The 71,142-nt window shown below is 47.0% G+C and overlaps 1 protein-coding gene and 1 long non-coding RNA gene across 21 annotated transcripts; one reads left to right on the plus strand and one right to left on the minus strand.

Annotated features, from left to right (window-relative positions):
* Positions 1 to 2,456: 2,456 nt before the first annotated feature.
* On the minus strand, positions 2,457 to 28,293 carry TPM1 (tropomyosin 1). Of its 20 annotated transcripts, none has more exons than XM_004578007.4 (10): positions 28,041 to 28,264; positions 27,136 to 27,261; positions 26,814 to 26,939; positions 16,588 to 16,721; positions 14,072 to 14,189; positions 13,023 to 13,093; positions 12,165 to 12,240; positions 11,375 to 11,437; positions 11,047 to 11,116; positions 2,457 to 3,279 (listed from the first exon to the last, which is right to left on the minus strand). In XM_004578007.4, exons 1-10 carry the CDS (start codon positions 28,152 to 28,154, stop codon positions 3,197 to 3,199), a joined length of 981 nt encoding a protein of 326 aa, XP_004578064.1. In that variant the 5' UTR covers positions 28,155 to 28,264; the 3' UTR covers positions 2,457 to 3,196. The 20 variants fall into 20 exon arrangements, with proteins under 20 accessions (XP_004578064.1, XP_004578073.1, XP_004578068.1 ...); XM_004578015.3 differs by lacking the exons at positions 2,457 to 3,279; positions 12,165 to 12,240; positions 27,136 to 27,261 and adding exons at positions 7,318 to 7,515; positions 9,515 to 9,593; positions 12,689 to 12,764 and having other exon boundaries at positions 28,041 to 28,293; XM_058665736.1 differs by lacking the exons at positions 2,457 to 3,279; positions 12,165 to 12,240; positions 26,814 to 26,939 and adding exons at positions 7,318 to 7,515; positions 9,515 to 9,593; positions 12,689 to 12,764 and having other exon boundaries at positions 28,041 to 28,267.
* LOC131480528 (uncharacterized) lies at positions 20,589 to 21,454 on the plus strand. Its single transcript, XR_009245591.1, has 2 exons — positions 20,589 to 20,942; positions 21,173 to 21,454. It is a non-coding gene; the product is annotated as an uncharacterized LOC131480528 (long non-coding RNA).
* Positions 28,294 to 71,142: the final 42,849 nt, after the last annotated feature.

Genomic DNA, 71,142 nt, shown 5'->3' on the forward strand with positions numbered 1-71,142 from the left:
CTAGGCCAGTCCAACGTTTGGAGCTGGAAACTCAATCCAGGTTTCCCAGATGGGTGTCAGGGATTCATTACTCGAGCCATCATTGTTGCCTCCCAAGAGTGTACATCGGCAGGAAGCTGCAGTCAGAAGTGGAGGTGGGGTTCAGGCAATTCTGACATGTGGGCATCTCAAGTGGTACACAGAGATATGTATTGAAGACTTCCAGGCTTGGAAGCACACGGGAACGGACTGGAGATGGCAGCAGGTAGTGATGAAGATGTCCTACATGCTGGGTGGGCACCGTGCTACAGACTTCACATGGGTTCCACTTTGATGACCGTAACCACCTATGAGCCAGGTGTGGACCTCAGCTCCAGTCTATAGATAGAGCAACTCAGACTGAGGGATTTGATAGATTAGGCAGCTAGTAGTGGAGTTGTGGCATGAAGACCAGAACAGGCTGCCAGAGTGAAACTCCCCTGGATCACAGGAGTGCCGAGAGCTTTCCTCCCAGCTGCTGGCCAGCAGGGGTGGTACATTTGTGGGGAAGGTCAGACCAAGCACACAGATGACCTGAGCAAAAAGACAGCTTTCAGATAACCTAGAAGCCAGGCCTGCAATTTTCTTTGTGTAGATTACAGTGTTGTGGCACAGCGAGTTAAGCCACTAATTGAGACACCAGCATCACATATTGGAGTACAGCTTTGGATCTCAGCTGCTCTGCATCTGATCCAGCTTCCCATTAACGTGTCGGAGAAAGAAGATGGTGTAAGTACCTGGGCCCCTGCCATCCCTGCAGGAGACACTGGTGGCATTCCAGTCTTCAGGCTTTGTATTGATCCAAAGAACAAAGATCTCAGTTTTTCTCTCTCCCTACCACTCAGCCTTTGAAATTAATAAATCTTTTTTAAAAAGGAGATGCTGGGACAGTAACATTAAATTATTTTAAATTTGAAAGAGAGAGGGAGGTAAAGAGAGAATAGTGCATCCAACAGTTCACTCCCCAAGAGACTGTGATGGCCAGGTGGCAGCAGCTCAAGCACCTGGATCATCTTCGGTTGCTTTCCCACAAACATTAGCAGGGAGTTGGATCAGAAGTGCAGTGGCTGGGACACCAACTGGCACTCGTTTGGGATGCTGGTATTACAGGTGGCAGCTTAACCTTTTCTATGCCACAATGCCATTTAATACTTTTGAGTGAAATTACTATCTCTGAATCCAAAGGAATTTTCCTTGATTTCCATTTTACTTTTCACTATTTACTTTTTTTAAAAAAAGATTTATTTTTATTGGAAAGGGAGATATATAGAGAGGAAGATATTCCGTCCGATGGTTCACTCCCCAAGTGGCCGCAATGGCTGGAGCTGAGCCAGTCCAAAGCCAGGAGCCTCTCCCAGGTCTCCCACGTGGGTGCAGGGTCCCAAGGCTTTGGGCCGTCCTTGACTGCTTTCCCAGGCCACAAGCAGGAAGCGGGCTGGGAAGCGGAGTGGCTGGGATTAGAACCAGCACCCATATGGGATGCCGGCGTATTCAAGGCGAGGACTTTAGCCACTACGCTATCACGCTGGGCCCGATTTAATTATTTTTATTGGAAAGTCAGATATACAAAGAGGATGAGAAGCAGAGAGGAAGATCTTCTGTCCACTGATTCACTCCCCAAGTGATTCCAACTACAGGAGCTGAGTCAATCCAAAGCCAAGAGCTCGGAGCTTCTTCCGAGTCTCCCACGCGGGTGCAGGGTCCCAAAGCTTTGGGCAGTGTTCAACTGCTTTTCCAGGCCACAAGCAGGGAGCTGGATGGGAAGTGGGGCTGCTGGGATTAGAACCAGTGCCCATGTGGGATCCTGGCGTGTACAAGGCGAGGAGTTTAGCCACTAGGCCACGCTGCCGGGCCCCTCACTATTTACTTTCAATGAGAACATATCCTTCCCGCCCCCATCTACTTACTTGGCTAAGTTATTCTGTCTAGGAACAGTTGTGATCTCTTTGTGCCTGCTTAAAATCCTCAAACTCTAGAATGCTTTTTTTTTTTCAGTTCCAAAGTCTGAGAAAACAAAAGATGTATTAGAACTTTGAACTCATACGAGTTAGAAAACAGAAAATCAATGAAGATTCCTTTACACAGAATTCCCTGTTGGGAGCAACAGATTTGGTACATTAATTCCCCATCTAGTGGTGTGTGGATGTGACTCTGCTACAGACCTGGCTAATGTTTGAGGGGAAAAATATGTCCCCAAGCTAATAAAACCACTGCAAAAGGTATACAAGGATGTTCAGAATATACTAGTAATATGAACAATGGATTTTGGAAAGGGCTGTATTCAGTGTTTCTGAGGAGGTTACAAATGGAAGAGTCTTCCCCTGAACTCTGGGATACGGTTTTAAGAAAGTTTTGTGAGGGAAGGGAGGTCAAGTTCCATGATTTCAAGTTCACAAAGTTTAAAACATACAAATGACAGGACAACCAGCTTTAGAAAATGTCCTTCAATGTGCATTTTATTTCATATCATTATACAATGTTTACATACAGTTACAGCTCTTAAGAAAATGCTTTTTCTTTACCCATTGTATGTAGTGCCTAAATCTTTCACGTTAACATGGAGAACGGCAGGGTGGGAATCCATGTGGAATGCTACCTACAGAGCAGTAGTGGGATCATGCAAGTGTGCCGATCAGAAGGGAATGAGGTGCTGAAGAGCAGTGAGGCTCACAGAACCTTGGCTTTGGTGAGTTGAGGCATACGGGTCCATATCTCACTTGGTAGTAAAACTCAAGGGAAAATAAATTAGTGTTGGACAGAATCATAAATTGTACAATAGTGAACAAAAGACGGCAGGGGTGTCTTTTGTCTCAAGTAGCACCGGTACACACCTAACTGTGATCTCCTGTGGATTCTGTCCTTGGCACTTGGAGCCGAACTGCTCTGCTTGGTGAGGAGTCCTATGCTGACTAGACCTACTGTGTCGCTAAACTCTACCGAGTGTGGCAACGTCAGCTGGGACATGGCACGTTTAAACACTTACTGCCCTGCCAGGGGCTTTGCCCGTCTGTGTGTGTTGTCCCCACCCCTGGACCTGGCTGGTAGTCTGCAGATGTCTTTGTGACAGTGGTGAAAGTAAATAAAAATGCATGTAAGGGGTTTTAGGGTAAAGCAGGTGTTTAAAAACAGAACAAAATGAAAACAAATGGAAAAGAATGTGGCCGCGGTAAGGGAGGTTTCACATGTTGTTTAACTCCAGTAAAGTCTGATCCAGCATCTGATGCATACTAAGGTTTTCTTCTTTGGCATGAGCCACTTTCTCTGTGGTGGGATTAGAAAATTCAGTCATGAATAGCTGCACTTTGGGCACCATGGTGCTTCGTACATTCAGGCAGGCAAACATCAATCACAAACACAGGCTGAGATGATTAGGACTAGGCATGCTTGGAAGACATCACTCATTTCCAGACAGGGACCTAGGAGGGGAGGGCGTCTCCAGCCCAAAGGCGCCTTGGGCACAGCAGAAGGTCTTAGAGGGGCAGGTGCACCTTTACCAGCGATCCACACCCAGCACAAAATGCAGGTGGGGTTTGGTGAAGGTTCACCAGCTAGGGGCTGTGGGAACAGGGAGAGGTTAAAAAAATCACGGTTACACAGACGGCAGAAATTAATGATAGCAGAGCTACAGGCAGTTAAAGGTCTGGAGTTGCGCTAGGGCACAAGCTCACAGAAACTGATGATGACATCCATAGGTTTTTTGATAACTTCTTAAGGAATGCATTTCTTGTAGGAAAACGACCAACATGTCTCATGCACACTTCATCAGGACAGTCTCGGGATTTTCTATGGTGTCCTATTTATTAGCAATGACATTCCCATCAGACTCCAACACCATTAGACTGGATATAGCATACCTTTCATGTAACCAGCTTCTGACATTGAGCTCCTGTTTTCAAAAGCGATTTTGCCCAAGCATAGGTATGTTTAATTGTATTTCAAATATGATACCAGACGGAGTTATGAATATGAATATGTAATGTCTATAATCACATATTTGTAATAGAAGCATATACTTTAAGCAGGACTCATACTTGTCTGTGGAAAACAATTTTTTTTTTCATCCTCATTATATATCAGTTCAGACAAAAGGACCTGCTATTGTATGGAGAGAGCTGTACTGTTAGACATGTTTACTCATAAACATCGTACATGTATTGTATCATAAAAGCTGCTTGGGGATTTAAGAGAACTTAATTATTCCAGACACATACAGGAAATTGCAGGCCAGGTTGGCCTTCAGCTGATTCTTTTCATTTGCATTTCTGCAGAAAGCAACTGTTTAAGCCAATTCGTGGAAAGCAGCACTTAAGAGTTCTGCACATGGGTTGCATTCCTAGAATTCAACCCATGTGTTTTCACCCTGAGGGTTCTAATCCTCATTCAGAGCCAGCTTTAGTTCGTTAGTTAGACGGCGGTTTTGTTCAAGTTGCTGGTAGAGTTGATCTGTACAGGTCAGCAAGCAGTTAGCAGGAAGAGAGGAGGCAGAAGAAGAGAGATTAGCCAGATGTGGGAGAGGTAGTTAACAGAGAACATAGAGATACTTCCGGCAGGCAGCCACTGGTTGTGTTCTGAGCCGCTGACCCTAACCCTGCGGTCCTCCGTCCAGGGCCTGGAAGGGGGTGGGGAGAAGCAAAGGCTTGGCCCACTTAAGAAAGCCAGATTTGCTTTCTGGAGGAGTGTGAATGTTCCTCTTGGATCTCATTGAACCCACCTGTGAGTGGAGCCACAGAGTGAGAACTGGGGCACAGCTAGAGGTGTCCCTGCACAGCATGCTCCCCTTGCAAGGAAATAGTGCAGACCCCAGTTGAAACCTCTCCTTGCCTCTTTCAGACCCGTTTCCTGCCTGCTCACAAGGTGAGCTTCCTCCTGGGCTCCTGCTTCGGTCCCATTCTGAAATACAGAACTGAGCTCCCTGTCATTCCCAGTCACCATGATCCTGGGCAGCTCCTCAACTTTCATCCAACACTGAGTGTGTGCCCTCCTCAAAGCGCAAGACGGTAGAGCCCTACTCAGAAAGTTTACTTCTTAAAGGGGGTGGCATTCATGCTAGGTGCCCACAGATGTGCACGGAAGGGAGCTCAGTTGTCCCCAGGTAGGCTGGCATGACAGCAGTGCTGCACACGGGTATGCAATCTGATTGCCAAGGGCGTGGTGCCCCCTGGGAAAAACTGGGGCATGCCTGACTGTTCTCAACCTCGGACCTAGGAATTCTACCACCTGATCTTAAAAAAGCTGCCAGTCTCACCCCTGCGGGAAGTGTGCCACCTACAGCCCCAGGTCTGTTGGGGGACAGACTTGGCAGTTCTCATGTTAAATTTCTGCCCTAAATAGCAGGCAATGGGGTCAGATACTAGTGCGGGATGCCCAGGGATTCCAAACACTGCTCCATGTCACTTCTTCCAGACAGTACCCCCACTTCTCCGTAATTTTCTCTTCCTTGTTTGCAGAATGAAGGAGTTTAGTTTCATTCATCTCCCTCTCTCCCTACAAGATGGCCAAGCCCCTCATGGTCAACATTTCTGGCTCACCTCTTCACCACACCCCTAGGACCTCCCAGGTGGTCCCAGATGCTTGCGGAAGTTGCAGAAAGTAAACCCCATAACCATATTCATCCTATGTCACAGGCAACTGCTGTCAGGAGCAGGCAGGATGCCTCAGCTGGCTGAATCCCAGGTAACAAGGGAAGAACTTTGAGGAAATGCTAGAGAATTGAGGGTGCCAATGTGGCTTCAGCTTAAATGACAGAGGTCTCTAAGCGTGACAGGTCCCTGAGCCTGCTTAGGTGGCCCAAGGGCAGGGACCTGATAGGTTCCTATGTTTGCATGTGTTCCTCCTCCTGCTCTACCTAGTTTCCTAGGTGACCAAGGTCTCTAGGCCCAGACTGAGGAATGCCGTGGTTTGGTTTAACTGAGGCTCTCGCAGGGGACTGGCACTCTGAGCCAGAGCCCCGTGCTCCAAGAGCTCCAACAGTCATTGTCAGCCCACTGTGCCATCTATCCTGTGCTGCACCCACCTTCTCCGGCTGTTCCAGGCCTGCCTCCCAGCAGAGTGTGAGAGTCTCTGGAAGGGCCTCCCCAAACCGCAAGTGCTTCCAGAATTAACTGAATATCCACTCAGACTTGTTTTTCACTGTCCAGATTCCACAGTTTAAATGATTTGTGACACTAAATTATTTTAATTCATAGCCCTCTTAAAGTTTTTTTTCCTGTGAAGTCTCTACAGTGGTGCACACTATTTTCAGGGTTTATCTCAAATTCTTTGAGTGCAGTGATATTATCAGCCCTCTTGGGCTAACATAAGCTGTACACAAATGAGGGTCACTCACACCCAAAACATGGGATAAACACAGTTGAAGAAGGGGAAATGTGGGGGGTGAAGAAACTGTGGGGGGTGAACAAACATTAAAATTCCACTATTTTAAAGTTATCATTGTTTGTAAAGTAAAATGCTGAAGTGCCAATACAGAACACAACAATATTCTAAGCAATTTCTACCAGCTTCTTTGGTGGTACAGGAAATCAATGTTTAATGGCTCTATTTTAAATATATTCACTAGGGAAAGCACAGCCATTAAACACAAGGATGATGTCTGCCCAACCCCTAAAGAATGCACGTCGTGCTGAAGAGTACATAAATCAATCACGACTTGAGTACCATTTGAGAAAGCTCAAGACGGTCATTTTCCCCATCAAGAGGAAGAGGGTCAAGTAAAAAACTTATTTTGAGAAAGTCTGAACTCTTGTGTTACAGAATGATGGGTAGCCGTGCTCATCCCTTAGCCTGTGTGTATCTGAGATCTTTCTGGCCTTTCCTAAGAGCAGTGTGTGGTATTCCTATCATTGCTTCGCCACTCTCTCTAATGCAGGCCTCATGAGTGGCAACCCAGCCAGGGTGTCACCGGCACTCCCAGGTGAAGGAAGCCCTGGCGGAACACGGCACTACTCAAGCCAGCTCTTCCGACTCACTAGTCACCACCCCCTTTCCAAACCATACTGTGTACCATAGCCACCACTGCGCCCAAGCAACCCACAGGTGTCCAGGCCCCACCCCTCATGTTTGCAATCCAAAACTCTGGAGAGTCAAGCATAGGTTGCTATTTTTTTTTTTAACTCCCACAAGAAACTATTGCTTTAGAAATTCCTGACATTAACATACAACGTCCAGAATGAAGAAGTAAAAAAAAAAAAAAAAAGGCAGGCAAAAATTAACCTTCATATGCGTGAAGCAGATTTGTGGTTTTATTCAGTGTTGAAATGAAAATGTCAATAAATAAGAAGTAAAAGGAAGAGCAAACAGGAACAGGTTCCACAGTGTTTATTTTACACTGAAATGAAGAGCTTCTGTACAATAGAGCGCACAGGGTGTGCCTGGGCCTAGGGCAGGTGCTAGAGAGAAAACCACAGAGGCAGCTGGAGGACAGACAAGCGCAGAGCTCAGAGAGGTGGGACACCCAGTTTGCCACACGAGTCTCGGGAGGAGTGAAGCTAAGAAACTTATCTGCATGAAGACAAAAGGTGGGAAAGAAAAAAAACAACAGTGGCACAATGGAAACATGGGAAATCAAACTGCCAGATGAGAGCAGCACTTGACATACAAGCAAGCAGCAGATATGCACACCCCACTGCCAGCTGCACCCTCGGGAGGATGGCCCACCCCTGTCTACTTACACCCAGACCTACCACAGACCCCCTTAAGGCAAGGGGCCTCATACGCAATTTTAAAGTAAGCTAAGTGCACTTCTGAGAATATTTAATTATATTTGCCATGAAGACTTTGCCCCACAGAATCACCCTGTGTTAGCACTGACATACACCTTAGAGACAGATGCTGGGAAGAGAGGATGGAGCATTCTCATTTCCATGATTATGGTCTCAGGGATTTATTTTTGGGGGAAGTTGGGATGGGGGTGCAGATTCTATAACCTCCAAGGTAGCAGGTACACATTACACTCTTCAAGCTACCCATTTTTGCAAGGGGAAAGGCAAACGGCATTTCTAGCTTCCATAGGGTTCTGTACGGTATTAGCGTGAGGAACCCTCTGTGACACAGGTTCTACTGGACGGCGTAAGAGCATGTTCACACCTGGTTAGTTAGAGTGGTCAGTCATACATGCACAAGGCACTGCTCCTGGGAACAAGACTACTCCAACTCTTGCTGCTGACAGAATGAAAACCTGAGCCAGACTCCCTCATGCAGACTTACCATCTGCTTTATGTACCCTCTGTGTTTTATGGTTCTAATTTAAAAGTTATGATAAATGTTTACGTGGGGGGGTTACATAGGGCAGCTTTAGAATAATGGGGGAAGGCTTTCTAATTTCTTGCAGTAAATATAGAGAAAGTTTCGGTTCCTTAGCAAAGAGTTCATTTTGCCCTAAAATTCGTCAAAGTGAGGAAGAGATGCCCTTTTCCGGCGCCATTCTTTAGGTGGCCTGGATCATGCTAGCATCCCTTTCCTGGCATCATCAGTGTGTGATATTGTAGGCTTTCTCTGTATTAACATTTTTTAAAAAAACAGTCAAATCCTGTTACAACTTAAAAAGGACTTTCCAAAGTCTTTAGTGGCAGTGGGAATCTATACTGAGCATCACTGAAGTAAATGGCCCACTGGGCTGGGCCTTTAGTTATATGGCCTCTGCTATAAGGTGTTTTGCTATAACTGGATTTGATGAAGATCTAAATTTTAAATGTAAAGTGTTTTTTTTGCTACGTTCTTCATGGCCGTTTGCACTGCTCAACTTATTCTCATCCTTCTTGTAGGGAGCCTCAAGCATGGCTTCAATATCAATATCATCTGCCATTTTCTCTAAACAGCTGTGCGGGTTTTCGGGCACCTGTGCTGCTTGTATGCGAGAAGGGGTTATGGATGCTAATGTTGCTTGTGATGCTGCCGCTGCCGCTACAGTTAAGCTCCCAGGCCCAGGCTGAATATCTGGCTCCTGAGGGCGGCTAGGACTGAGCGAATCTAGAAGAAACAATGGGATTAGAGGAGCCAGTGTGGGAGAGCAGGACAGCAGCCTACGCAGCTCAGGATCCACCCCTGTGGCAGTGTCAACAAGCTCTCTGAAATGGCCAGCTGCTACTTATTTCTTTTAAGAAAGAAAATACGGTACTTCACTGAATCTCAGGAGACCAACTTTTGAGATTTCAAGAACTTCCTGCACAACTACATAGCCTTCCGGTTGAGCTGGAGTCGTGTTTCTAGTCTGATTTCCTAAAAGGATAGTATTCAAGGTCATTCACTCCTGGGGGTGGGTGACAGCCTACTTCAGTGTTTACAAAATAAAGGGGTTCTGAACGAAGGGTCTGCATAGATGGATTTGGCGTATTTGGCCTTTGCATTAGAACATGAAAGTCAAACAAGGATTGTCCTAGGTTATGCAAGAGCAAACGGAAGGGTGCAGAGACAGAGGTCACGGGTGAGGAAGCGGCAGCTGTGAGTTGATCACTTAAGCATGAGGGCTTGGGGTGAGCAGGCAGGGTGCATGAACATTTACATGGAAGTCATATCGTTGAGGGCGTGGTCCAGCTCCTCGCTGATGGCTTTGTACTTCAGTTTCTGAGCGTACAGCTCGTCTATGACCAGGAAGTGGAAGGCAGAGGTGCAAGGACATGGAGAGTGACCAAGAGATGGAGGGTGAGCGAGGGTGGCGCAGGAGCCATCCCCACACAGCAGCAAGAAAAGGGCAATGCATGGAGGGGTTGGTGCCGCGGCAGGTGGCCAATGCAGGAGGCGTGCGTTTGATTTTTAAATGAATTGGAACAAAAACAAAGAGAACAAAACCCATTAGAAAATAAAAATGAGAAAGACTACAAATGAAAATCATAACAAATATTGCGGGCACATCAGCAAATTATACTCAATCCTGAACAAAACCACAGAAGAACGGAGCATCTCTGTTTCAGAGTTCTATTTTAATCACATCAGAGTAGTTAGCCACCTGCAGCTATAAACAATGGAAAAAAAAATACCTACAGCAGCGTTTTGGAAGGAGGATTTGTGATCACAGTCTATAACCCTTATCTGGCATCAATGCCAACCTTGAGGCACTGACTTTCTGGTTGAGCTAGACCATGTGGACATTAATTTCTTAGTGGCATTTCTGTGCATCCTGTGCCCTCCTAGCATGAGCTGCCTGACAGAGAAGAGTCTGTAACTGAGGCCGACGGACTGTTGAGCACCTCTCGTCCCCTCTTACCTACTACCTGTTGCTTTTTATCTGTACTAACCCCCAGGTTCTTCCCCAACTCCTTTTGCCAGCAATGTAGGCACATTTTTTCTTTCTCGTGCTTTCTAGCTAATCCTGTACAAACCTCAGAATTCAAAATTCAGGGTTTCTGTAAGCTACAGCGGGCCTTATCAAAATAAAACTTAAGGGTGAGGGGGAACGACCTTGGGGAAGGGTATGGGCAACCCCAGAACCTAAGAAACTACAATAAAACAAAATATGTCAAAAAAAGTTTACATTATCACTTAAATAAAATAGGCTGCAGTCTGAAAAAACTACAAACAAATTCTTAAGTATAACCTTAAAATACAAAGTCCTATTGATTTTCTCAAGATACAAATGATTTTAAGAAAATGAGTAATTAAAAAAAAAAGCTCAATTCTTTACATTGAATTCATACTTGAAAAAATGACGGGCTGTAATAAAAACCAATCAAATCCCGTTATTCTATAATGAGGAGCTATCACTAAAGATACAAAATATACTGCAGTCACTTTCACATGTTCCTCATAGTGAAAAAGAAACCTGTTTCACATCTGATGAGCATGAGGGGAAGCTGGTGGCGGCTGCCATCATAGAAGGGGACGTGCCCTGTCTGGTGGCTGAACAGTCACCTCATGAGCAGCGCACGCAGGTCTGAGAGTGTAAGAACCATAGGTGAAAACCCAGAGGACAGACAGGGAGAATGTGCAAGAGCAAGGAAGTATACCAAGGGGGGCACAATTGGACTGCAAAACCGTTCTGTCGGGTCAGTATTCAACTCTAAGGATCAAGGTAAAAGACACCGCTGCACATCTTACCTTCTAAGTCGTCAATGCTCTTCTCCAACTTGGTTACTGACCTCTCTGCAAATTCAGCCCGAGTCTCAGCCTGCAATGATTTAATGTACTGTGGTCAACGCAGGGACATTTTACATCACCTGTAGCTACAGATATGGGCACGAGGGGATGGTCTTCAGGCATCCTCTGCCATACAAGGGGTCTGAAGGTACTCGTCACTGTGAGACACAGGGGTCAGCACGGCACAGGAACTCCAAGACAGCCTTGGGTCACTAACTTCAGTCCCAACCCTCCCTCTCCTAGCTCCAGGAAAACAAACTCATGGAAATCCCAAACTCTAGAATATTACCTCCTTCAGCTTGTCAGAAAGCACCTTGATCTCTTCTTCATACTTGTCTTCCTTTTGTGAGTACTGTAATTAGAAAGAGCATTCCAGATGTCAAGCTCTGGATCACTACCTGATCCCTTCATGTACAGAGGATGTGCCAGCCCCAGCCAACAGATGTTACAGATCTCTTGGGAGGTAACGGAACCTCCGGAATCAAATGGCACGCGACAATACATCCTCTGCCTTCCTGCCTATTGCTTTACATGGGATAAGACCATGATAACTTATCTGTTTGGCACTTGGTTTAAATTAAATGGAGAGGGGCCAGGATTTTAGCATAGCAGATTATGCTACTGCCTGTTATGGGCATGCTAGTTTGAGACTTGGCTACTCCACTCTCAATCCAGCTCTCTGGGATAGCAATGGAAGACAGATAAATGCTTGGGCCCCTGCACCCACGTGGGAGACCTGGAAGAAGCCTCAGGCTCCTGTCTTTGCCCTTGCCCAGCCTTTGCTATTGTGGCCATTTGGGTAGTAAACCAGCAAATTGAAGATCTAACTCTCTCCCTCCCTCTGTAACTCTGCTTTTCAAATAAATAAGAAAATAAATCTTACGAAAAATTAACCGGATGATTCACATTCCCCCATGAAACATACTCTTAAAAACCAAAAGGACTCTTAGCCAGTAAGCATCAGGGGATCACAAAACACTGCCATTGATAACATGTCCACTTTGCTGTGACGTCCGCCAGCAGGGCCTCAGGGAGGACAACGACAGAGGCCCAGGCCCCACGGCGTGCTCCTGGCCTACCTTCTCAGCCTGAGCCTCCAGTGACTTCAAGTTGTTGGTCACGGTTTTCAATTCTTCTTCAAGCTCGGCACATTTGCTAACGTTTTCGTTCAGAGGCAGAAAAGGTGGGAGCCAAGCCCAAGGGAGAAGGAGAGAAAAAGGAGAGGGATGGGAAAACATGAAAATGGAGTCCCAGAGATGAAGGGCTGCCTTCAAGTAGCCAAACCATCTGGTACCAAAGCGCTTGGTGCGGCCGTGGACACTGCCCTTTGATCTCACAACAGAGTGCTGAGGCAGGGTGACAAAATCCGAGCGGTAAGTGTGATCATTTGGCTGCCCTGTTTTTTTGGCTGCCCCAAGGAGCATTTATGAAGGGAAAAACAAAGGAGCATAAAGGACCAAGAGAAAGCACTTAAAGCAAGATATAAACAGCAGAGGGCTAGGTGGAGGCACAGTCGTTACACCCAACAAACCAGTAGGCATGGGAAGCTGAAAGATGCCTGGGTTGCGGTTAAACCTAAAAACCATACATGAGCCATCAGTACCTTATCCTCTGCAGCCATTAATGCTTTCAAGGTCTGATCCATTATTCTTAATTGTTCTTCCAGCTGTCGAACTTGGCTGTTAGTGGACACAGGAAATGCACAAGGCCATTCACAAAATCAGTGTGCAGGTAAGGCATGCAGTGCCACACGCATTCACACACAGACACCCCACGAGAGTCCTCTGTGTTCCTTTATCATGGCTCATCCCCATCCGGTGAGCACAGGAGGAGCCCGGAGCCGAAACAGGTCAATGTGCAGCTGCCAGACGGTCATGCTGTTTAGTCACTGCTCTGCAGCACCCCACACACGGCCTCCTGGTGCTGGTCCTGCTTACCCTTCGGAGAGCTCGGCCCGCTCCTCTGCACGTTCCAGGTCACTCTCAATGATGACCAGCTTGCGGGCTACCTGCAGCGGGACAAACACAGCGTACATATATACCATGGGGCTGGCACGCTTTGTGGGGCTGGGGATCAGATTGCAGTGGGCTACTTCTCCATCAGGAATGCCGCAGAGGGGCAGCAGAGGTCCCAGAGGGTCAGTTCTCACTGGGTGGTTGTGATGGGATGCCTGACTCAGGTGGAGTCTGAGTAATTATATAGCAGTCAGTGCTGAGCACGGAAGAGGGAGAAATATGAAATTCACCATCTCAAAAACAGCAGTAAGAGGAGATGTGATGCATTTTATACTGGAGGCTGCCAAGAAAGCACTGAAAATAACCCCAAGAGCTCCATCAATTTAGCGCTCTGTGCATCAGCTTTATTTTCTGTGGGAGTGAAGAAGGCGGGAGAAGAGATGAGGTGGTGAGACAACCCACAAAGCCTTATCTTGCTGAGGGCAAGAGAGAAGGGAAGGGATCCTCTGAAGCAGTCCACAATCAACGGGCACAGTACAATCTGGAGATATTAATAGCACCCTGCTTCAGGACAGCTAAGCTGGGACACAGTAAGGAAAAATCAAAACCTTGGTGGGCAGGTTGCTCTGATCCCATGGGAACAGGACCAGGAGCAGGTTCACCAGTGTGGTTCTACTGTCTTAGAGGAACAGAGCCCCTGATCCCTAAGCTGTCTCAACCAAATGGCTTAGGTCAACCAGACCTTCCCTTCCTAACAGGCCCAACTCCTGCTTCTCCTTGCTGAAGATTTTTTGTCCTGCTCTCTGGGTGGGAAAGGTGAGGGGAGTTTTGATTCTTCCTAGTGTTCCTGGTTGGCTTCATGATTGAGCCCAGGATCCCCTAGCAGGATCAAAATAAGAACCATTTACTAGAGGTAACAGAATTTCACTCCTTAAAACTGCGTGATTTCGCCTAAGCTCGGGAGTCAGATCACACACTGGCCCCCTCAGGACATGCTGGGCCCCTGTGCGCCTCAGGACTCAGGATCTGACCTCCTCATACTTGCGATCCGCATCCTCAGCAATGTGCTTGGCTTCTTTCAGTTGGATCTCCTGGATTTCCATCTTCTCCTCATCCTTCTGGGCTCGGCTTTCAATGACTTTCATGCCTCTGAAGAGAAAGGCAAGTGAGAAAACCCAAGATTTGGAGCAGACTTCCCGGTTCACAGCTGTGGTCTGGGAGGCCTGGTACACATGGCAGTCCAAAACAAGAGCACAGATGCACTTTTATTTCCCAAACATGAAGTAAGACTTTCCAGAGCTAAAAGCAGAAAAAAGGACACATCTCTGTCCATTGTTAAGTGAAATGTCAGCATGATACTAATGAAATTGTCCAGGCATCATCTGATAGTACATGAAAGGTACCGTATAAGATCTTGTCCCCATCTGGGAGGCACAGAAACTCCTGAGCCAACATCTTACCTGCTTAAATGTGTAATGGGGTTTCAACCCCTTACTATGGGAAGCCTAGCCTGAAAGCAGACCAAAGCTAGAAGAAAAGTAAATTTAGGCACTTCTCACTATAAGGCAAATTCTGACCCCAGCTACCACAGTTGAAAATATTAGACTAGTACAGGTCTGAGAACACCTCAGACAAAGTTTCTTTGGGGATCTCCCCAATCAAAATGCTGGACACAGAAGCCTAACCAAGAAGAGACAGAAGACAGAACAGGTCAATCAACCATCTCAACCATCTCAGCTATATGTTGGCAGCGAGATACAGGGCAAACAGAGACTCTATGATGGACTATGTTAATCAGTGGATTCTTCAAAGACCTCATCGTGCTTGGAGTGGCAAGATTGCCAGCGATTCATAACTGGTGAACTATCAAAACCACTTATGCAAGAACCTCACAGCATGCCCTACATCCAGGACCTGGGGAGGGTGGGAAATTGGGTGGGTCTTCTCCCTTAAAACCCCCCTTTAAACATGAAGGAAACAATATGGAAATAGTCTTACACACCTTCCTATAGCTCTTGAACCTTTTTACCCTAATTAACTATCTAAAGATTGTAAAAAATATAATAAAAAAATAAATATTAGACTAGTACAATTAAACTACTGCTATTTGAATATCTCATATCTATAAAAGTGGCAATTCACATGGTTTTAATGACAAGACGAAGTCAGCCCTTGTGTTCTCAGGTGTAAAGTCGGCGGGCTGCAGTCCAAGTTCCTTTCACTCTGAAATCTAACATTACCAGACTGCATGTGGGGCTATGGACTTGTCTATTTCAAAATGTTGGAGCTGTGAATGGTGTATCACACTAATCCTCTGCCTGCAGCACCCTCATCCCATATGGGTACCAGTTCATGTCTGAGCTGCTCCATTTTTGATCCAGCTCCTTGTTTATGGCCTGGGAAAGAAGTAGAGGATGCCTCAAGTCCTGGGGCCCCTGCATTCATGTAGCAGACCTAGAAGAAGTTTCTGGTTCTGGTTTGGGTCAGCCCTGATTGTCTGTGGCTATTTGGGGAATGAATCAGTGGACGAAAGATTCCCCTTTTTGCTTGTCCTTTTCTCTATAAATCTGCCTTTCAAGTAAGGCAGACATTAAAAGAGATCATGAAGCAACCTAAAGAACTTTCTTAGTTAGCAAAGAAATATTAAACAATGGTGAGTAAAGAGTTGGAAACCAGGACAAAATTTCTTAGCCCAAGTCTCAATATGCTGTGTTATTCACAGTGGCAGGGAGCACAGGCCCACCTTAAAGATGGAGAAATGAGCAAGATGACCAAGAATGCTGAGCTGCCCAGGTCACAACAGAGATGCACCCGCAGCCTTCTGATCCCCACTCCCACGCTAGCTCCTCAGACAGCAGCATGCAGTCTCACAGGGTCTCTCTGCAACGTGACAGACACATTAATTGGAACTGCAGAATAGATGAGAACCTGCCTTCCAGAAGGCACCAGATGTGCTGATGCACGTGAACCGTGGCTTTCCCTTACTACAAGGCTGAAATCTCAGAGAGATAAGTCAGGGGGAGGAGGCAGGCTCACAAATGGCGAGTTTGGGTGTGTGTATGTGTATGGGTCTTACATGTTTTGAGTCCATGCCCAAAATAACTAGCTTCTGTAGATATTTGTTTTAGCTGTGTTTTCTCTTTGACCTATTTTGCACTGAAAGTCCACAGTTCCTTTATCTAGGCCTCCTTGATGCATGTTAAAATACAGTTATACATACTTTAAAACCACATGGTGCTCGGAGGTTGCTACAAATTAAGAAACCAGCAGCTATCTGTTTTCCTGGATGGGTGGTGAGCTCTCTGAAGCGGCAAATATCTCCCCGTTCTTTGTGACCAGGGCACTGATAACAGCACCCTGTCCACAGTAGAGGTTCCACTAACGTCAAATGAACAAAAACAAAGTCAACCAAATTCATCTGGGCTCATCTGGGCACAGGACCTGCCAAGGGACTGTACCATCTATAAACCTCAGAAGTCAGAGAAGCCCCATGGCTCACTCCACCATGAGAAAGGCTGTGCCACAAGGCTGCCTGTGACGTCCTCACCTCTCACTCTCATCGGCCGCTTTCTCGGCCTCCTCCAGCTTCTGCAAAGCTGTGGCCAGACGCTCCTGGGCCCGATCCAGCTCCTCCTCAACCAGCTGGATGCGTCTGTTCAGAGATGCTACGTCGGCTTCAGCCTAGGCAGAGAAACAAAGGTGGGGAGAAAGTGAGGGCGGTGCCTGCAGGAAGTGGCTGGGACTGAAAAGCTGTTTCACTGTTTCAGACAGGAAGTCTGGCCTGTGGTGAGCTCGCTGCAAGTGCAAGACTGGCCCTGGCCAATGCTGGAATTCTCGGACACCTTCCTATCTTGCTGCTTGCAGTGAGCATTTATATGTATGCATACATAAACCCATCTGCATGGGTCTCTGCTAACCCAGATCTTAAGCAAGATTCCAATACCTTAGTTTTACTTGCCTGTTTATGGAGAGCTTGTTACTCCTACCTCATGCCCCAGATCCTGAACTGGGGCAGAGACAAGGAAATTCTTGGGTCTCAATCATTCAAAGGACGCCCACAGTACAATGGCTGTCACAGTCCGGAGTCCTATCTCCCAGCCACTTTCCTCAAAAGAGCCTTACATGGGGACTAAAAATTTTAAAATGCAGTGGCATACACTATCCAGAGACCTCATACAACCCATTAATTCCACCGCTCCCAGCACCCTTTTCAGTTAACCCTTTTAGAGTAACTGGTCACACTGAGAAACGACCAAGACATATTTTCCAACAGTTTCTGACCCAAGCCTTCTGAACTTTGTTACAAGTCAAGGCTGCTCTGAGAAAGTATCAGCTGCTTCAGAGACAAGCAGACACTAGTGTAACGTAATATTTATCTCTGAAATAAAATGTTTCCTTTTTGAGGATGCAATGGCTATCTGCTGTTCCACAAAACACTTCCGGGACTGACCATCCATTTTATCACTTGCCGGCTCCACATTGCCAAGGAAATCATGGTTCTCTGCATTGGATGGGCTCAATAAATATCTGATGAACGAGCGAAACCAACCTAATTTAAACAGAAGCAACGTTCCTTAGTCCATGGACTCCTGATACACAGAACTTGAAATGCACATGTGATTATGAGAGGCGACACACCCAGTTTTATCTGGTCAAGGGTGGTGAATAGGTCATTATCAGCCACGGTGAAAGGTTCTAAAGACATTTAAATATACTTTTACTGCAACAAAACAGAGCAAATGGCAGAAGAATCCAGGGAGGCGCAGTGACAACCTCACTGGCTTGCAAACTCAGTCATTACTAGCGTGCAACTAGGAACTGGCCCAGCGAGGGTGGACGGTAGCAACAACACATTTCTTAAGTACAGGAAATTGCTTTTTAAGAAACTTTTTTTTTAAAGTTTTTTTTTTTTTTTGAAGGATGGGAACACTTGGGAGCATACTTTTACATTTCCTTACTTTTTTGTAGTTTCAATTTCTAGTTAAAGTCTACACTTTTTTATGAACAGGGGAATAAACAAGCAACATAAAAATGAATAGCAAAAATACATAATAAGAAAAAACCCAACCAGCAAACCTCACAACAGTGACAAAACTTCTGAAGAGCATCTAGGCTGCACACTTCAAATTTGTCTCTTTTGTCCTTTCTTCCCTTGCTCTTTAATACCAAGATAAATACCCTTAGTACAGATCTTGCAGCCTATCAGGAAGGGCAAGAAGCCTTTGGACATGTTTTTGTAGCCAGTATGTTCTCAGTTCTCTGATCTGCCTTAGACCTGGCCCAAACCTTGAAGATTTTGTGCTTGTGACAAGAAAATGCTTATGTTCTGAGGCAAGAGCTGATCCTGCGTCCTCAGTGTCCTACTTAGCTGGGCACCAAAGAGGAGAGACAGCCCCCTGTGCTTATTCCTGCCTCTGAAGGGTCCCCTTATTCAATCTTGTCTCTTCCCTCTTACTGCTACCCTCTCTCTATTCTTTCCCATGCCTCTTGACACTGTGTTCAGCAGGATGCTGCTTTGAAAACATCACTCCTGCTCACCTCAAGAACAGGGGAATAAATTTTGTTTCTGTGACCTGGGGATGAGTCCCATAGGAACACCAGCCTCCAAGGGGCTCATAGAGTACCTGCTGATAGGGAATGGAGACCTGTCTGCAGGAAGCATATAGAAAGGAGCCCTACTGGCTGGCTGGCCCTTCCCTAGGAGCCCCTCTAAGTTAGTAAAATGGAGCCTATACTTCTCAGCCTAGCGGTTCCCTGAACATGGCCAAGGTCAGCAGTTCCCATAACCCATGGGGTGTCAGAATCAATTTAGGAGATGTGTATTAAAAACACAAACTTCCAGACCCTCTCCCTAGAGATCCTGGTTCAGAAGGTCATAGGGGAGGGGAGGGATCTGCACTGGAAATAAGCATTCCCTTCCTCCACCACCCAAAGCAGCTGGCAAGCCCCATGGGAACTGCTCATCTAGTGCTGTACTAACGTGGAGGAGGACGCAGGCATCCTGGACCCCGGATGTTTTGGTATGCTGGGCAGACACAGCATTAGTGTTGTCCAGATCATCAGGTGAGCCTTGGAATCAGCAATTCTCCCCTGGATTCTCTTCAGGCACCTTACTGCTGCTCTCAACAGTGCATACAGAGTCCAGTCAGGATTAGATCAGCTACTGCCACGGGCAGCATCCACTGCATGAAGCATTTCAATTTGCTTTGAAAAATGGCTGGACACAGAATGGAAAACGCCATCCAACACCAAGAATGGGTAACATGTAGCTCTTGCAAATGCCGACAAGCCCACTGCTGCAAGGTGCTGGAGCAGGAGGACAGAGGCACTTGCTGAGGGGAGCAGCTGAGGTGCATCTGTCCTTACACAGCTTACCCTGAGAAAATCTCAACTCCAACCGGCCCCTCAGGATCTGTTGTACTGGTTCAGCTAAAATTCTGTTTGGGTGCTTAGAATTCTAGATACGGCTCACTCTGTAATTTCTTCCCAGCCATTTCCTTCTTTTACATCTTGTCCTCCCATGATGTTCTATTTTTAAAAAGCCCACACCTCTCACTAGCTTTTACTTCTTTGTGGTATGTTTTTCATTTCCTAAGGTTCTTTGCATCACAGCACCTGGGCAGTGTCTGGGACCTGTTACTGCCTTGGTCAAGGCAAGCCCACAAACACATGACCGGCTGCTATTTAAAAGCAGAGAGGAATAACAAGGAGTTTGGGGAGGGTCAAGAGCTCAGATGCAAATAGTCTGTCAGCATGTAAATCACTCTTAGCAAAATGCCTTAGTTTTCTCCCAACAAGGCAGTCAAAAAGTGGTACTTAGAAGTGACACTGTTGTATTATTGCTAAGAACTACCTGCGGGCTGGCATCAGACCACTGTCAGCATTCCACACTGGTGAGGCAACTTAGAGCTCCTTAATTCCAACAGGTGGGGGTTACCTACACAGAAATCCAGGGCATGCCCACCTCAACTTGGCAGATATTACTATAAACCAGATTTTTGGAGGGGAAAAAACCCTTCGTAAGGTCTAGATTCTCATGAATTCCAGATGTTTTTGCTAATATAAGAACTAAAAAGAAAACATTACCTTAAAAAAGTATTTCAGTGAAGGCTAATAAGAAGAGATGATGGCACATGAATAGTATTATGGCCTAAAAATTAATCCTTTGCAATATACTTCCAAAGTTCTAACCTGAACCAGAGGGAAACATCAGATGGTCAAAGGTCAGATTTCTTTAGTTCACACAAACCGTAGTTATACAGAGAAAAAGGTTCACTCAATTTGCTGTGTAAGACCAAGTGGCCACAGCCCAAGCTAAACTTCTGACCTTATATGGCAAGGAGAGGGGGAAAAAAATACTGATGACATTAAGGGGCACTCCCATGCATAACAGATAAACACAACCTCCTCTATCTGGCCAAAGCCTGTAATTTACAGGGCATGCTTATATAACGAGGGAGACCAGACACGAACGAGGCACTTGTCTTGCCTCGGTAACCAAGCGGAAATGGAGAGCACAGCACGCAGTGCAAGCACAGCACGCAGTGCACCCACAGCCACCCTGGGAGTGCCAATGTCAGTGCCAGCCTGTTTCCTGCTCCCAGAAAGACCAGTTCTAAGAGGGAAAAGGGCCGGCAGTCTTTGAAAACTCGTTCTTTCCCATGGTTTATGAAAGCTGCCAATGACAAACCTGCCAACTGCAAAGGAAGGTTCTTGTTTGCTGGGCACTACCAGAACGAAGGAAAAGAAAAAATGACGAAAACCAAACAGAACCCTAGGGGATTGTAAGACCTGGAGTCAACCAGCACACCAGGAAAGTAGCCTCACTGCAGCATTGTAATGGGCCCACACACCCTGAAAACACGGAGGAGGAAGAAATAAGTGAAGGCTACTTTTCCCAAGGTGAGTGCTGGTTTAACAGGGCCAAAGAATAATGCCAGTCTGTCTGAACCTTAGAGTATCTGAATTTAGGCCTTTAGGCCAACACTCCAAATCTTACATGTATGTGTGTTTAACCGCGGCTTTTCACTAAACCTTTATCTTTGTTGCCAAGAGGAACTGTTACTGCTAGTTCAACTCAAACTCAAGCTATGTCTAACAACTACCTAAAGCAGCTATGTTTAAAATGCCAGTTGCAGAACTCAGCAAGGACTCTGAGGCACACTCTTCAGTAGTCTGACCCAGCCTTCAAGTTCTGGTTCTGATCACGGAGATAATTCGTTTTCCAAAAATTACTTTGAAAATACTTGGAACTATGACATAAAGGCTTGAAAAAGAACAAAAGCATTGTGTCTTCAGCAAACTGGCACCTACACAGTCCTGCAATAAACACGATGGACCAGCTGGGCAGTGTAAAAGCAACGTGTTCCCTCTATAAAGTGCTCCTTCCGGGTGCAGCAGCCACAGTGCCAGGGGTCAAGGCAAGGCTGGCCTGGGGGGAGGTCACACTCGCCCTTTCCTTATAGGGTGGGGTGGGAATACCACTCCAACCCACTAAACATTCCTTCCACTCTGCCCACTTCCTCTCCCCACGTTCCACAGAGAAAAACGCCCCAACTGCTGGGGAGAAGCATAAACGCAGTGCTTGACCCTGCAGGGAAGCCAGCTTGCTAGGCTGTGAGCTGAAGGCACTTCCAGCACCAGCCCTGTCACACCAAGCACCACCATTTCTTCACATACCTAATTCCTGGAGTATCCAGAGATGTGCTGTTACTACCCTTATCTTACACTCGGGGAACCCAGGCTCTGAGAAGGTAAGTAGCGGCTGTGGTGGGACCGGGACTCTAATCCTGCCGCCCTGGGTCCAGAGTTCTTCTTCCATTTAGTTCTCACCCTCCATGAGTTCAAGGCCAGCAGCCGGCCAGTCAGAGCCAGAGCTGCAATGAATCAATCATCCAGTGACTTGCCCTCCAGAGCGAATGTGGATGATTATCTTTTGCCTATTGATTTTTCCAGCCCCTGGCTTTGTATTTTCACCTGCAACGTCCCCTGAGCAAGTGCACATCTCTGCTTCTCTGTACTTTGTGTGAAAAGAGGTCTTGAAGTTTTCTGCTTCCAGTCATGAGAAACGGTTAACCAGTTGGGCTGACTCAACCCAAAAGAGCGCTGTGCTTTATTAAACCCAGCTGGACACCATAGCAGCGCTGGTCATAAAATGCCCAGGTGTTTGAGAAGCTTGAGTTAAAACACCTATCACCCTCCTCCTTCCCCAATCAACCAACAACCAACCACCTCCGAAAACCCATTTCTGTTTGTCGGTTCCATTCGCTTCGGGGTAAGAAATAAGTCAGGTACCCCACATCCCAGGCCCGCTGATGCCGGGCCCGCTGCTCCCACACCCCCAAGCCTCGGCAACAAGAGTATATATTTTGGGAGGAGGGGCGGCATCCCACACAAGTCTGCTCCTCCTTCGGAATGAACGAACGGGGCGCGCTGGCAGCGCCCCAGCCACCCCCAACAAAGACGCCTGCAGGCGGGGGACCTCCGACCCGGCCTCGCCCCTTCCCCGCATTCCCAAGGTTCCAGAATGCCAAAGACGCGCTGAGCACATCCCCGGGACCCGGCTGGCTGCCACCGAACGCCATCACCCTAGAAACGGGCCCCTTCCTGAGCTACTAGCGCTGCTTCCAGAACCTTCTCCACACCGCTCCTGCGTCCCGCTCCGCCCGCCAACCCTCGCTCCGGCAGCTTTTCCTTCAGCCCTGGGCCGCACGCCAGCTGGCCCAGGTGCGCCAGGTGCGCCCCGGGGATGGGGAGGATGGACGAGGTGGGTTCCTTACGGTCTCCCTCAGCTTCCTCTCGTAGTCCAGCTCGCGCTGCAGGCTGCCCGCGCGCTCCTCCGCGGCGTCCGCCTGCTCCTGCAGGCTCCGGATCTTCCTCCGCACCGCCTCCAGCGAGCTGCTCCCCGCCATCGCGCGGGGCGGTTGGGGATGGGGTGGGGGGAAGAAGCCGGCTTGCGGTGCACTGGCCGCCGCTGCCGCCGCAAGCCGCTGTGCGCGCCCCGCCCAGGCCGCGGTGTGCGACGCCGGCGCCTCCCTGCGGCCCCAGCGGCAGCCCGGAAGTCTCGGTTCGGCCGGCCGCGGGGCTGAGGAGAACCGCGGGGCGGAGCGCTCGCCGCCGACCCCGGGAAAATATGCAGCCCGCCCGAGGCAGTGCGCATGCTCGGCGCGAGCCGCGGCGGGGGCCACCTGGCGGACTGCGGAGGCGTCGGGCCCCCACGGCCCTGCGCCCCTGCCCGGCGCCGCGGACGCGACCCCTGCCGGCCGCCCGAGGCTGCCGCACCCACCGCTCCGTGTTGGGACACCCGCCTGCAAGAATGCCAAGTCCCGACCAAAACCCCCAAACTTCCTCGCTCACATACGGAGCACAGCGGCTACACCTGTTGGAAGCACAGTCCCTTCTTGGGTTGGCACCTAATTCGTTCCCTAGTTGGCTGTGTGATTTAAGGCAAATAAATGGATAGCTATGGGCTTCAGCTGCAAAACAAACAAACAAACAGAGGGGCCTCGTCTGGTACGTTCCCTATAGGGTTGGCTGTTGTATTATAAATGCGTATCTAGCGCTCAGCACAATACCTCGCAAACCCTTAGGAGACAATCGCTAATGAGTCAAAACGCAGGCACTGTCCTGATGAGCAAGCTGGGGGACCTCCCCTTGCTTTTTCACAAAAACTATCATCTCAAGGGTCCTTGTCTAGGTACAGCATTCTGTGGTTACAGCTTTTGCAATCCCTTGGAATCTGACCAATTCTGAGCAGGGTTGGGGTGAATATTTGGTAGCTAGGACACCTCAAGTCCCACAGGAAAAGGCCTGGATTCCACCCCTGGCTCTCCATTCCGGCATCCGGCTAGGATGGACCCTTGGGGTTGGTTGAAGTAACCGGGTCCCTGCCAACCCCGTGAGAGACTGGACAGAAGACTGGCCGCGGGGCATCTGAGGGGTGAGGGCTCTGTGTGTCTTCTTAAAATCGAATGGGGGGGAGGAGACAATAAAGGGGCTTCCCTTAAAAGGTGCCCCAAGTCACGCACCAGAATCCCTTGAGTTTCCGGCCACAGCTGTGTCACCTTGGTCAGTCAAGTTCCTTCAAGGTGATGTGCTGAAATGTGGGATAACCTCCAAAAACAAATAAAACGGCTATATGCTAGAGTGCGGCCCCAAAGCCTGGGGGGGTGAACCTGCTTGCCTTGCTGTCCTGTCTCATTCTCTCAGACACGTCAGCCACCAGCTGTAGGTGGAGCCACCGGCCTGTAGGTGGAGCCACCGGCCTGTAGGTGGAACCGCACTCCCCTTGGTCCGGACCAGGCAGACAGGTGACACAGCCCTTGTGGAAAGGGAGCATCTGGGAACCTTCAGGAGCCAACACGGAAACTTCTGGACACTGGCAAACGTCCCAGGCAGCCAACTAGTGACTTAATGTCCAGCTTCTCAAACACCTGGAGGGTGCTGGGGTTGGGGTGGGGGGTGAGTTTCAGGTGACTTCATTTTCAAGCTGATGTCATTCTTCAAGAGTCTAGGATAAAGGTTGTTCTCAGCCTGGGCTTACAGGTTGGAATGGCTTTGGGTAGATATGGATGCCGTGGGAATTAAGACCCTAGGCAAAAATACGGTATGGGCTAGGACCAGAGAAAATGGGTCCCTCCCTCTCCCCCAGCCCCTCTCAGGTGGTAAAACTGTAAAACATCCACAAGGGCACTTCCCAGGGATGATCGTTTTTTTTCCCCCTTGGGAAGAACCCACTTCTGAAAAAAATCTTAAGCGTTACTCATAGAACATTGTAGAAATGGCTTATACTGACGAATAATGACCCTCAGTGAACAGAACTTCTCTTCCACCTTCCTTCTCTAATGATATCTGTCTTTCCCTCCTAAAGCCTGGATTTTTTTATGGGGGGGGCTAGTTCAGCCATCGCTCTAAATAGAGACCTCTTCAATATCTCTCTAAGACTCCCCATAACCTAAAGGGTCTTATAGGGGAGAGTGCTTCATACCGTCTCCAAAACCAGAAGAGCATATTTACAGACTGTTTTTTTTTTTTTCCAGTAGCAAAAAGGGGAAAACAGGTCCTCGGCCTCCCAGGCACCCCGCTGCCCCGCCCCCACAGCCGACTTTAAATAGCCTCTTTTCCATGTTGTCCCACCCCATTCCAAGGCTCCTTTAAACCAGACTTTTCAATAAAGACATGATAGCACTAGATAGTTAGACTAATTATGATCTTCCCCCCTTAAGAATTGCAGTAGTATTTTTTTTCCCTCCTTCTCTTCAGCCTTAGTGGGCTATTTTCAAATTCTTTGCATTCTTTTCCTTATAAGGAATATCTCCCCTGGATCTATCAGAGGCTCTTTTGGGAAAAAAAAAAAAAAAAAAAAAAGAAAGAAAGAAAGAAAGAAAGAAATACCCTCCTGGAAAATTTGGGGGAGACAGGCCTTTTTCATGAAACCATACATGGAGCAGACATCTGATGTGCATTAAGCAAAGCAGGCTCAGTTATTTGTGTTTTTTGGCTCTTTTTCTAAAGCCAGGTAGTCTGAAACTGAAACATTTGAGCTCAATCAATGCTTCCCCAAACACCCTTTCCGTTAGCCTTGATTTTCACTGAAAACATCTGTCAGATTCTAACTGTCCTGTGTCTAGATTTCTTACATATAACCACAACTGGGAGATACAGGTCAAACTCTTTTTTGCTACAAAACAACAACAACAACAACAAAAACAACAAAATACCTTGACTTACTTCAGAACTGACACTCTCCAATAATTTGCATTCTAATTTTCTAAATTAAAAAAAAAAATCTGCTGTGGCCTTTGGTGTTTCCACTTCTGGGTATGGCTTTCCCTGATGTTCTTACATTCTCGGAATTGTTACCAACTTCCCAAGGAATTTTTCTCTAATTGGGTCCCTGGGCTTAATTAGCTGCTAGAAGGGAATCCAATGGGTGTGAAAAACAAGTTGCTCTGCTAGCAGTCTAATGCTCTGCTTGACTTTGCTGAGGCCGGAAGAGGCATGCTCTTCAGATCCAAAGATTTCCAAGGGCAGTGGACAAAATCTAGCAGAGCTATGAGCCCTGGGTGCTGTTGTCCCTGAAACTATGCAGTGCCTGTCATCCCTCTGACAGGTGGGGGTAGGGCGGGGGGCAGTTAACTCACTATACCATATAAAGCACTGAGCTATATATAACTCCTGGGTCTGGTGCCCTGGGACTGCAGTATCACCTTCCCAGGCAGATCTTCAGGGCTGGATTACGATTTTCTTGGTAGCACGGAGGGCTCGTAGTACCTCTGTGCCCACGGGAACCTCGCTATCCCTGTGGCCAGGTGCTTTGTACCTTAGCTATGCTCACCACCATGACCCCAACGATGGCAAAAGAAAGACAATGCAGGGAACTGGGCGTTCTCTGCTTGCACAGACCTTGTTGGTGATACCTCAGAGATTTTTCTGCCACAGCAGATGCCAAGTTCACCTCCAGACTCAATAGTTCAGGAGTTCCATTCTCCCAGTTTCTCATCCCACCCACCTCCACTTGCAGGAGGAAAAAGGAGAGGAGAAACAGAAAGAGAGCAGTAGGTGAAATATGTTGCGTGTGCAGCAACAGCCGAAAGGCATCCAGTGCTCTGGGCCATGGCAGGAGCCGAGTGCAGGTGTCTGGCACCAGCAGGTACCCCTCCTCCACTGGCTCTCAGGCCTCTGTGGGGTCTTTCCTCTCCACCCCCTTCCCCTGACCAGAGTGGCCGCTGCGGGCAAGAGGTGAGAGCGCAGTCAGTGTGAGCGTGCACTTACGTCGGTGGCCTTTTTCTCCGCCAGCTCCAGCTTCTCCTGGGCATCTTTGAGAGCCTCAGAGTATTTATCCAGTTCATCTTCGGTGCCCTTGAGTTTCTTTTGGAGCGACACCAGCTCATCCTCCAGCTGGGAGTTGGCCGTGGGGTATGGGGAGGCGTGGGGGGTGGTGCAGCAGGCAGCGTGATCCCGCAGGGGCGGGGTGTGGGTGCACAGAATCAGAAGGACAGGGACAGCGGGAGCGCGAGAGGGAAGGACAGGGAGGGAGAGAGAAAGAGACAGAGTTAGCCAGTGGTGCTCGGCGCCGCGCCGCCCGCCCGGGTACCTTGGCGGCGGCTTCGTCGGCGGCCAGGAGGCTGTCCTCCGCCTTGTGCAGCTCCTCCAGCACCCGGTCCCGCTCGTCCTCCGACGCCCGCAGCAGCTTCTCCTTGGCCGCGATGTCCTCCTCCAGCTGGGGCGGCGGCGGGCGTAAGCGGGCGGCCGGGACGGAGCGAGTGTTAGACACACACACACACACACACACACACGCATGCGTTGAAAGAGCACCCTTGGCTGGGGTGCCCCAGTTGAAAGTGCGCCCTCCGGCTAGAGGTGCCCCAGAGTTGGGGTTCCAGGGACCCAAGCTTCAGCCCACAACCCTCACCCCAACCCAACCTTCTCCGGGGACGAGGTTCGGGCCGGGGGCTAGCCTTGCCAAGTCTACAACCTTGGCGGCCAGGGGCGGGTGACACACCAGCTCCCCTTTGTGTGCCTGGCTTTCGGGCTCCGGGATTCCATTCTTCTGAAACTCCAGGACTCCCTTCTGTGGCCCCAGAGTCCCTTAACCTGGGATGGTTTTTCTCCGGTAATAAGTTTAAAGACCCCGACTCCCTCTCCTGTCCCGCACAGCCCTCCTTATACAGACCCCCCCACCACCACCTCCAAGTGACTCCCCGTCCTGAGAACCAAACGTCTCCAGGATCTCAACAATCTTCGCGGGCTGTGGGAACCCCAGCCGGGACATCAGTGTTACCAGACGGGATGGAAAAGTTAGAATGAGACCCAGGCTCGTGCGTCCCCTCTCACTTCCCCTCGCAGATACCCGCCCCGGCTGGGGTGGTCGGGGTGGGCGCCCCGTGGTCTCAGGCTAGGGGATCAGGACGGGAGCCCCAGCTCCCGGCGGCCCGGGGCTGAGGTCATGGGGGGAGGGGGCTGGCGGAGCGCGGTCGCCAGGGTCGGGGTGGCGCAGACCTGCTTGCTCCTGTCTTCGGCTGCCTTCTTATCGGCCTCCGCCTGCTCGGCTCGATCCAAGGCGTTCTCCTTGTCGAGCTTCAGCATTTGCATCTTCTTCTTGATGGCGTCCATGGTGGCGGCGGCGAGGGGCCCTGGGGCAGTGACTGGAGCGGCGGAGAGAGGCGAGCACGCTGGGGCTGCCGAGCGGGAGTGCGAGCGCCGAGCCGCCTGCTGCTCCCAGATATGTACTTTCCCAAGGGGGCGACCGCATTCCTCAAGACAGCCAATACTTTTTTGGAAAAGCTTTTTCCTCCTGCCCCCCTCCCCTCCTCCCTCCGCCCGGGTCCCCTCCTCGCTCCTCCCGCGGGGGCCGCTCGCCCATTCGCTGCCGCCCGTCGGCCTCCGGCTTGACGGTGGATATGACTATATATGGGGCCCCCGAGTCGGCGAGGCGGCGGCCGAGCGAGGCCGCCCAGTTTCCAAACCTGAGAGCCAGGGTGCGGGCGCCGGGGCCTCGTCCAGCCAGAAGCACTAATTGCTGCCCTCTGTGTCCCCTCCGCCCAGAGCTGGAGGAGGATTTAGGGTCCCCAAGCCCAGCGTACCCGGAACCGGGAGAGGTGGTAGATGTGCCCGCCGGACTCCAGCCCGCTCAGTCCCAGACTCGATGTGCGGGGTGGGGGTCCCCAATAGCCAGCGCCACCCCTCCTCCCAGCCTCGCGAATTTGGTGCTCTTGGAGGCTGCGCTGGGTCCGTCAGGTGTCATTCAGTGCGCCCTAGAGTTGAGATATCCCGCGGAGCAGATAATGGGAGGACTGAGTGTGGGGGGGGGGCCGAGGGGGGCTTCGCTGTCATGGATTGGAAAGGCAGGGTGCAGCGCAGGCCCTGTGCCTTGTGCGTGCCCTTCCACACCTCCCTCCCCCCAGTGACAATCAATCACTTAGGGAACACAGGAACTTGTTGATTTAGATCTGCGTGGGTGCGTATGTGTACACGCAGCAAGCATGTGTGTGTGCGCAGGGGTGCACGCTTGCCCACACAAGAACAGTGAATGTCTGGGGGCCTTATGGGGAGATAGCACCAAGTTCAGATTCAGGCAGTTGGGCCTTATGGGGAGATAGCACCCGAGTTTCAAAATGTCTTTGCACCAAAATAAGCTTCTCATTTAATTTCGATTTTTCCAAAACTTTTTGAAGTGCCTTTGCTTTAACTTTTCTCATTGTGTCCTAAAAATGCAGCTGGGCAGCTCACTGAAGTTTCCTTAAATGGCCGAGGATTACAAGACATATTATTTATTATTCAATAATTTAATGAGAACCTTCTGTGGATCAGGCAGGTACTAGAATCAGCAGGTATGACTAGTGTAGTAAATCCAACACTGATTCACACATCTTCCGGGTGTAGACATGTCCTCCAGGTGTTCAGCATGAGCAGGGCTTTGAGAATTCGTTGGGTGGGAGGCAGGAAGGGAGAGGAAAGAAAACAGCCAGGTCAGAATAGATAAGAAAAAACAAAAACAAAAAACCTTTTCTAAAAAGGTTTTGGCTTTTAAGCTGATTTTGTGGAAAAGCAGGTAGAGAGGATGGCACTGGCCAAGGATGGCCAAGGAAAGAAACATGAATGTTTGGGCCAGGCAAATTCTGGCTAATTCTCTCCGTGCAAGTGTCAGGATCCCATATGGGCACCAGTTCTTGTTCTAGCTGTTGCAGTTGGTAACTTCATTGGCTATGCCACAACACTGACTCTCAGAGTTAACTTTTCAAAATTCTTGTTTCTATCTCATTGATTCCCTAGATTGATCTCAAGGTTAACATGTCAGGGCCTTGAATCCAATCATTTCCATTTCTCCTCTATTGGGATTCTGTGGTAGTCATCAAGGCCCAACACAGCATCCTGCACTTGTCCTGTCATCAAGGACAAGGAAAGTGATCTACCATGGCTCAACACACACAACTCCTTCTTCTGCCGTGGACAGGTTCCCCAATCCCTGTAGAGGACAGCCATGTGCCTCTTCCCTGCTGGCTGGCCAGGACTCAAGGATGGATCCAGAGGCCAACTGGGACTTGCACTGGGACATTTATTATCTCCTGAATGCAGTCCAAACTAAGGAACATGGAAAATATTAATTTACTGTTGTCATTGCTGAACTGAAGAGGGGTTTCAGTGATGGGCTGAAAATGCCATGTGTGAGGGTGATTAAGTTTATTGAGAAATATTTGGGCTTTCTCTGCAGTCAGGGTCTCGGTAGGCTTGCACATCCCTATCCTATTAACTGAGGTATGGCCATCTGACCTGCTTTAAATGAGGAAATGTAAGGGTTGACCTGTGGTAAACAATTTAAGAGTGAGTGCATGCCTTACCATGTTCATATTTTAAGATTGTGCCTATTCTGCTGTTTTGGTTGACCAAGTGGCTTCCAGCTAACCCTTGCTGGGTACACAGCAAGAGCAGGATATATACCTTTGTTATTTAGGCTGCTGAAATCTGGGGGTTGTTTGTTACTGAAGCATAACTAACTCCTCCTTACTCACAATAATAGGCCAAGCATCAGCTCTGGTATGAAAAAGCAGACCAATCAGGCTAGAGATAAAGGAGAAAGGGGCAGACATCTGGAGATAAACAAAAGCAGCACTCAGAGAAACAAAAAAGGAGTATGTGACCAAATTGCAACTCCACGGATCCCCAGGATAACACCCTTCATTTCCTCAAGTTATGTGAGTGAGTCTGCATGCCTTGAAAAGAAGGAGACTGACAGCTGATATAGTGGCATAGGGGGGTTAAGCTGCTGATTGCAATATTGGCATCCCATGAGCACTGGTTCAAGTCTCAGTGGCTCCCTTCCAACCGAACTGCCTGCTAATATACCTGGGGAAGCAGCAGAAGGCTCAAACACTTAGGCCCTTGCCACCTACGTGGGACACCTGTATGGAGTTCCAGGTTGCTGGCTTCAGTCTGGTCCAGACTCCATCATTATGGCCACTTGGGGAGTGAACCAGCACATGGATCTCTTTCTAGTCTCTCCATCTCTCTGTAACTCCGACTTTCAAACAAATAAGTACAATTTTTTTTTTTTTTGGCAAGAAATTGACCCAGTTATGATGGTGTAGGAACCTGCACAATATTTTCACCTCAGAGCTTTTGTGTAAACCCAAGACACAGGTCGGGAATTTCCAGATTCATCTGGTGCTTGGAGTTATTTACTCCTCATAAGTGCTTATTGAATGGTTTTTTTAAAATTGACTGTTAGTTACACTAGAGTAGGTAGAAGTAGTGTAGTGTAGGGCAGGCAGGGTGACAAAACTAGGTAAAAAGATCTTGTTTACCTTCAAAATATGGACACTTTTGTTTTCTGAAGGATGAGTACAAATTGTGATATGGCAGGGCCAAAGCCTCACAAATATTTACTGAACATCTTTTGTGTACGTGGCATTTAACATGATGTAATTAACGTCTATGCATGATGCATGTAAAACTCTCTTTGGAAAACAGAAAAAGAGTGACAGAGAGAGAGAGAGAGCGAGAGGAGAGAGGGGGAGAGAGAGAGACAGAGAGAGACAGACAGACAGAGAGAGAACACTTCATCTATTTTCCATCAACTGGTTTACTTTCCAAATGGTTGGAAATAGTCAGGCCTGGGTCAGGCCAAAACCAGGAGCCAGGAAGTGCATCTTTTTCATCTCCCTCTGTGACAGGGGTAGAGGCCCAGGCACATCAGCAGGAAGTTGGATCCAAAGCCAGGACTTGAATCAGTGCTCATGGGTGGGATGCTTGTGCTATAAACTGAGGCTTAGCAGGCTGTGCCATAATGCTAGCCCTTTGGGGTGTCTTAATGCATATTTCTGAATGTATTACTATTGTCCCAAATAGCTGCCTTGGGGTTCCCAGAGCTGTGAGGTTTGCATAGCTGAGTTTCTTTTTCTTTTTAAAGGTTTATTTTATTTTTATCACAAAGTCACATATACAGAGAGGAGGAGAGAAAGATCTTCCATCTGATGATTCACTCCCCAAGTGACCACAATGACTGGAGCTGCGCCGATCTGGAGCCAGGATCCAGGAACTTCTTCCAGGTCTCCCACACGGGTGCAGGGTCCCAAGGCCCCGGGCCACCCTTGACTGCTTTCACGTGCCACAAGCAGGGAACTGGTTGGGAAGCAGGGTTGCCGGGATTAGAACTGGTGCCCACACGGGATCCTGGCACTTTCAAGGTGAGGATTTTAGCCACTAGGCCAACACGCCGGGCCCTAGCTGAGTTTCTTAGAGGAAGTGTTAATGGGTAATATACTGTCTCCTTAGCACATATACTTGTCTTACTGCATGTTCCAATACTTGTTTACAAGAGAGTCAACATTAGCAGATGCCACCCCTTTAATAGCAATACTCATCTGAGTGTATGCTTTGGGATTGTGTTTAAAAAAGACAAAACCCAAATCCTCATTCCCTGATAGTCACACCATGTTTAGCAGCAATAACTCAACCTGTGTACTGTGACTCCTCCAGAGCCAACAGCGGTGACTGAAGCAGTTAAGGGAAAGAAAAGAATCTGTAACTACACTGAAAGACAATTGTTTCTTCCACTGGGTTTGGGAATGCAGTGTATTATGCTCATGGTTCACTGTAGCGTGGAAAAAGATACAGCATGCTCTTTCATATGCCACTGAGTTCTGTTTCCCAAAGTTTCCATGGAAAAATATGCTCTGCTCCCAGGGGGCTTTGAGGCATTGAGAAATGCCCTTAGGCCCCCATGGATGAGACCCCCACTTCTTGAGGAAGACACAGCTTCTCTCGATCTTGCAAAGAGGCTCTTGAGTACTCTTGCTACCTGCAGAGTTTGCCTGCGCAAAATGGTCCTTTCAAGGCAAACAAAAACATAGGCATTTTCCTTCTGTCTTTTAATAGCTGTTATCTTTGGGTAGTCTGGTTGGTGGTGGATATTCGCTGTCTCAAGAACAGCAACATGCTCTCATATATGTAAAGCTGAACAAGCATGTTCATTACTTCCTTCTTGACATCTCTGGTGAAAACATTAGAATTAGGGTTCTCATTTCTGGTCTGTCTACTGGAAAACCAACAGTGGGGGTGGCATGTTTGGCACAGCCATCCTGATGCTGTCTGGAACACCAGCATCCCATAGCAAAGTGCCTAGGTTTTATTCCCAGCTCTGCTCTTGTTTCCAACATCTGCTAACATGTGTAACATGGAGGCAGTGTTAATGCCTCAAGTGGCTGGGTCTCTGTCACCCATGTCTGAAATCTGAATTGAATCCCTGACTCCTGGCCTCCACCTGACCCAGTCCTAATTGTTTTGGACATTTGCGGAATGAACCAGAGGATGGAAGATCTCTGGCTCTTTGCCCTGCAGATAAGTAATGCTTAAAAAAAAAAGCGGGCCCAGCGCGGTGGCCTAGCAGCTGAAAGTCCTTACCTTGAACACTCCAGGATCCCATATGGATGCCAGTTCTAATCCTGGCAGCTCCACTTCCCATCCAGCTCCCTGCTTGTGGCCTGGGAAAGCAGTCGAGGACGGCCCAAAGTCTTGGGACCCTACATCCGCATGGGAGACCAAGAAGAACTCCTGGCTTGTGGCTTTGGATCAGCACAGCACCAGCCGTTGCTGTCACTTGGGGAGTGAATCATTGCATGGAAGATCTTCCTCTCTGTCTCTCCTCCTCTCTGTGCATCTGACTTTGTAATAAAAAATAGATAAAGCTTTTAAAAAAGATAACAGAAAACCAAGAGCAGCCACTAATGCAAGACCATCAGCTGGAAGTGACAGTGTAGGGACAAATATGTTGATGCTGCCACTGTCAGCAAAAGGGGTTTTTTTTTTTAAGAGTTAAAAAAAATTTTTTTTTTTTGGAAGTCAGATATACAGAGAGGAAGATCTTCCATCTGACAATTCACTTCCCACGTAGTCATAAAGGATGGAGCTGAGCCAATCCGAAGCCAGGAGCCAGGAGCCTCTTCCAGGTCTCCCACATGGGTGCAGGAACCCAAGGGCTTTGGATCATCCTTGACTGCTTTCCCAGGCCACAAGCAGGGAGCTGAATGGGAACTGCGGCTGCCTGGATTAGAACTGGCATCCATATGGGATCCTGGTATGTTCAAGGTGAGGACTTCAGCCGCTAGGCTACCAAGGTGGGCCCAGCAATAGGTTTTTGTTATTCATTCATTGTCAAGCCTTTTTTTCCCCCTAAATATTCATTTATGATTTCTTATTTAGAAGCAATACATTATAAGGTAAAGATAAAGAGTGATACCAGCAGGGTCTATTCTACACACAGAGCATAGTTAAAATGTGATACTGACAAGGCAAGACTGCAGGGTGAGATCTTCTTCCACATCAGCCAGCTCAGTTCCACAGCCAAGCCACAAAACCCACCTTCCCCACCACTCCGAGTTCATGGGAGAATCTGGTGAGAAGATGTGGTTCAACCAATGGAACCTTTTTTTTCCAACCTCATGTTTATGGCCTAAGATAGGATAATAAGGATATCATAATGAGAATGGAAAGACAGATGCATTCACGTTATTCTTAGGAGCTTCCAGCTTCTAATTATTACAAATCTCTACCTGCAGGGGGTCAGCATGGTGGCTCAACAAGCTAATCCTCCATCTCAAGCACTGGCATCCCAATATGGGAACTGGTTCGTGTCTTGGTTATTCCATTTCTCATCCAGCCCTGCTTATGGCCTGGGAAAGCGCTGGAGGATGGCACAATTCATCCTTCAGACCCTGTACCCACGTGGGAGACCTGGAAGAGTTCCTGGCTCCTGGCTTTGGATTGACTCAATTCAGTTGTGGCCATCTGGGGAGTGAACCAGGAAGATCTTTTCCTCTCAGTCTCTCTCTATTTTTTTTCTCTGTAAATCTGCCTTTCAAATAAAAATAAATCCTAAAAAAGAAAAAAAAATCTGTACTTGCTCCCCTCAAGACCCTAGGTGGGAAAAGGAAGGTGCTGTTAATTAATCTAGGCAGTGTATTTCAAACAAAATGAAGACAGGAACCATAGTCAGGGCAGTACCTAGTGCAGAGTGCAAACCATAGCCAAATGTCTGCAGGTTTTATACTCCTGAGCCAGTCCCAGAGTGTTGGGATGATTTTAATCATTACTTACCAGCAAACCCCAAATTCTTTTCATATTGGACATCACCTGTTAATCTTTTACATTTTTATACTTGGTTCTCAAGTTTCTGCTGATGTCCTTAGCAGGAGCATATGTGGAAGTGAACTCTGCATTCTCCATCTTGCTTTGCAGAGTGTGAGAGCAATGCAGCAGTGTCCTTCGAGGGGGCAGCTTGGGGCCTCTTGCTCTGTCTCATGTGCAGCTGCCGCCCAGGAAGGCTTCTGGAGGCTGCTGTGCTAGGTAAACAAAAAGCTGGGGGTTTCTAACAACTTGTTTCTGTGCCTTTGCCAGACCCACTACCACCAACTAAGCTGCGAGTGGAGATGGTTTAGTGCAGAGTTGTATGGGCAGGACCGGGTTACAGAAAGTGAGTGGGCTTGCTTTTGTTGTCTAGAGATCCTTCCTTGGCCAACTGACAAAATCTTTTCCACCCCAACACTTCCTACTGGGACTCTGGGTTTGCCTGAAGAAATACCATTTTCTTGCGCCAGTGGAAGTTACTATTGCGCAGGAGAAAAGCTTCCTTTCCGTCTGGATAATGAGAATGGAGGGTGTCAGACTGTTCTCCGTGCTCCAGGACAAGGAAACACTTCACCCTCTTCCGGGGATCCTCTTCCTGAGGAGGGAGCTTGGTCTGGGCCAGCCGGCAAAGATTCAGAAGAGGTGGTATTTTTAGCATGGCCTTCTTCATGTCCCAGCACCTGCCCTGATCTGTAACCCAAGGGGCTCCTTAAATGCCAGTGACATGACTGAGGACAAGGCAACCTGAGTCATGTCCTAAAATAACATCCAAGGGAGATGCATCTTGTGGAAGTCATTTTATCTCTCTTTCTTCTGTTTTTCTTATTTCTTCCACATGATGGGTTACAAGAATGACAGTAATACTGGAGTTGGACATCAGCCCACATAGTCCCTAGTACACTGTCAAGTGTGTAGTGCTGGGTTGCTCAGTTCCAGAGTGGAGCTTCCTTAGGATTTCTCTGGAATGCCAAGGAAGGCCTGTTAGGAAGTCAAGATGCTATTTTAAAAGGAAGTGAAGCAGAATGTAAACATTAAAGCAGGTTTTATTCCCTGGAAAATGGTCAGTTTACATTTAGTTGTGTGAAAAAAGGTAAGCAGTAAATTGTACAACTGGTGACACAATTTAGTTCAGAATAATGTATATCATCCTGAAAAAAGCTCTGGATGGTTGTTCATCATTCTGGTCACTGAATTAACTTCTGCTACATAGGTAGAAGGGGTTCTGGGGTCAGATATGGTCATCCAAGTGAGTGCAACCATGTTTAAAGAATACTTAACCATTTGTTTGAAAGGCATAGAAAGTGATAGAGGAAGAAAAATTGACAGAGATCTCTCAGTTGCAAATGCCTGTAGCAGCTGGGGCTGTGTAGGATGATGCTGAGAGCCATGAATGCAGTGTGGGTTTCCCACACAGATGTCAGGGACTCAAGTACTTGAGCCATCACTTGCTGCCTCCCAAGGTGTGCATTCATTAGCAGCAAACCGGAATGAGAGCAGCACCAGGACCTGAACCCAGGTACTCAGTTACGTGATGTGGGCTTATGTGCCAAATGTCTGGTCCAACGCTTAATTTATAAGTAGAATATATTTATGAATCATATGGTTAAGCTATCAAAAAATCTCTTATTTTTCATCTATCAGCATTTAAAAATACATTGTTAAGTATATTACAGAAAATTTTAGAGGGTTTATCATTGCTTGGAGTTTCTTGATATATTAAAAAAATTCCACTTCTATGTGTATACTAATCATAGCCACATAAAATTTGAAACTTCATTTAACAATAAAGTGTTCAATTTCCTTTGGGGAACCTGATTGTTTTTAAGCCCCCATTATTTGCAGGCATAAAATTAAGTCCCAGACATTTAAAGGGGAGGTCCGCGGTATCTGGCCTCCTGTGAAGTCCTTTATTTCCAAGTCACTGCCTGTGATGAACTCAGATTTCAAGCTAACTTCTGGAGCAGTTGTTGGTGTTCTCTTATTGCCCAGTAAAATTAGTCTTATGGCTTCACCATCCCGCATTTGGACCAAAACAGCATGCCCCCAGCTTGATCATATTCCAAATTTGCCACACATGGTTCCTGACGCACTCCTTCAGGGCAGGAGAATTTGCCTCACTCGGCAAAGCCAAAAGAGCACACTACAGACTCCGAAAGCACGGAGACTCCAAAACACTCTTGGAGTGTTTTAAACAAAAACCAAAGTAAATTGTTGGCTGTAGTTTTTTTTTTTTTTTCTTTCTAAGTCTATTTATATTTTTCAAAGGCAGAATGACAGAAAGAAACAGAAAGAGAGAGATCATTCATCCCTTGGTTTACTACCCAAATGGCCACAAAGGGCTGGAACTAGGCCAGGCCAAAGCCAGGAGACCAAAACCCCATCTGAGTTTCCCATGAGGGTGGTAGGGACCTAAGCACCTGTGCCATCTTCCACTACTTTCCCAGGCACATTAATCACTAGTGGGGAGCTGAAAGAGAAGTGCAGCAGCCGGGACTTGAACCAGCATTCTGATAAGAGATACTGGTTTTACAGGCAGTCGGCTTAACCAACTGTGCCACAGTGTCAATCCCCAGTTATTTTAATGATGGAATTATGAGTATTTGGGCAAATATTTTCTACATTTTACAAAGTTTAAAAAGCATATTTTAGTTATATAATAATCACAAGCAAACGCAAAAATTTAAAAATTATTTTAACCATCTTTAACAATGTTTTATATGTAAATATGGGGGCAGTTTTGAAAGGGACAGAGTTTCTCACTCCAAATGTCCTGTTAGGTTGCATGTCATATTCTGCCTGTTTCCTATTTCATAAGCACAGGCTATTTGTGTGCTTATCTGATGTCTCGCCTGGGAATGACACTCCTGAGTACCATGTATTCTTAGTAGCCATTAAGACTTGCATTGAGTACTAACACAGAAGATCTGGCTGGGACAAGCCAGGGCTCAAACCACATTCAGACAGGCATTCACCTACCTTTCTTTTTTAATGTTAATTTGTCTGATGGTCAGACTGGGGGAGAGGGAGAGAGAGAAACAGAGATAGAGAGAGAAAGAGAGAGATGAGAGGGAGAGAAAGGATTGATCTTCTAGTTGTTCACTCTCCAAATGCTGCAATGGCCACAGTTGAGGCAAGCCAAAGTCAGGAACTGGATTCAATCCAGGTCTCCCATGTGGTGTCAGGGATACAAGTACTTGAGTTGCCATTGCTACTTCTTAGGGTCTGTGTTAGCAGAAGCTGCAATTAGGGGCTGGAGCTGGGAATCCAACTCAGGCACTTCCATTTGGGATTGGGGATGGGGCCGGAGGATGAGGTGGGAGTAGTTGGGGGAGGTGGGAGGGATAGCAAGGAGCATCCCAACCAGCACCATAAGTGCTAAGCCAGCCATCTGTCCCCAGACTTCACATTCCTAACCACTAAGTTATACTGTCCTTCTAAATGCCTGATGGGAATAGGGGACATTTTGTCCCTTCAAATGTCCTCAGCACATGTGAACCGAGTGAACAAGTATACATGAAGACAAGGAAGCCATGATGGCATGGCGTGCCAGGTTACTCACAACAAGGGAAATGCCAGCAGTCTGTATCTTCTCAGCCACAGGGAAGGAAAGGCAGAGATCACGTGAGCCTGCTTCCACCAGTGTTCCCATTTTGTCAGGCAGAAGTGTAAGGATGGTGAGCTCATGGCTGTGTGTGCCTCCGCTAGGTGTGTGGTCAGCAGGGCGGCTGTGACCAGGGGATCTGGTTGGGCTGGAGACTTCTCAGTTGTCAACTTCCTCCCAGGCATCAAGCAACAAGTGCTGGTGTTTCCTCCTTCCTAGGAGTCCAAGGCGGGGCCTTCTCCCATGGGAGCTTCTCTCCTTGGTGCTGGCTAGGCTGGGAGCTCCAAACACCTTGCTGTTGCTGGAGACCGACAGGAGTTCTGGGAAGTAGCAGTCCAGTCACTCAGCACACCTGACCAAATGTAAGTGAGGTCATCCATGAGCTCACCTGCCCAACCGGGCCAGTGCAGAGGTTAGCCCAAGACTAGAGGCTGAATTCTTGAGCCTTGTGAGTGACTCAGTAAGAGCTGGCCCTAAGACAGCCCCAGCCTCAGTTTCTGCTATAAACCAGAGATAAAAATACTGACCTCACTAAAGTGTTAGGATGAAATATGGGTGACCAAACTGTCCTTTCTGCCACTTCTCCTTGGTCATTTACATATGGGAAAGTGGCTAGTGAATTGATTCTCTCCTATGCACTTCTTGATTCAAAAAATCTCACATAGCTTGCTATCTGATGTGTGGAGTAACCATGGATGAATGAAACTGAATATTATTTATCTTATATTTATCTGTTTATTTAGATTTACTTACTTATTTGAAAGTCAGAGTTAAGAGTTAGAGAGCAAGGCAGAGCCAGAGAGATTGATTTTCTTTCTTTCTTTTTTTTTTTTTAAGAGATTGATCTTTCATCTGGTGATTCATTCCCCAATGGCTGCAATGGCCAGAGCTGAGCAAGGCCAAAGCCAGCAGCCAGGAACTTTATCTGGGTCTCCCACATGGGTGGCGGGCACCAAACCATTTGGGCCATTTTCTACTACCTTTTTTCAAGCTAATAGCAGGAAGCTGGATCAGAAACAACAGCTGGGACAAAAATCAGTTCCCAGATGGGATTCTGGTGGTGGCTTACCAGCTGTCCACAATGCTGGCCTCATATCTATTTTGTAAAAAAACATTTTTATTTGTTTGAGAGAATCTTTCCTCCACTGATTCACTCCCCAAATTCCTTTAACAACCAGAAGTCCTCAGCATAAGATCTGATCCCTTTGTTTTACTTTGAAACTTCAATGACTCATGTCATGCATCCAGAGATGTGCATCTGTCACACCCATATGGTTCACTGAGCTTTTTCTTTCCTTCTTTCCTTCCTTCCTTTCTTTTTCTTCTTTTCTTCTTTCTTTTGTCCTTCCTTCCTCCCTTCCTCTCTTCCTTTCTTCCTCTCTTTCTCTCTCTTTCTTTCTTTCAAGACAGATATACATAAAGAAGGAGTTACAGATAGAAAGTTTTTCTGCCCCTGGTTCATTCCCCAAGTGACTGCAATGGCCGAAGTTGAGCTGATCAGAAGTGAAGACCCAGGAATTAGGAGCATCTACTGGATCTCCCACGCGGGTGCATGGTTCCAAGCCTTTGGGCCATCCTCTACTGCTTTTCCAGGCCACTAGGGAGCTGGATGAGAAGTAGAGCAGTTGGGACACGAACCTGCACCCATATGGGATCCTGGTGCATGCAAGGCAAGGGCCCATTGTGTTGGGCCCTTACAGAGTTTTCAAAACACTCAGCCAGCACCAAGATTGGGAACCAGAACATTCCAGAAGCCCCTGTGTCATCACCTGTCATGTGCTATCTCTCCCAGTGACCTGTTCAGATTTTATCCCCATTTTCAGCTTCATATAAATCTGGTTCCTGATGTTGAACAGCTCAGTGGTGATTTGTTTCTTCTCTGAATCTACACTGTCATGAATTTGCTGCCTTTTTTTTGGTGATTAATTCAAGCATCAATGAATTTTAGTTCAGTAGCAGTCATGTGAAAATTCATTTATTAATGAACTAAAGACAAAAGAAGTTCAGTGTTTTTTTGTTTGTTTCTTTTTCCATACTGCCCCTTGAGTCCCTTCTCTCTTCAATGAGTCACAAGTTTCCCATATTCTTCCTCATGTATGGTTCTGATCCACATTCTGTCCACAAGAGTGGGTGTAGATCAAAGCAGCAGCTGGCCAGTGCAGTTGTGTCATAGTTCTATATTTTTGGCATGGAGACATTGCCCTGTATTGGTCCACTTTTAGTCATGTCAACTGTAAGCTGGAGGGTTTAGGGACCCAAAAAAGCTTCTTCCCCCAGGAAAGAAGGAAAGCAATGATGAGGAAGGAAGCAGAGGTGTGGCTCGGAGGTGTGCAGCGAGGCCATTGGTCCCAACTGGTTCCTTGTTTCTCTGCTAGTCTAGAATGTCCTCTCAATTACAGATCCTTGGGCAAAAATCTATGCTGACTTGTTGTTACCAGCTGCACCAAAATGGAGCTAAAGCAACTGGATGGAGTGCCATATGGAGGACTAGAGCCGATTTTCCCCAAATGCCTTCATGGGGTATTTCAGGCTCACACGTGCTGGCTGGTCATTCAGAACAGCGGCCCTTTCATCTGGCTCAGAGCATTGGCTGTAGTTTTATAGACACACATGCTGTGTTCCATCACAGCACAGACTTGGTCCCTGAAAGCCAATTTCCTGCATGCAGGGACCACCTGTTTATGATGATGATGATGACTGTTGCAGAGCATTGGAATTTCTGCCGGGATTCCAAGTCACTTCCATAGAGCAGTGTTTGCAACAGTATCCTGGCTCCTGAACAGCATTTGGTCAGAGGAAAAAAACCTAAGATTGGGTCTACAGCACAAGCTCTGCTCATGACTTACGTGGGGTCAGAGACGGCAGCAGGGCCCTGTGTACAATTTGCTTTACATTTAACCCTCACTGCATACTCAAGAGGGCGATACTATTTCTACTCTTATTTTTATGACAGTATACACTGAGGCAGAAGCACAGATAAAGCCCGGCATCAATTGTAACAAAGGGCTTTTTTCATTATTTCGTTTCATTTCATTTTCACAAAACTACAATTTGCAGGTGCTTCGGTTTCCCAATGTTGCATGGATTCTAGGTGTTATGGGTTGAACGATAGGCTCGGCATCTGAATCCTGCCCCCCCTCCCAAGATGCACTTGCCAATAAGAGGTAATGATTTGGGGGCCTGGCGGTGTGGCCTAGCGGCTAAAGTCCTCGCCCTGAACACACCGGGATCCCATATGGGCGCCGATTCTAATCCCAGAAGCTACACTTCCCATCCAGCTCTCTGCTTGTGGCCTGGGAAAGCAGTCGAGGACAGCCCAAAGCTTTGGGTCTCTGCACCCGTGTGGGAGACCTGGAGGAGGTTCCTGGCTCCTGGCTTCAGATCGGCGCGTCACCGGCCGTTGTGGTCACTCGGGGAGTGCATCATCAGACATTAGATCTTCCTCTCTGTCTCTCCTCCTGTATGTATATCTGACTTTCCAATAAACATAAATACATTAAAAAAAGAGGTAATGATCTGTATCAGTAATTATCGAGATGGAATTCTACACTATTCCAGAAAAAGATGACTTCATGTACACATGAAGAGAACTTGAAAAGGACTGGAAAAGAAAGAGTTTCTACTAAGACCTAGTTTTGTAGTCTTGTAGTAATCAGAAAGGCATAATTTGAGGGCTGGAGCTGTGGTGTAGTAGTTTAAGCCAATACTTGTGGTGCTGGCATCCCATTTGGATGTAAGTCCCAGCTGCTCCACTTCCAATTTAGTTCTCTGCTAATACACCTAAGAAATCAGTGGAAGATGGCCCAAGTTCTTGCGCCTCTGTAGTTACTTAGGAGACCCAGAAGAAGCTCTGGGCTGTTGTCTTTGGACCAGCCCAGCTCTGGCCATTGTGACTATTTGAGGAATGAACAAGCAGACGGAAAAACTCCCTCTTTGTGAATCTTCCCTATAAATAATAAATAAACCAATCTTTAAAAAAGCACAGTTCAAGAGAAGGGCAATCCAGGAGGTAGGATGGACACGGCGCAAGCCGTGGGTAGGGGGTTATGGGAAATCAGGAAGGTATCTTATGCCTTGAGGAGATTGATGGGCACAGTGGGAGATGCGGCTGGATGTGTCTCTCACACAGGTTTTGATAGTTGTCTTATAGCGCATGGGACGAGGGATGAACAGTGTGAGGTCTCATGGCAAAAGAATCCCACACTGTGACACCAGCTCCAGGCCCAACGGCTTCACTTCTGATCTGGCTCCCTGATAGTGCACCTGGAAAAGCAGTAGCAGGTGGCCCATGTCCTTGGGCCTCTACCATCCACGTGTGGGAGACCCAAGTGGAGTTCCTGCCTCCTGGCTTTGGCTTGGCTCAGCCCTGGCTGTTGTGGCCATTTGAGGAGTGAACCAGTGCATAGAAGATTATCTATCTATCTATCTATCCAATTTCTTTCTCTCATTCTGCCTTTTAAATAAGTAAATAGAATTTTAAATTTATTTTTTTTGAAGATTTATTTCTTTTCATTTGAAAGGCGTGTTTTTATAGAGAGAGAAACAGAGACAGAAAGGTCTTCCATCCACTGGTTCATTTCCCAAATGGCTACAATAGCCAAAGTTGAACTGATCTGAAGCCAGAAGCTAGAAGCTAGGAGCCAGGAGTTTCTTCTGGGTCTCCCATCTAGGTGCAGGGACCCAATGTCTTGGGCCATCCTCTATTGCTTTCCCAGGCCATAAGTAGAGAGCTAGATTGGAACTGGAGCAGCCAGGACACAAACTGGTGCTCATAATAGGATTTTGGCATTTGTACGTGGAGGATTAACCTGATATGCCACCACACCAGTCCTAAATATATATTTGCATTAAATAATTCCCCTGTCAAAATTTCTGCAGTTTCACTGGTAGGTGTGGTTAGAGATGAGGTAGAGATAGGTGTTGCAGCACAACATTATTTACAAATGCTGGGGAGATCCAGCAACTTTCTAAAAGAAGGTACAATAAAACTTTTATAGTCCATTGCAGAGTCAGATGCTGTACTAAGTTAGGGTAAGATGTGTATGTTGTGAAATAAGGAGGAAAAGGAGCAAGCCAGCCAGGAGTATCAGCTGGGCACAGTCCTCCTCTGGTCTCCTGTTAGTTTCAGATCTCCAGAACCAAAGATTATAGGGGGACAGCATCCCTTTGGCAAGCTTGAGTTTCTTTGTTTACAGAAGAAGAGATTGGGACCGCAGTTGTGGCATAGTGAGTACAGTAAAGGCTGGCATCACATATGGATGCTGGTTCGAGTTCCAGCTGCTCTATTTTTAATTCAGCTCCCTGCTAAAGTGCCTTGGAAAGCAGCAGAAGCTGATCCAAATGCTTGGGCCTTTGTATCCCATGTGGGAGACCAGGAAAAAGCTCCTGGAACAGAGCTGGATATTTCAGCCATTTGGAGAGTGGACTAACCTCTCTCTCTCTCTCTCTCTCTTTCTCTCTCTCCTTGTCTCTCTGTAATTTTCTCAAAATAAATAAATGAACCTTGAAAAAAAAAGAGGAGGAAGAAACAATATGGTGGAATAGGATAAGGACACGTCTAAACAGACAGAGAAACATTACTCAGGGTGAAGTAGAGAGGGCACATTCCAGGAAATAGGAGAGGACAGACCAATATTACAGGGGCACCTGGAGACTGATGGACACAGGAAAGCAGTGGAGACAACGGTGTGCTGTTGCACTGACCACCTACCTCAATGGCATTCAGCAAACAGTGATATGAACTCCACAGGTGGCCGGAACTCCACCAGCAACAAGGTGGGAACGGGAGTTCACTGGGAGCTCAGGAGGTGAACCCAAAGAACTGCCTGTCATACTGGTTTGTTTGATTTGACCAGGAGCAGAGACAGAGAGCAGCAGATCCCAAACAGGTGGTGTGGAAACAGGGTGGATTTCAGAGCCCGGTCTCCCCACTAGAGCCGAGTGGGGTGCCATTTTGTGTAGGAAAAGGCTATGGGATAGAACTGTGCATGCATTAAGCTACGAGTGAACTCATATCATACCTAGTGAATTGCAATGATGTGGCATCCTATAAGTTCCACCCAAAATAGATCTGGGTAGTTCTCCGACCTAATGGCCAGCAGATTAAGAACTCCACGAGTGGCATATCAAGGTGTTATTTTGTACAGTGTGTCAAAGGCTTTGAGACTAGAGGGACAACACTGAGCTAGGAGCGAACTCACTGAGTTCAGTGTATTCCACTGGCCCCACATCGAAAATAATACCAACTTTGGCATCATATGGGTCAAAATAGGTCCATGTGACCCTCAGACCTAATGGCCAACAGGTTCTGGCAAGATCAGCAACAATAACAACCTAGCTATTTAGGATACCTAGTGTCTCCATAATCCTGGGAACTGCTCAAACTGGAAGTGGGAGAAATGTTGTACAGACAATGGTGCAGCCCCAGCATGGGATCACAGGAGGTGGAAAGTAATGAGAGTAACAGAGATCATGGTGGAAGTCTAACCTAAGAACCCAGACCTGAAACTCGCAGGAGGGTTGGCAGGGATGGCACAAGCAACTGCAAACAAAGAACCATGTACCAGCCATAATAAGTAAAACTGGATTGTAGACCTGTGGGTGACACGCTTAGAAACTTGTCCTAAGAATAATCTGCTAAGCAGAAGTACAATGATCAAGAGCAAAAGAAGAGACAGAGGCACAACGAGTATTACTGAAGACTCCCTCTGAAAAGGAGCAAAAGCCTTTGTCAACCCGAGTTAACTGAGGAAGATGGCAGATACAGAATTCAGAAAACTCGTTATAAAGCTTCTTATCAACAATGAGAAGCACATACAGGAGTTCAAGCAATTTAAGCAGTATGTCACACAGGAAATAGCAACACTGAAACAAAATCAAGCTGAATTATTGGGAATAAAGGATGCAATAGAGCAAATTAAAATGCAATGGAAAGTCTCAATAACAGAATGAAGGAGGTAGAAAAAAGAGTCTTGAATTGTAAGATATTTCTTGTCATAGTGGGGAAACAATCAAAAAGCTGGAAGCAGAGCTGGGTCAAGCCAATAAAAGTATTCAAAAATTGAAAGACACTATTAAAAGACCCAATATAAGAGTTATGGGAGTCACAGAAGGTGCAGAAAGAGAAGCTGGGTTTAAAAATGTGTTTAATGAAAGAATAACAGAAAATTTCCCTAATCAAAAGAAAGAATTGGGGAACAACATCCAGGAGGGGGACAGAACTCCCAACAGGCTTGACCAAAAGCAATCTTCACCACAACACATGATTATCAAGCTTTCTTCAATGGAACATAAGGAAAAGATCCTTAAATGTGCACGTGAGAAAAATCAATTGACATATAAAGGAATGCCAATTAAACTCACAGGAGAACTCTCACAGGAAACTCTACAGGCAAGAAGAGAAAGGAATGACATATATTCCAGATTCTAAAAGAAAAAAATTGCCAGTCCAGGATAATACACCCAGCAAAGCTTTCCTTTGTCTTTGAAAATGAAATAAAATGAAGAAAAATTACAATAAGCCTCTTCACAAGAATCTGGTCTGGGAATACCTCAAAGTTTCTTTGGAGATCTCCCCAATCGAACTGCTGGACTCAGAACTCTAACCAAGAAAAGACAGAAGACAGAACAGGACAATCATTCATCTCAGCTATATGTTGGCAGTGAAATATGGGGCAAATGGAGACTTTATGATGGATCATATTAATCAGTGGACGACTTCACTGAGCGAAACTGGCAGCGATTCATAACTGGAGAACTATTAAAACCACTTGAGCAAATATCTCAGAGCATGCCCCACATCCGGGACTTGGGGTGGGCGGGAAAACGGGTGGGGCTTCTCCCTCAATAACCCCTTACCTCAGATACATGATGGAAACAATATGGACATAATACTATTACCCACTTCCCTATACCCCCGAACCTTTTTTTTTTTAACCGTAATTAACTATGTAAAGATTGTCAACAACAATACAATAAAATAAATTAAAAAAAAAAAAAAGAATAAGCCTCTTCCAAACCTATTCTACAAAGGATACTTAAAGATGTTCTCTTGACAGAGAAGAGGAATAGCACCTACCAAAACCAAAGGCAAATGTGAGGAACATCACAGTAAAATAACAAAAGATTAAATCAATGAATAACCCATGGATAAAACGACAAAACCAAATTGCCACCCATTTATATTAACCCTGAATGTAAATGGCTTAAACTCATCAATCAAACATCATAGATTAGTAGACTGGATTATTTTGGAATTGGGAATATGGACTATTTCGGGGCGGTGATCACTCCAGGGGCTAAGCTATTAAGAAACGAGAGTTCTGTGCTCATTGTTGCTGAGCACAGAACAATGGTGAGGTACAGCTTCCTCTTGAGCTAAGCTGGAAGGGTAGGCCATCTCAGCCTTTCTCCTTGTGAGTTTGGCACATCCTGCCCTGAGGAATGCAGTAGACGAGCTAACAACGAACAGGTGTGAGAAAGTCCAGAAAGGAGCAATGTATGCAAGGCTTTTTTTAGAAGGTATAAGTGCAGCTGGGAGGAAGACCTGATTGTCTTGCAGGAGAAGGGATCAACAGGGTCGGGGTTTGAGGCTTTGGGGAAGGGCAGAGGATGGGAAAGACCTTCAATTCCAACAAGGACAGAACCCAGGGTGGGGTGGTTGTGTTGATGCTTGAACTCATGACCTCAACACCACTACTGTGGTGGTTTCGGCCCCAGGTTACACTTGTGGGTGGCTCATCATGGTCATTGTCCTTTCCAACTTCTTGCTCTTCTTGTGTCACACTGTCATGTTGTGTACCTTCTTTGTCCATGTTCCTTGGCCATGAGGTGGGCATCTCGAAGCATAGGTGAAATGGACCTTGGAATGCTGGGCAAATCCCCTTCCCCTCCTAGGGAAGATTTACTGTGAAGCCAATGACACTCCAGCTCCAAAGCTCCCCTTTTGCTGGGCCCTTGCAGGGCAATATCTAACTCTTGCCAAATAAAAGGTATATCTGACTTCATTTAATACATTTGAATGGACTGGTGCCTTGGAGTAGTGGCTAAGCTAGTGCTTGCAATGTTAGCATCCCACATCAAAGTGCTGGTTTGAATCTTGGATGCTTTGCTTCTGGTCCTTGCTTGTGCACTTGGGAATGCAGAGGAAGATGGCTCAGGAGCTTGTTCCCTCGTCACCCATGTGGGAGATACATACAGAGTTTCAAGTTCCTGGATTCAGTCTAACCCATCCCTGGTTATTGGGACTACTTGGCAAGTGAACCAGAAATGGAAGATTTCTCTCTCCCCTCTTTCTCTTTGTTTCTTTCTGTCTGTCTATCTCTCTGTCATTTTGCCTTTCAAATAAATCAATTTTAAAAAACTGAAGCAAGTTCTGAAAGATGGTAATGGTTGTTTAATATTTTAAAATTCCTTTTAAAAAAGATTTATTTATTTTTATTGCAAAATCAAATATACAGGGAGGAGGAAAGACAGAGAGGAAAATCTTCCGTCCAATGATTCACTCCCCAAGTGACCGCAACAGCAGGAGCTATGCCGATCCGAAGTCAGGAGCCTAGAATTTCTTCCAGGTCTCCCATATGGGTGCAGAATCCCAGGGCCTTGGGCCATCCTCGACTGCTTGCTTTCCCAGGCCACAAGCAAGGAGCTGGATGGGAAACACGGTTGCTGGGATTAGAATCAGCGCCATATGGGATCCTGGCACATGCGAGGTGAAGACTTTTAGCTGCTAGGTCACCGCACTGGGCCCTAAAATTCTTTTTTTTTGATGTTTTAAAAAATATTTATTTTATTTTAATTGGAAAGTCAGATATATAGACAGGTGGAGAGACAGAAAGGAAGATCTAATGTCTGATGATTCATTCCCCAAGTGGCTGCAACAGCTGGAGTTGCGTGGATGAAGCCAGGAGTCTGGAGCCTCTTCCGGGTCTCCCAGGAGGGTATAGGGTCCCAAGGCTTTGAGCTGCCCTCACCTGCTTTCCCAGGCCACAAGCAGGGAGCTGGGTGGAAAGCGGGGCCACAGGGATTAGAATTGGCGTTCATGTGGGATGCCGGTCCATGCAAGGCGAGGACTTTAACTGCTAGGCTACTGTGCTGGGCCCTGTATTTTTCATTGTAACTTTTAAATCTGTTTGTAAGACAGGGTGAGAGTGAGCAAAAGAGAGAGAGAGAGGAGAGAGAGAGAGAGAGAAACATACCTTATCTGTTAGCTCACTTCTCAAATGTCTATACTAGCTAGGGCTGGGCCAAACCCAAGCTAGGAGTCTGGAATTCAGTCTGGGTCTTCCACATAGGTGGTAGGCACTCAACTACTTGAGCCATCATTGCTGTCTCCCAGAGTACACACCATTAGGATGTGGGAATTGGGAGCAAAGCCAAAATGAAAAACTAGCCACTGTGATATGGGATGGGGGTGTCCCACACAGGGTCTTAACTGCCATATCCCAGATGGTATCTTAATTACTGCATCATATGCCTGTTTCAGAAAGACTACTATTTTAAACATTGATATAAATCTGGATTTTTATCTAAACAACCAAGCAAAGGAAAATTCAGATAAAACACTAAATTATGAAATTGGTGAAATAACAGACATTATTTCAATAGCAGGAAACAAATTACAACAAAAGAAATTTGGTGCCCAAGGCCGTAACGCATTAAGAAAAAGGGCATTTTAAAGATCAGTAACAAACAGGGTCCTGGGCAGCTGGTGACTTCCTCTCTGGGGAGGGGCACCTTTGTGCAGAAGGAGGCTTCCACCAGAAGATCTATCTCCCTTCCACCTGAGAGTTTGTGGGGTGCAGCTTCTAACAGCCTTGGCCAGACAGGGAAGGGATGCCGAGGGTGGGGGCTTCTCCTGCAGGCTCCTGACCACCCAGGTCCTTGTGACCCTGCTTCCCTCTACTGAGCTAGTTAGGCCTTCTTAAGCATGGGAAAACAGAAAGAAACCCAGAAGAAACCTTCTGTGTTTACTTAAAGGGAATGTTTGCTTCCCCCCCCCCCCCCCCCACTCCTCTACCCTTCTTCAGTTTCAGGAGAATCTTTGTCTTCTGGTGAGTCCAGCTGAAGTTATTTTTCTTACCATGTGCATGGGAATTTCCCGAGTTTTTTCCCCCAAGAAGAAAATAACCCTGGGACCCAAGGAACTGTGAAAATGTTTAGTCTCCAGAAAGGTATGCAGATGGCCAGGGTGGCAGAAGCCCTGCAACTCAGCACCAGAGAGTGCCGCTGATAAAAGCAAGCCTCTTGACTTTCTTTTGCATCCCCAGCATCCCCAGCATCCCCAGAGTGCAGCTTGTGGCCCTTGCAACTCACAAAAATTGCCCTTTAGTGGCAAGGGTGTTTGTGAGGAAGTTGGAGGGGAAGGGGAGCTGGGGAGGATCAACCACAGGGAAGCTACAAGGATGCCAAGCAGTCATCTGACTAGGTGAGGACCCACAGAGCAGATGCTATGCTGGGAGTTTGTCCAGGTCATTTGCTCCCCTTGTGCCTCACTTTCCCCAGCTGTAAAAATGAACTGAGCTCTTTCTATTGTGGATTTAATAATTTATACAGGTTATCCTAAAGGGTGCCAGGTGAAGCTAGGATTAGGGTAACTTCCACAACCATTTACACAAAATGAGTGATGTAGACCTTTCTCTTTGTATTCACAGGGCAAATGAGAGGAGAGGCCTGATGTTTCAAAACTGAATCATGTCAAGTTACAGGGGAAGCAAGGATTGTGATCATGACCTGGCTCATGAGGAGAGTGACTGAAGCTGTCAGTCAAAGCAGAAAGACAAGGGAGTAGTTAGGTACCAGGGGAGACAGTCAAAAGCCCAAGGTCAAAGCAAGGCAGAACTAGGGACTGAGCAGAACCCACAGCAGCAGCTTGCACTGAGGTGCCTCCTGCCCAGCCAGGCAGTCTTCTGCAGGCTGAGCCTGGTGCTAGGCTGCGGCTCCACACCAGGCCAGCCCAGCAAGGGCTCTTAGGAAGACAAGTGAGTATAGTTGGGGTGGGGAGTGAACCTGTCCATCTTAGCCACTTTGGGCTGCTACAACAAAGTGCCACAGGCTCACTGGGTACGTAGCAAACAGCAGGAATTTCTGTCTCATGGTTCTGAATCCTGGAAGGCTGAGCTCAGGGTGTCAACATGGTTGAGTTTCATGTGGGGCCCTCATCTACGTTGCAGACATGGCTGGCTGTTCTCAGAAAGGTATCAACATCTTTCAGGAGGGGTCCACCTTCATGACCCAATTACCTCCCAAAGGCCCTACCTCCACATACCATCACATTAGCATTCAAACTGAAATCTAGAAATGTCATCAGGATGCAAATATTCAGTTTATTGCATCATTTAGTGTTTTCCTATGACAATGTAGTAAGTGACTGGGATATGCAAGACAACCTACTGAATTTAAGACAAAATTTATAATACATTCAGATCTACTTTAAAAGCAGTATTACTTAGACACAAATTATTTTTTAATATCTTGAAAGTGTAATTAAGTGTTGAAGAATATTTTTTATGAAATAGAAACTATTTACAGTTCTAGCCCTCAAGATCTGTTTGTGGGCAAAATAAAGAATTAGAATCATATCACCTGTATGTTGTGCAAATATGCCAAGTAAAGTATTGCGAATTTTTGAAAGGATTTATTTATTTTTGTTCATTTATATTAAAAGCAGAGAGAGACAGAAACAGGGACAGTCAGATATCCTATCTGTTGATTCACTCCTAAAATGCTCATGACACCTAAGTGCAGGCCATGTCAAAGCCCGTAGCCTAGACTGCAATCCAGGCCTCCCATGTAGGTGTGTCAGACACCTAATTATTCGAGCTGTTATCTGTAGCTTTCCAGGGAGCAGATCTGAATGGCAGCCAGGACTTGAACCCAGACACCCTAACTCAGGATGTGGGCGTCCCAACCACCACACCAAACACCCATCCCTGTGATTTGTTCAATGCTGCAAAAATATCCCTGCCATCACGCTTAACTGCAGTGAATGCTATGTTAATATTTAAATGCCTCCAGAATCACAAATAGAAACCAGACAGAAGCAAAAGACATACTCTGCAGTGGTAGGAAAGCATATTTCACTTCGACCGAATCGGTTGTATTCAAGCTATCTGTGAGGAAGAATACAATCAATTAATTATTTTGTCTTGACTCTCAACCAAGTGTGTCCATTGCTCCCATTCTGCCCGCTAGCTGAAGAGATGAATCCAGCTCTGTTGTAGGTGGCAGCACAACCCACATCCCTGCATGGCATTTGGACACAGATTCCTTTTGTCCCATGGACATAGGGCAGGAGATATAAGAGTGTGTTCCTGGGGTCTGAATGGCATGACTTGTCAGAGTGGATATTTAGGGTTACTGGGTGTGCTCTGCCAATGCTGACCTCCTGAGGGACAGAGGTTAAGACATTGGTTCATCAGATGTTTGTGATAGGTGAGAGATATTCAAGCGCAAGCTCAGAGAAGGGGTCCCACATGCCTGAGTCTTTATGCCAGATGATTGATGATTCATGAAGCAGGTGCCAGTGTGGATGTGTGCTGCCTGTAAAGGCCACACATTCAGAATAGAAAAGATGTGGAATCATAAAGATCCACCTTCGGAGTACTGCTCTTACCTAGTCTCTCTTCCTCTCTTATTGGCAGAATTAATCAGCATCCTACAATCCATTTCTCTACATATTTTCTTAATGTTACAAATGTCACACTGTATTATGCATTTAAAAATACGTTAACATTTATTTTCCTGGATAGACAGAAATCCTGAAAGGGAATGTAGTGTCTTAATCATTCCAGTGTTTCTAGCATGTGGTAGGTGAAATACAGAAGTATGAGAAGGTCTTCAAAAAATTCATGAAAAATACATATTATAAAAAAGCTAAGTATGGATTTCAAAGTTTCTTGTTATCTATCTATCTATCTATCTATCTATCTATCTATCTATCTACCATGTTTTAGAGAGGCAGACACATACACACAGAGTTCTACCCACTGGTTTGTTTACCAAACACTTACAACAGCCAAGTTTAGGCCAGGCTAAAGCTGAGAGTCTGAAACTCACTCCAGGAGTCCACATTGGTGGGAGGACAGCAAGCACTTGAGCCATCTCCCAGGGCCTGCGTTGGTAGGAAGCTTGGCTGGAGTGGGCCTGGTATCTAATCTAGATACTCTAATATGGATTACATCCATCCCTGCTGGCATCTTAACTTCTAAGTATTTGCCCCTAGATGTACCTTTTAATTATATATTTCCTATGAATCTTTGAACTCCCCTTGGTAGCAGAAATGGATTATGAATGTCATAAATGTGCTTTGAAGTCCTGTGTTCCAACCCTGGTCTCACCACTTCCCAGTCGGGTGGCTTTGGAAGTTTGTTAACCCCTGTGAACCTTTTTGCTTGTCCTAAAGTGGTGGTGCTGCTGTGCTCACCCCCACCACAACTCCCCCCTACTCTGTCCTGGCCCCTCCAGGGCTGCTCTGAGGCTTACTTATTTCAAAGACATTGAGCACAACACTAGCTGTTGTAACCATCCCATTACTGATCTCTTAACAGTTATCCCAACCAATCTATCTCCTTGTCTTGCCTGGCAATGTTGACAGGAGGATAAACAGGTGGTGAGTCCTGGGCCACTTGCAAGGACACTGGGAGGAAGCACACTGTTAGGTCAATTTCTAAACTTAAAAGGGACACTGAGTGTTGGAAGGCTTGCAGCTCCTTAAGCTGCCTGGGAGGGAGGAGCGATTAAAACATCCATGGGGCTAAAAAAGAGTCCTGGAACTAGTAGAAGGCCAGTTGTCCTCCCCCAACCCGACCCTGCACCCTCTTCCCTGAGAGTGACGCTGTCTGGCAAACATTTCCTGCACTAATGGGGCGGCGCTGCTGCTGGCCTTGTCTTGAAGCAGTTCCTATCAGAAGCTGAGGAGCTGAGCAGGGATGAAACTTGAGACCTCATTCCAGCTGCTTGAACTCCCAGCCTGGGAAGACTAGTGTTCTGTCAGACAGCCTTGCTGGGGCTCTGCTGGCCTCTGGAAAGTCTCTGTCCTGCCTCTCCCGTCTTCCCAGAATGGGCTGGTGTGTTCCTCTCTGCCACCCAATCTGCTTGGTTGTTTGCTCTTGCCTGAGACACACCTGGGCCCTCCACTGTCCCTGCTGAGTGTGGCATTTGCTGTGTGGGGCCATGGTAGGCAGGACCTACAGCTGCTGCTTTGTGCTGTCACTGGACGGCCATGCCTCAGACATTTTGTCAGCTCTTGAGCCATCACCTGCAGGCAGGGTATTAGGTGCAGGGGAGAGGTAAAGGAGGAAGGGTCCAGGATTTTAGGCAAGGTCCACCCTGGCTGGGGAAGGCACTGGACTGCTACCCAGCTGCCATCATGAGAAATGTGTGTGCTGTGAAGAGCAAGGGAGGGGCCTGGCTGCTGCTACTCAAAGGCCCCGGGGAGGGGAAGTGTGGCAAGGCATGTCTTGCCCAGACTGGCAAGACAGGGTCATGCCTTTTGCTTTTCTTGTTTTATTCATAATTTGGCATGTTCTGGGACACCAAAAGTAACTCTAACAATATTTGGATTTAATAAAACATTTTTAACCACACCTCAAGACAGCCACTGTTCCATTTCACTCCACGGCAACGTTCCATGTTAAAAGCAGTGATTCTTACAGCAGCCTGGGGGTGAGGTTTGCAGATCACTTCTCATGAATGCCTTCAGTTCTGGGCAACACCTAGGTAAGGAAAAGCCCTGTGGGGTAGCTTCTAAGAGCTCCCAGACAAGGTGGGAGAAAACGGAGCTTTTTTGTGGTTTTTTTTTTTTTGTGTGTGTGTGTTGGCATGGAGTGTCACAGAGTGTGGCTTTCCATCTAGGACTAGTCTCTGGTGGCCATGAGGCCATGTCAGGCCAGAGCTCTGGACCCAAGGGTCTGATTGACCTGGGATCAGACTGCAAGGAGCAGAGTTGGGGTGCATGGCCTTTGGATGAAGATCCCAGAGGAGGTCCTTTTGCCAAACACTGCAAATGGGAGTAGGGGGTCTTGTAATCCTGCTCTGGACGGATCTCTGGGCACTAGCAGCAAGTTCTTCATTGGAAGGGTGGGCTTTGTTTATTTATTTTTTAACGATTTATTTATTTATTTATTTTTTATTACAAAATCAGATATACAGAGAGGAGGAGAGACAGAGAGGAAGATCCTCCATCTGATGATTCACTCCCCAAGTGAGCGCAACGGCCAGTGCTGTGCAGATCCTGAGCCAGGAGCCAGAAACCTCCTCCAGCTCCAGGTCTCCCACATGGGTGCAGTGTCCCAAGGCTTTGGGCCATCCTCAACTGCCTTCCCAGGACACAAGCAGGGAGCTGGATGGGAAGCGAAGCAGGGCCGCTGGGATTAGAACCAGCAAGGACTTTAGCTGCTAGGCCACGCCACCGGGCCCGGAAGTGTGGGCTTTGAGGGCTCTTAGAGGTATTATTCCTGATTACGAGAGGCTGGGTCACTCAAGGAAGTTCCAAAGACCTTTCATCCCATGAGAGTATCTTTGCTTCGGCCAGGAACCCAGATAGGGGTTCAAATAAGGAGGAGCCACAGCACATGTACACCACTGCCATCGTCATCACCATCGGTTAGATAAGAACGGTCTTTAAGCACTTACTATGTGTTAGGTACAATGCTGTGTGCTGGTCCTCCCAGCCAATCTGCAAGCTGAACTTGACTTTTTACATTGGTACATGTGAAACAATGGGAGTTCGGAGACATTAAACAACTTCTGGAAAGTCACGCTGCATTGTAGTGGCAGTTCAATACATCCTGGTTGTCTCTGAAGTATGTGCTCTAGTCATAATTTGTCACATTCAGTCAGCTTCCAGGCCTGGCAAATCAGAGCTGCCTGCTAGTAGGTGGCCTCAGTTTCTCCCTTGTGGGCCTTTCTGTAGGTGGCTTGAATGCACTTGAACATGGCAGCTATCTTCTTGGAAAGAAGGTACACCACTGTTTCTGCAACATCTGCCTGTCCACTCAGAGGGGAGGGACAGATAGCACACAGAGTTAGCATCTATAGGGAGGACTCTCTGAGGCAAAGATGCCACACACTTCTCAAAGGCAAAGATGCCACACACCTCATTCTAGAGCAGGGTGGTCATGAATGCTGGAACACCTTCTGGGCAGATAAAGGGATGGATGTCCCTCTTTATCCCTGTGTGGTACGACAGCATCCATGCCTGCTCTGTGTCTACCTCCAGAGTGTCCTCGAATGGATAACACTCTTATTGGAGCTACAGCACTTTTCTCTTTTGAACTTGGGTCACAGCAGCATGGGGATACAGTTCCCCTCACTTAATGAGTTCTCTTCTGTGGACTTCAGCTTTCTCATTTATGAGAGTGAGGCTCAAATGTTCTTTCCCTGTTAAGGACAGTGTAAGGAAAAACTGAGCAAGGCCACGCTGTTTACTTGACATATAGCAGATGTTTGGTAACCCTAGCTGACATTAGCAACAGCAATGGCAATATTAAAAGCTCTGGCTCCCTAATTTGCTCTGAGCTCTAAGTGCAAAAGGCTTCTGCACAGCCCTCCTCCTGCAGGAGTTCAGATGCCTCTGGGTCCTCCCACCCCACCCCACCCCACCCCAAGGCTGCCTTTGGGTAGTTCTGCTCAGGCCCCTGGGGTAGAGCAGAAGAGTCTGTTTCCTACTGCATAAATGGAGCAGCCTCATGCTGCAGGTCCTTTGGCTATCTCACAGGGTGGGAGTGCCAGGAGGGATTTGAGATGCTCCCTAGTCCCCATCCACACACCCATGCAGCCTGTGAGGCTGAGGCTGAGTGGTGGAGGAATGGTGGGGTGGTTGAGTCCAAGGCTACCATCCACTACGCAAGGTTGTTGGAAGAAGCTCCAGGTACCAGAGCTGGCTTGAGCTATCAGGCTATGGAGTACCTCTGGGCAAAGTCTTCAGTTCCAAGATCTCACCTCACTGCCAGAAATTCAGGGGACAAACTGCGTCAGGCCTACTGCCTTTGGCTCATTGTCTGTCTTCATTTGCTATAAGTCTCTGTCCCTGCAGTTCCTTGTGTTCCCTCTCAGCTTCCCTGGGCCCCGACTCCACTGGCTTTACCCCTATCTGGCCTTCTCACTCTTACACACAGTACACTTCCCTGTACTCTCAACGTCTCCCCAGAACATTTCCTTCTCTTTGCCCTTTGATTATCCCCACACCTCTACCTCAGGGTCAGAGCATCAGTGTGCTATCCTCATGACTCCCTGGAATACTCCTGGGCTCCCCTCATCCTATGAAAGCCTTTGATCCTTTGGATCCACACATTCAGCTTCTTGCCCTATCCTGGTGCTCTCTTGAGCCTTTGGGTCAATCCTTCACTCACTGACTACCTTGGCCCCTAAATATCCTTTCTAACCCAACTCCCTCATCATTCTTGGATTTGCATTCAGGTCTGTGACATGGGACATGGCTGTCCCAACAGGCATCTCAATCACTTGATCAAATGCCCACTCTCATTGTCTACATAAAAGACTTCTCCAGAATGCCAACCTTGGTTTAATTACCCAGAACAGATCTATATCTCAACTCCCCACTTCCTTTCCATTACCAACATCAGCATGGACAGCCAACCAAACTGTAAACCTGGATAGCTCATTCTCAACATTATCTTCATGCCTTCCAGCTGTGTTCCTCAAGGCCCTCTTCATGAACTCAGATCAATTGGGCCCACTTCTGTCTCAGTAGGTGTCATTTTCTTGGCTTTGTGGATCTTTCTTAGTTTCCAGGGTCCTTCATTGAAACTACTTCCTGGCAAACCCCATTCAGTTCTTTCACTCCCGTTCCCCTCCACTGGGCCTCTCTCTACTTGCAATAATGCATGGCATGGGTAACACAGGTCTTTGTCTTAATGCTTTGGTGCTGTGTGTGATGTAGGATGTGTAGTAGGGCAAGTTTACACAGTTGACTCAGGATGAGGCTGCAGGGCTCAGGAAAGTGAAGTGGCTTTTCCAGGTTTGCTCAAAGCTGGGGCTCAAACCCAGATCTCCTAGGCCTCTGTAAGGCAGCAGCCCTGTTAGAACAGGTTGGGGCTTGGGTACTTAGGAAAGAGGGCAGGGCACCCAGCAGTGGCAAGCGTGTTCCCAAGCAATGATAAGGGTGGGAAGAACTGCCCCTTCATGGAACAGGGGGCTTCTCACAGGTCCCAGGGAGGCTGGGAAGGCCGTTCTGAGAGGCCAGCTGGGGGCGGCAGCCTGACTGTGAAAATGCAGAACCAGATGCTGCTGCTAACACACACTGTCTGACACAGAATTCCTCTGGCTTCCCAGCCTTCTGCAAATCCCATTTTCTTTGCCTGTTGGGGCTCAGGAGGGGCTGAGGGTCCAACATCACTCAGCACATCAAAGGCGTCACCAGGCTTCCCAGTGCAACCCTCAGAGATTTTTAACCAGCCTTTGACAATAAAATTGCCTTTAAATAAAAACCAAGACTCAATATTCGGCAGGAAAAGGATTAACAGGATCAGCCGGGGAATGACATCATGCTATTTTTGTTGGCATCTCTCCAGTTCAAGTGCAAGGAGTCTGTGTGAGAAGGGAAACTATGTATGTATGTGTGTGTGTGTGTACACATAATATACATGTATATATATACATTATATATATACACATATATACACATACATTATATATATATTATTTTCTGGCAAACCCCATCCCATTCTTTCTTTCTTTCTCTTTCTCTTTCTCTTTCTCTTTCTCTTTCTCTTTCTCTCTCTCTCTCTCTTTCTCTTTCTATTTAACTGACTTGGCAGCTCTCAATCTAGGTCTGGAGACTCAAGGGAGAAAAAGGGGTTGGCACAGCCACAGGGCTGGCCTCAGCAAAGCCAAGGGATCCCCAGGGCCTGTAGGAGAAGTGCAAGGATGAGATGGAATTTTGACTAGGTCATTCTCCCAGGCTTCAGGCAACAGGAAAGGTCCCATTTGGTAACCAGGCCTTAAACTTGGAGAAAGGAGTCCCTCAAAGAGCAAACATCCTGGTACAGCCTGTGGGGAGAGACAGAGGGAACCTCAATATCCAGGCTTGGTCCATTCACACATATGCCTCTGAGAAAAGGGCACCAGGTAATGCTCAGAATGATGAAAGGGTCCTGGTCTTAAAGGACACCCGCTCAGTGTTTTCCAAACTTATTATTTACTTATTTATTTTAAGTACCTTGTGCTTCAAGTGAGATATTAAGCATGTATTACTCTATTACTGGAGACTGGAAGAAGCAGAACTACAAGGCTGGGAACTTCCTACCTGGGCCTCCTAGCTCCTGAGTCTGCCCTGGAACTCTACACATCAAAACTACAGATTGAAAATCTCTGATCATGTATTCATTTAGGGAACCCTAAGTGTCCACTACTTGCCTGGTATTTCTCCATGTAAACAAAGGCAGCCACAGCCTTTGCTTTCCAGGGGCTTATGATAGGATGCAGGAGATAGACATCAATTAAATAATGATGCAATTGAATAGGAAACTTTTCTTTCCCATATGAACTGATTGAGTTGTGACAGTCTTCAGTTCTTAGCTAGACACTCAAGCCTCCTGTTGTTCAGCCTTAGGCCACTTTTACAGCTGTGTCTCACGCCAATTTCCCACCCGAGCTCCCTCTTCCAGTGCCATTTGGAACTTTAGCTGATGCATTTGCAGCAGGCCTTAACTTTCCTTTTCCTGTCTCCAGCTCCCCAAGGGCAGCCTGAAACCTCCTTCCCTCCTGCTCTCTGCCAGTCACCCTTGACTGCCATTGGTGATCTCACCAAAAATTCCACATGTCCAGTCTTCCCCTCAGATAAAGGCAATACCACCCTCTTCAATCCTTCTGCTAAGTTCAACAGGAAGGGAGCAACTGGGATTCTTTAAGGGGTGAGAAACCTGCACAGAAGCCTCATCATGCTCTCCAGATCTAAGACAGTTGCCTAGCCTCACAGAAGAGCCCTTGATCTCGTGCTTGGAACCGTTGGATCTCCTCAGTACAGAGATGGTCTGAGGACAAAGATTTATTTTCTCTCACTCTGTCTTCTCCCAGGACAAAGACTAGTGTCTCAAACTCATTAGGAGCCCAAAATGCCATCTATGCATTGACTTTTGTTGGGTTTGAGGTTTCTCCTTTGCTTATTATGGACTCAGAGCTGGTTCCAAGTCAGCTGTTCTGTGCCGTCCTCCCATGGGAAGACTTAAGTTTCTCCTTCTGAGATCACATTTACACCCCAAACATTGATTGGGCTTCTACTGGTTACCAGGTGCAGTGCTAGAGATAACATCTTCCCTCCAAAGAGTGCAGGATCTAGGTAAGGCGGTAGAGAAGCGATGCAACAACGCTGGTGTGTGCTGGGTACACGTGGGGACACAACAGAGAGGTGGGATCCCCTCTGAACTACAAGGTCATCCTGGGCTCTCAGGGCCTTTCTTGGTACTGGACAGGGAAGTCTGCCTCCCTGAGTTCTGTGAACTTGAACATTTCAGGGCCCCTTGGTGAGCAGATGGGGTTCCTGTGCCATCCCACCTTTTTGGTCTTCCTAATAAGCCACTCCAGGCTGAACAGGCATCAGATGGGTTCTAGGAACGACTGCCACTATTCTAGAATTGTTAACACAAGGGAGAAAAGTCACAAATTTCTTGTCAACTTGGACTTTCCCCCTGAATCTTAAAGAACGAGCAACTAAAGGCAAACCAAGCCTCATGTAAGCAAGGGTCCCAAAGACTCCACTTCAGCTCACCTTGACTTTCCCCAGCTCTCTCGGGAAACTCCTCTCTCTTCCCCACCAGAGGTTTCCCATTCTCTGGATCCACTTTCCCATCTCCTCCTCCCAACAGCCCTGTGCTGGAGTGTTCATGCTACAGCCTTACCTGTTTGGCCTTTTGGTTCCCATCCTCTCCTCTGCAACCCCTTATATGGGAAGGAGAAATTCTAGGGCCTGCAGTTCATAGTTTCTGCTGGTGGCTGTGAGTCCTTCTCATTGGATGCAAATCAGCAGTCCCATTAGTGGGACCTGTATACATGTGAATTCCATGATACAAGAATACCACTTAAATTAATCTAAGAGTGCTAATAAACTACGAGCTTCTATAATCCAAGAGTGTTATTCATTTATGAATATGCTCATCTTCCCAAAGCAGTGAGTAATTTGGGAAACAAATTTAAGCCATATAAGAGAAATGCATTTAATCAGCGATATCTTGGAGGTTGCTCATATTAATTGGTAAATAATGGTCAGGAATTTTGCAAGCTATTTGTTAAACAATGCCATAATTAAAGTCATTATATATGTCAACATAATTTAATGCATTAGGATATTAATACCCCAAATTAATCACTTCTAGTTATTTTCCCATTACCTATTTATCTATATGGTGGGATGCTCTGCATGTGCTAGTGCACATTACTATCCAACTCCACGTTCAGTGACACTAAGTTGGAAGCCTGATGTCAATCATGGTGGGTACTGGCAGAAACTACAGACCAGGTCACCCTTCTGTGACCCAAGCCGATAAACCTTCTTTTGAAAAAAGCTGCTTGCCTCAGTTGGCCCTGCTTATATTCTTTACCCCCATCCTTTTGTAGGATAGCATCGGGTTTCTTGTTTGCTCTGCTTGAGGCTGATGGGAGTTAATGACAGTTGCTCTAATTACTTAAGGAAGGACCCATAGGAGTCTTTCTAGGGGATGGGAGAGTAGAGATCCTTCTAGAAATGAGACACTTGGGCTTCTTGGGGTACAGGACCGTGCTTAGCCTAGCAGGATTCAACTAAGGAAGACTTCTCTTCTGCCGTTTTGAAAATCAAATATGAAAACATTATCTACAGGAGTTCAAGTTTTGGGTGTATTTTTAAATTAAAATAGTAGATTTCCACAGAATAGGTTCCTCCATAGACTGCAGTCCCAGCAACACTCACTCTTGCATTCAAACATTCAAAGTCCTCTGGAAAAAAACATTTCAAAACATTTATTTACCTAAATAAAGGCTTTTTGAGAAATGTAAGGGAATTAACTGAACAGAGGGAGGAAAGTGGTTGGAACATCACAAAAAGTAGAATTTAGTAGCGAACAGCAAGAGCTTGGATCCGAATACTTAGGTTTGAATTCCTTCTCTGTGACTCCCCAGCAGTGTGATCCTGTGGAGTTACCTAACTGCTCTGAGACTCTGTGTCTCACAGCTGTAAGGCTGAAATTGGATGCATGTGCAGCACCTGGAGCAGTGTTAGGTTTGCTCTGTCCACGTACTTCGAACAGAGGCAAAGGTAGCAGCACAGTCTAGAGCCAGGGCAGGCATGCTGAAGACGCGGCAGGCTACCCTACTTGGTCAAGGCACAGTGTATACTCGGGCAGGATTGGAAGAGGCCAGTAGCTTGCCAGGTTCATCTACAAGCAGAGCTACAGTGCACCACACCCAGCTGCCCAGAGGCAGCTTGCCTCCCTTCTCGGGTCCTTGCTTGCATGATGACAATTGGGGCTGGGGTGGTGGTGGAGAGATGGCCTTGATCTCTAGAATTCCTCTGGTATCTACAGCCTATGTTTCATTTTCTCTTTGTTTGATTTCTTCCTTCTCTAACCACTTAAACAAGACATTCAGATCTCAACAATTTAGAGATTAGATACAATTTTGTATGTTCACCAGTTACTGTGTGAGTCAGTCTTTCCACTTTCAAACAACAAAGAAAAGTATTATTTCAATTTTAAACAAGGGGGTGGAAAGGGCCTCAACATTTTAAACTCAGGCAAGTAGATAATGCCTGTTTTTATAATGCTATCTTTTTAAAAATAACAAATTTTGCACATTATATCCCCATTGCACAGCATACTTTTGTTGACTGTGGCATTAGAGAAAGTTTTGGATTCAAATTCTGACCCAGTGACTGCCAGAATCGGGCAACCTACATCTTTGGACTCTTGTTTCCGCATCTCAAATGGGGCTAGGGAAAAGTCTACCTGTCTCATTGGGTTACTATAAAAATTAAAGTATGTGAATGGGGCCAAAAGTGTGAAGGGAAAGGAGCAGTTGGATTTGGCCCTTCAGATCCTGTAGGGGAGGGAGGCAGTGGGTTCTGCCTGGGTACTGTCCCAACTCTCTCTCAGATCCCATATTAGTGCCTCCTCTATGCAGGTCAGTTTCCCAAATCTTCTCCTTTTAGTCAGGGATGGCAAAGGTTCATATCATCCAGCTCGCTCTCCTACAAGGTTTCCCCATACTCTTCCCAGACCTTGGTAAATAGCCCCTTCCTTCAACTCCGTTCCAATTACCTGACTGTAGTGTTCAACCTGCTTCCTATTGGACCCCAGACTGATATACTTAACAAAGCACCTGGACACTAGCAAATGCCTTACCAACTGTAGAAATGAACTTGTTCAATAGAAAATTGTGTGTTCTATTGGAGAAATACCTGGACATATTTATCCAATAGCACTCATTGACTCAATTGATAAGGAATGCCAACTACCATTGAGCTAATATCAAAATCATACCATTTTATTTGGCTTCCTTACCTTTATTGTGCTGCCCCTTCCATGGAGCAACCTGTAAAGTCCCTGGGGAATAACTTCCTGCCAACTCTGGGGGAAGGGAGTCCTCTGGGATTTCCTCTCTGTTGTCAAGCACAATAAAACTCAGCAATCTGGAGATGACTAATCAGCAAATCTCTCATGAGGACTGAGCTGTAGGTCATTTTCTGGAAGAGAGAGTGGTACTCTTCAAGCTCTAGGCATACACAAAGGGGTGCGGCTCTGTTGCAATGGGTCCTTTCGCTGGCTCTAACCTAGACGTGAACTACTTGGAGCATTCCTGGCAGTAAGGGAAGAGCCCAGGACTGGCACTGGGAGATTGGGCTCCAGCACCTGTTGAGTTGTGAACTTCCATATGGTCTTTTCCTCTTTAAATTGAGCTGCTGGATGCATGACTCTCCTGAAAGCTACTGTTACAAATGAGCACAAACTGGGTGACATGAAACAACAGTCATTTGTTCTCTCACAGTCTGGAGGCAAGAAGGCCAGAAACTGATGTCAGCAGGGCCACACTGCCCTGTGATTTCTAGAGTTTCTGTGGTTCCCGGCCTGCCTTGGCTTGTGAGAGCATTTACTCCAATCCTCCTGTCTAGCTTCACATAGCCTCTCTCTGCCCCTCTGTGGCCTCTCCTGTCCTTACAAAACACCATCCATTAGATTCAGGTCCCACTCTAATGAATTACTTGATCTACCCTCAATCTTCAATTACATCTGCAGAGGATATTTTCAAACTAGGTCACAATCTGAGATTTAGAGTAGACATGAATTATGGACACCATTCAATGCTCTACAGTTGGATTCCAGATTCTAATAGTTCTTACCAATTGCAGCCCTTGGGAAGCCAGGGAGTGTATGGGAGTCCCTTGTCAGCCATTGCTCCTGGTTGGGCTGTTTTAAAGGGCGGGCTGTCCTCTGAGTATTGCAAAAGAGAATCAAGACTGGGGTGCTACATAGCTCAATGGGGCATCTACGGCTCACAAGAACATAGCATGTATTTTACAAAACAGAAGAGAGGAGTTTAAGTAATGAAAAGGAGAGGGAAGGGTTGGTTATCTGGATCTAATCAGGACATATCAAATGCAGTCATTGAAATATCACACTAGATGATATAAATAAGGACATTTTAGGCCCAGTATGAGAGCTCAATGGCTAAATCCTCACCTTGTAAGCACCAGGATCCCATATGGGTGTCAGCTTGTGTCCCAGCTGCTCCACTTACCATCCAGTTCCCATGGCCTGGGAAAGCAGTGGAAGATGGCTCAAAGCCTAGTGACCCTGAACCTGCTTGCAATATCTGGAAGAGGCTCCTGGCTTTCGATTGGCTCAGGTCCTTGTGACCATTTGGGGAGTGAACCAGCAGACAGAAAGCCTTTTTGCTGTGCCTCTCCTTCTCTCTGTAAATCTGATCTGCCTTTCCAATAAAAATAAATAAATCTTAAAAAATCTCTTTTTCTATAACTGTTTTTCCTCCTCGTTGTATATCTGACTTTCCAATAAAAATGAAATAAATCTAAAAAAAATAAATCTTTAAAAAGAAAAAGTGAGTTTAAAGGTAGGGGATTAAACCACTGGCAAGATTGTTCATTATTTTTTACATCTTATCTCAGAAGAAGGATATTGCAATGGTGAGTTCCATTCGCTGGGTTGGAAAGCAAGTCTCCAAATATGTTGTGAGATGTGGTATGGTATGTGCTGTGCTGTGCTGTGTGTGTGCGCATGTAAGAAATCCTCAGCTGGCCATCTCTCTCAATTGACCACCCAGAGCCAGGGGAGAAAGTGGCGAGATTCCCTAGGAGCAGGAAGCAGTCCTCCCAGAGGACTTGGTCAGCAGCTACCTTAGCAGTTCTGAGACAGGGGCTAAGAAAAGCCCTGCAGGATGGCCACAATCGTACCACACAGCAGCTGTCATCTACTGCATGACTGCATGACTGCAGTGGCATGGGTTCGATGGGTTTTATCCTGCTTGACATCCATTATTCCCTTAGGGAAAAGGGTTCTAACCTGCATTTTTGCAGAGGAGGAAACAGATTCTGAGGGGCGAAGGAACCTGAGCAAGCCCACCTGTGCTGCGGTTCAGACTCAGGGCTGATTGTTCTCACCACACTCACTCTTTGGAGAGTGTGACCCTGGCTTCAAAGAAGGGAACCAACATGACTACCCTGCTTTGCTTGCTTGCTTTGATAGGGGTCCAGACCACAAGTGCTGCTGCCACTTTCTTAATTCAGGTTCATCTCAACCTTTCTTGGGGTTGCCACTAATGCCTGATTGTTGACTACAGAGAGCACCAGGATCCACAGCAGTTGCTAAGCTACTGGCGTGTACACACGTGACCAGACTATGCTTTATTCACGTTATTTACCTTTGTCAGTAACAGAAAAAGGAATCAGTAAACAGCCCCTTCCTTTTTCTCCCTGGCTCCTTCCTTACAGTCTGCAGCATATACCTGGGCTTAAGTTGTTAACTCTGAAACATGGCCCAAATGATGACAGCTGAAATCCCTAAACACACACACTCTCTCTTTTTTTCTCTCTCTCTCCTTCATTCCATAACAATTTGCCAAAAATGCTGACTTAATAGTATTAACCTAATTGCTAGGTTGAAATCCTGATAATGATGATGATAGTAATAGTAAAGAACTACTCTCAATGATTCTGAGAGATGTTGCAATAGCAGCTACCTTGCTTAGTCCCCCAGAGAGAATTTGTGTTTTACCACTTGGTTCACATCAGGCAAATGGCTCTCCAACAAGATAAATTTGTAGTCATTAGTGACATTTTTCCTCCCAAAGAGTTAACTCTTCACTCTTCTCCTGCTAAAACAGACAAAAACACCAATTTCCAGGAGGGATTCAGGCCCAAATTTCAAATTTCTAGATTTCCAGGAAACACATGGGAGAAGGATGTGCTCTCTAGGGGTGCCTTCAACAGGACATGTGATGCCACAGGCATGTGGCTCCCTGCCAACCCTGGCACAGAAACTGGGGGACCTTTTGTGGAAGACCTCCTGGGGCCTTGGTGGAGATCTTTCACTAGCTGCTCTTTACAAGATGTGGATGTCCCAATCATAAGCTTAAACCAGTGCGCCATAATAGCTGCCTCTGTCACTGACATAGTATATTTGATTGATTTCTAGATGGATGCTTTTTTCTTTTCTAAATTGGTATCTTGTATTTGCCTCACTCTTACTGCTTTCTTGTACTTGGATCAAACATGTTTCCCATCCACTAGATTGAAAGTGATGTGCTTTCTTAGTTGAATAATGGCACAATCCCTTACTATCTCTGTATTGTCACTAAGATACAGAAATACCTGTTATGCAAGGGGGTAGACATTATGTCTTTGAACAGCATGACAACCCTTCAAATTCAAGGACATTATCTCCATTTCACAGACAAGAAGGTCAAGACCCAGGGAGTCTCAGTAGCCTGTCCAAGCCTGGAGTTGGTGACCAGCAGACTTCGGACTGGAACCCATCCCATGTGATCCTGAAGGCCATGCTTTCCCCCACTGCAAGCCATGCTGCTGACCCAAAGGCCAGCACTGGGTTTTGGAAGGACTATCATCACTGTGTCTCCTAGTCCCCAAGGTTGTGTCATGATGAGCAGACCTTATCTCCATGTCCCAGAGACAGTGCAGAAATGGAAATGAAGGGATGCAGGCCTGTGTACAAGTTCCAGGGAGGACACAGGCCCAATGGCTAAGACAGCACTAGAATGTTCAGGCCCTCCTTGATGCGCTTCCCTACTTTGCTGTTGGACTCCTGGCCACTCGATTTAAGGGTGACCCTGAATTGATCCCTCACTGTGTCTGCAAAGGTGTTCTCTTTTCCCAGGGGATGTTTGTTCTTAGTTGGAACATGTTGACACACAGAGACACAGGTCAATGGTTGTGGGGAGGTAAGGCCAGACATTCCGGAGGCTGTGCTGTTATTGGTGCCAGTCACAGGATTGATGAGGGGCCTTGGATGACATCATCCACAGAGGAGCAAGTTGTCCTGAGTGATGTTATCCCCAATCCCAGGGTTAGTGGAATGATAATCCTAGTGCTGATCTGCCCGCTGTGGGTAGTGCAGGTGCATCTTTGGCTGACAGAGTGGTGTTCTTCGTCAGTGTGAGAGCATGAAAGAATGTGACAAAATTCTGGAAATGCCACTCAATCCAGTGAACATGTACGCATGGGGTTTGTGAGAAGCTTGGGCAGGCTGGCCAGTGCCTCCCTGGGTCTGTTCTCGGCTTCCTCTCTAGTGGAGGTCCCTGAGCCAGATGGGCCCAGGAGGGGCTTGTATCAAAGTGGTGGCCATCTGAGCCAGAATCATACTAGGTGTGGGGACAGGGTTGATTGCACTTGTTCAAACACTGATTCAGGGTCCACCATAGGCCTGCTGAATTGGCATCTAGTAGGAGGACCTGAAGAAGCCACATTTTCACTAGGTGGCCTTGGTGATGATGGGACCAAATTAAAAATGCCCCTCAAGGTATCTCTGCAGGTGCCTGCAACTGCCTGTGGGGTAGCCAGGCTGGTGTGGGGAGGTGAGGTGCATGGAAAGTACCACAAAGACTCTGGACAAGGAGTCCCAAGTCCTCGCTTTCCCTCTGGCATGGCTGTGTGACTTTGCCACTTTGGGCCCAATTTTCTTGTCTACTAAATAAAACTAAGAACTTGCCTCTCCCATAAAACTAGGGCTCAAGTCTCTACTGTGGAGTTTGAAGTGGGAATAGCTCTTCTGATGAGGAACAAGTATTTTCTGATTTGGACTGCATGCTATGGCATGTCAGTCTCTGCTGCAGAGCTTTGTGGGTAGGAGTCACTTTCCTTTCACCATAGCCTAGGAGGTGGCACCTTCACCTTCTTGGTTGATAGCCCAAGGACTTGAGGTAAAAAAAAAAAAGGTCAAGGTCACAGCTAGTGAGAGGTGGAACTGTGTTCCAAGTGCAGACAGACAGACTCCAGAGCCCTTGTTCTCACAACAAAGATAAACTCTCTCTCTCGGCTATAAAAGTCTGGTTGGCAACTGGAAACACTGGGCACAGCTAAGAGGTTTGAGTGCCTGGTAAATGTGGTGATCATCTAAACAGAACTGATAGGTGGAAAAATGGAACTGTGGGTAAGGAGCACAGAGTTGGAGCCCCAGTAAATACCTATCACATGGCCCTGCCCACTTCTATGTGTTGGGTAAACCATGACTCAGGTAGAGGGAATTTAAAACATTATTACGGGTGGTGCGCATGGTGGAGGTGGGGGTACAGGTTGACTGGGGGAAAGGCAAACGGATGTTTCACTTCCCTCCCCACCAGCATGCTCTAATAATGCATGCTGTAGGGATATACCCTTCCCAGCATAGGAAAATAATTAGAGGGGAGAAATAGGTTGCTGCTTCTTCTTGAGCTTTGGAGACCCATTAGAGATTTTACAAAGTGGCTCCACTCTCTTCACCAGACTGACTTCATCTAGTGGACACCAGGACATTTGCTAGTGGGCAAAGTGAGCCCCTGCTCAAGTCTGTGTGACAGCTTGTGGTGCCTGCTGCTCCTGGGTTAGTGAGCAGAAGGACCCTGTTGGTGACGGATGCCATCTCACAGCTTCCTCATCACCACATGCTTTCCTGGGGAGTTAGGGCACTGTCTCTTGACCCGTCGTCCAGCCTGGGCTACTGTCTGGAACCATGGGCTGTTGTTCATGTCCAACAGCCCCCTAGACATCTCCATGTGCATGTCCTATTAGTGACTCACATTCAACCCTTTCAGTCTACCCCCAACTAGGGCCTCCTTTGCTCTTCTCTTAGTTAACAGAACCAGTGTGGACATTTTTTGGTGGTTTTTATCACCTTTATGGGAAAGCCCAGACTCCTTGCTGGAATGCAGGGTTCTTAGCTGCCAGCCCACACACACCTCTGGCCTCCTGCTGAGCCTTTGCATTTCAGCCACACCTGTGCCCCTCACACCTTGGTGTGTCATCTGTTTGCAATGTCCTCTCTTTCTCTTGACAAGCCGGTTCCTTTTTCTCATCCTTTAAGACCCAGCCTTTGAAAAGTCCAAGGCTTCAATTCTGTCCCAACCCTCCCAACCGAACCCTCGCCCCTGCTGCCACGCTCCCCCAACAATGTCCCTGTCTCCTTGGGGACTCTGATACCCCTTCTGCAGGTGCACACTTCTCACCATGCATTGCTGTCTACACAATCTGCCTGTCTGACACACCATACTTCTGGGCCTATTGGCAGAGAACAGCTCTTACAAAGCCTCTCAGGCTCACTTTTGTGCTCCCCATGGCTGGAGGTGTGCTCAAAGGAATGAACACATGAGTCAGTAAATGAGTTGTGAGTTTTAGCAGCCTGGAGTTTAAGCAAAGTAAAACCATGGTTCAGAGAAGGCAGTTCCTGGAGACACTGTCTGCGTCCAGGCACCATGCAGCCCAGCTCTGTGTGTGTGTACGGAAGCGCTGGGTTTGATCAAGCCCTACCCCTTGACTGGTCCTCCCTTCTCCCCTGCTGTCTGAAATCTTGCCAGAGCTTGTCACCTTCCTGTCTGCCAGCCCAGTATTCACTTCTGGTTCCAGCCCTGCAAATCTCCTCACCCCTTCCCGGAAGCCTGGCCTCATGAAATGAGGTGGAGCAACAAATATGGGTTTTCCTGATGTGCCAAAGTAAAACACCCCACCCGCACCCCATGTTCTAGCCCTGCAGACTATGTGAGAGAGTAAGGAAGGGGATGCCCTACTCTGCACAGGGTTTATTTCTAACAGAATCTTGGTCCTATTAGAGCAGCAGGTCCCTAACTCTGAACATTCATTAAACACACAGTTCCTGTACTGCACTCCAGACCCACTGCATCAGAATCTTTGGGGTATGGATATGGTATTTGCAAAACTTTTTTTGTAAGTAAATGTATTTTCTTTTTTAAAGCTATGCTTCATAAAAGAGCACACTGAAGAGTCTTCTATCTGCTTTCAAAGACTTGGAGGCATGAGTCTTCAGGTCAGCCCCAAGGCCATGTTACATATCACCAACATCAGCAGGTTGTTCCAAAATGAGCCCAGTCTTCCTCAGACAACACAGCAGGCTCCCTAGTCCTCGCTCATCAGACACTCAGCTGGTCCTGAGGACAATGGGTCCTCCTCCTGGTCTCTGGGCCAGGTGCTGCCACCAGTTCCTGCAGAGTGAGGAGGCCTCCAGGAGAGTGGTGTCCACAGGTCTCTGGTGTCACGGGTGCTCGGCATGATCAGAAACTGAAGTCCAGCAGTGGCAATGAAAGCTGGATCATTCAATAACTGGAGGCTTGGCTCAGGTTCTTTTTCTTCATTTTTCTTCCTTCTGTCTTACTCCCTGTCATTTTCCCTTCCACTCAATTTAATCTTTCTATTCCCCCCTCCCTTTTTTCAGCTTTGACAGTAATAGGTTATCTAGTAGGGGAAACTTTTTTTTTTTTTTTTTTAATTAATGAATTTTGGGCTGGGCAGCGTGGCCTAGTGGCTAAGGTCCTCGCGTTGATCCCATATGGCTGCTGGTTCTAATCCCGGCAGCTCCACTTCCTCTCTGTCTCTCCTCTCAGTATATCTGACTTTGTAATAAAAATAAAATAAATCTTAAAAAAAAATTAATGAATTTTATTTACTTGCAAGCCAGGAGAGAGAGAGAGAGAGAGAGAGAGAGAGAGATTGAGATTTGACCTGTTGGCTCACTCTCAAATACCTGCAACCACCAGGATTGGGCCAGGCTGAAACCAGGAACCCAGAACTGCATTTGGGCCTCCGATGTTGATAGAGTGCCCAAGTACTTGTGTCGTCATCTGCACCTGCTATTGCTGCCTCCCACGGTGCATATAAACAGGGAGTTGGAGTGAAGCTGGATTTGAATGCAGACACTCAGATGTGAAATGTGG

Source organism: Ochotona princeps, chromosome 6 (assembly GCF_030435755.1).
Source record: "Ochotona princeps isolate mOchPri1 chromosome 6, mOchPri1.hap1, whole genome shotgun sequence".
NCBI lineage: Eukaryota > Metazoa > Chordata > Mammalia > Lagomorpha > Ochotonidae > Ochotona > Ochotona princeps.

Excerpts from the sequence above, each read along its gene's own strand:
- TPM1 (XM_058665741.1), bottom strand. The coding sequence starts at position 28,154 with ATGGACGCCATCAAGAAGAAGATGCAAATGCTGAAGCTCGACAAGGAG. Across the intron at positions 14,190-16,587 it reads GCGGCCGATGAGAGTGAGAG|AGGCATGAAAGTCATTGAAA; the intron begins GTGAGGACGTCA and ends CTTTCTCTTCAG. Across the intron at positions 11,117-11,374 it reads TTTCTGACAAGCTGAAGGAG|GCTGAGACTCGGGCTGAATT; the intron begins GTAATATTCTAG and ends AAATCATTGCAG.